This window comes from Melozone crissalis, unplaced genomic scaffold (genome assembly GCF_028551555.1).
Source record: "Melozone crissalis strain CALT ecotype California unplaced genomic scaffold, PUWL_Pcris_2 ptg000088l_1, whole genome shotgun sequence".
Lineage (NCBI taxonomy): Eukaryota > Metazoa > Chordata > Aves > Passeriformes > Passerellidae > Melozone > Melozone crissalis.
The window spans coordinates 307064-370739 of NW_026535865.1; the positions used below are offsets into that span (position 1 = coordinate 307064).

At 43.1% G+C, this 63676-nt stretch overlaps 3 protein-coding genes across 4 annotated transcripts; 2 read left to right on the forward strand and 1 right to left on the reverse strand.

Moving 5' to 3' along the window:
• Positions 1–12911: 12911 nt before the first annotated feature.
• On the reverse strand, positions 12912–41245 carry SPPL2B (signal peptide peptidase like 2B). Of its 2 annotated transcripts, XM_054291069.1 has the most exons (16): positions 41171–41245; positions 33115–33234; positions 30909–31091; positions 30122–30211; positions 29633–29772; positions 28667–28809; positions 27745–27841; positions 27472–27588; positions 25884–25965; positions 24992–25066; positions 24796–24858; positions 23351–23450; positions 22317–22394; positions 19930–20090; positions 14784–18951; positions 12912–14752 (listed from the first exon to the last, which is right to left on the reverse strand). In XM_054291069.1, exons 1-15 carry the CDS (start codon positions 41225–41227, stop codon positions 18664–18666), a joined length of 1794 nt encoding a protein of 597 aa, XP_054147044.1. In that variant the 5' UTR covers positions 41228–41245; the 3' UTR covers positions 12912–14752; positions 14784–18663. The 2 variants fall into 2 exon arrangements, with proteins under 2 accessions (XP_054147044.1, XP_054147045.1); XM_054291070.1 differs by lacking the exon at positions 12912–14752 and having other exon boundaries at positions 18863–18951; positions 19862–20090.
• A 123-nt stretch (positions 41246–41368) lies between these two features.
• On the forward strand, positions 41369–46706 carry LSM7 (LSM7 homolog, U6 small nuclear RNA and mRNA degradation associated). The gene is made up of 4 exons (XM_054291078.1): positions 41369–41433; positions 41642–41732; positions 42920–42991; positions 45655–46706. Exons 1-4 carry the CDS (start codon positions 41389–41391, stop codon positions 45795–45797), a joined length of 351 nt encoding a protein of 116 aa, XP_054147053.1. The 5' UTR covers positions 41369–41388; the 3' UTR covers positions 45798–46706.
• A 1651-nt stretch (positions 46707–48357) lies between these two features.
• LOC128947008 (kelch-like protein 24) lies at positions 48358–51178 on the forward strand. Its single transcript, XM_054291071.1, has 3 exons — positions 48358–49483; positions 50178–50589; positions 50811–51178. Exons 1-3 carry the CDS (start codon positions 48562–48564, stop codon positions 51121–51123), a joined length of 1647 nt encoding a protein of 548 aa, XP_054147046.1. The 5' UTR covers positions 48358–48561; the 3' UTR covers positions 51124–51178.
• Positions 51179–63676: the final 12498 nt, after the last annotated feature.

The following is a 63676-nucleotide window of genomic DNA, read 5'->3' on the forward strand; positions in this document are numbered from 1 at the left end:
GTCTTTGTGCTGCATTTCTGTACTCTAGCACGCTTGGTTTCTCCCACACTGTGAAGATAAAGGGCAGCCAATATGCTGCAACCATTTGAATAACCAAGTGTTAATGGAATATTTGCTTCATCCCATAATGGGGTACTGTGGCTCTTAGCACAGCAATACAGCGTCTGCTGAGCCTTCAGACACGGGGGCTGTAAAACTGTCTCACTATGACCTGTAAATCCTGTAAACCCAGACAGAGCCTTTGCGAAATGATGGCACAAGTATGAAAAACATGCCACTTGCTCAAGGCAGACCACAAGCTCAGCAGCAGATCCGCCTGCAGCCTCAGCAAGTAATGAGTCTGTGGCCAAAGGCAAATAAAGCACAATTGATTTTATCACCAAGGTAAGACTTGTGGCACTTCAGAGGGGGAATACAGCAGAAACAGGATAGTTCTCCAGAAGGAGGTACCCCAAAATCAGAAAGCAGACTCCAATATGCTATCACTTGGTAGGTTCACCATCCAAAATCACATCTGCCAAAACAATAAACCTTTGGTGACATATATATGACACCAAACCTGAGCCTGAGCAGGAGAGAAGACACTCATTTGCTGTGAGATGAGAAGCACGACCACGGGAGATAACAAATGTGGCTGTGCAAACAGATCTGCTGGCAGAGCAAGGTGGTGGGAGCAGCCAACCTGAAATATCTCTTTTAAAATGGGGTCAAGCCTAGTGATTTTATCCTTACAGCTGAGAATTTAGTTGCATTGAAACGAAGCTCAGAACTTGTGCCAGCAGGTACTGAGAATGGTAGAATACTTTTGTAGGGGAGTGGATTCCTAACCAGTGGTATCTATTGGGTGGTGGTGCAGTGTGAGGTCATGTCAACCTGGAGATGGCAAGAACTGTGTGCCAGTTCATCCTTATGGCTCACTCTCTCTCTGAGTGGGGCTCCAGAGAAGGGAGTGCAGGAATTTATCCCAACATTGTTGCTTCCTGGTGAGCCCATATATTTCCCCTTAAACTTTCTGATCTTATGTCATGAAAAAAAAGCCTATGCAGAGACAGCAGCAGCTGGTCAAACAGATAAGAGATGGGTTATGATGAACAGAGCTCTCAGCATCAAAGGCAAACCTTCCCAAGACCAGCAGACACAGGCTTGGCTACACAGCCTTTTGTTTTGTGTGACATGAGCTTCACCTACCACAACACTGGTTCCCTGGACCAGCCAACACAGCATTTCTCTAATCCTTTCACTTTAACCCATCTCCAGTTTCTGTTACGGATGTATAGAGCATATCCATGTCCCCACCTCTCTGCAGGTTAACATTTAGAAGTGGTTGTGCTGCATTTAAAAGGCTAAACCCTACTTTCAAGCAGAAAGAAGCTCATGTCACTTAAGAGAATGCAGATTGAGCTGAGGACACCTCATATTATTAAGGTGAGTGAAAAGCCCTGACACTGCAAGCTCCCAGATCATGCAAGTGAGCAAATCTAAAAGCCCCTGCCACTCAGAGTATTGAGGATCCTATTGAGCCCCTCTTCACCTGCAGCACTCATGGAGATGCACCTGGTTCAGCTGTAGTCCTGCTCCCAGCAAGCCAAATGACACTGTGCTGGCCTTGTTTATTGTCCCTCTTTGTCTACAAATGTCTCTCAATTTACAAGTAAGAAGATCCTCTCCCTGCCTGCCAGCTCAGCAGTCTCAGCTGGGGCATGACAGACAAGCTGAGCTCCCCAGTGCTCGCATTGTCACAGGTAACAAAGGCTCTAACATCACTTCCACCTTGGAGACACTCAACCCTGAGCTCTCTCTCTCTGGTAACAAAGTACTGGGCATATTTGTACCTGCAATTACTTCTTAAACTTGTAGCCGTGGATTACACAATAAAATAAAGGCAGCCTTGCCCCCCTTACCCCCCCAACTCTGCTGGCTTGAAAACTCAGTACAGATAGTAAATACTGAATACACATAGGGAGTATCCAGTAAGCCAGGAAGTCCATGTTTGTCTGTTACTTTCCACAATAGGAGCACTATATAATTTGATACTTTTCAGCTCATGAATGGCCAAGAAAAACTCACATGCTTAACTCATGGCATTTCCACCATTGACATTTAGTCACCTCCCTTGAACACTGCCCAGCCCAATGCAGAGGGTGTGGGAGAAATCTTGGTCCCAATGAAGCTGATGGACACACTGGGACCAGAGGCTCTTGGAGAAACAGGGGCTAAAGTAGAGGTCTTCAGTTTGCAAATAATCACATTTCATTCTTTCTTACCAGCTTACATACATTAGAAGCAACGTGTAAATTACATTTTTACCTAGCTTCAGCTGTTATTACAGATTGTCAGGTAGGCATTAGTGTTCATAGATATGAAATCCCCAAGCTACCCTGAAATCAGTTACCTGCAATGCATGCTCCCTCAAAGGAAGAATTGACACAGAGAAACCAGCAAGTGATGAATGGTATCAGTCAAGCAGTGCACTCTCAGCACTTGAGTCAACGAGAGTGAAACTCTCCATGTATCGATATGGGACAGTGCCACATGCTGACCTCCAGCGCCGAAGCTGTGTGACCGTGCCCAGCTCTGGGCAGCTGTGTGACCATGCCCAGCTTTGGGCAGCTGTGTGACAGTGCCCAGCTTTGGGCAGCTGTGTGACCATGCCCAGCTTTGGGCAGCTGTGTGACAGTGCCTAGCTTTGGGCAGCTGTGTGACCGTGCCCAGCTCTGGGCAGCTGTGTGACCGTGCCCAGCTTTGGGCAGCTGTGTGACAGTGCCCAGCTTTGGGCAGCTGTGTGACCGTGCCCAGCTTTGGGCAGCTGTGTGACAGTGCCCAGCTTTGGGCAGCTGTGTGACAGTGCCTAGCTTTGGGCAGCTGTGTGACCGTGCCCAGCTTTGGGCAGCTGTGTGACAGTGCCCAGCTTTGGGCAGCTGTGTGACAGTGCCTAGCTTTGGGCAGCTGTGTGACCGTGCCCAGCTTTGGGCAGCTGTGTGACCGTGCCCAGCTCTGGGCAGCTGTGTGACAGTGCCTAGCTTTGGGCAGCTGTGTGACCGTGCCCAGCTTTGGGCAGCTGTGTGACCGTGCCCAGCTCTGGGCAGCTGTGTGACAGTGCCTAGCTTTGGGCAGCTGTGTGACCGTGCCCAGCTTTGGGCAGCTGTGTGACAGTGCCTAGCTGTGGGCAGCGCTCCGGCCTGGGGAGGCCACACCGGGCAGAGGCCACAAGACGCGGGCACACAGCGGCTGCTCCAGTCCTGGACCTGCTCTGGGCTGTGCTGCCCGGCTGGACCTCGCTCACAGGGGCCTCCATTAGCACACCTCGCTCACAGGGGCCTCCCTCAGCACACCTCACTCACAGAGGCCTCCCTCAGCACACCTTGCTCACAGGGGCCTCCATTAGCACACCTCGCTCCCTCAGCACACCTTGCTCACAGGGGCCTCCATTAACACACCTCGCTCACAGAGGCCTCCCTCAGCACACCTCGCTCACAGGGGCCTCCATTTGCAGGGCAGCCTCAGGGCTGGAAGACAAGTGGATGTGAAGCAGCATGACTCTCAAGCTCTTCCCTCCAACCATGGGAACAAAGAACCCTCCAGCTACAGAAACATTTCTTTAAGCTCAAATAATGGTGCTATTATAGGTCCAGAGAGGTTGTTGATAAGAGTTTGTCCCATGCCTAGGTTGAAGCTGCTCGCTGCCATGGCTGTTTCACTCTTGTATTTCCTACATTGATAATATTGATTTTTTTTTGGCTTTTAAGTCTGCATTACTGTCAAAGTTGCACTTTTTGTTTTCCGTAAAGTACTTTGAGTTTTCTTTCTAGAATATTTCCTAATTTGTTATAGCTTTCAAATAATATAGACCATTCTCTGCATTTGGTTTCCAAAGCGTTTAAGTAACTAAGATATTTCTCTTAACCAGTACTTTCAGTGAAGGGGGTCTAGAAATCACTGACTCATGTTAGAGTTACATAGAATCGAAAAGCACTAAAAAGCAATCCAGCACTACAGAAGGAAAACTACTTAGCCACAAGTGACTAAAAGGACGCACAGAAGTTTTTTCCATCTTTCAATCTTTTTTTTCCACTTTCAATAAAAGGTGAGTTGAGCTGTTTTCCCCACAGGCATTAAATTCAGAAACAGGCTGTTTGCTCAGAGCCAGCTAAGCACGAGGGATTTCCCCAAGCACGGGGGAAGATCCAGCGTGGAGAAGCAGTTTCAAACTCCAGCTCGACTGAAAATCTGCGGGTGCAGGCAGCAAACCTGTCTGACCCTGATGGAGAAGCAATGAGGAAGAACAGAAGGAGGTGGTGAAGAAGGAGGAGGAGGTGAAAAAAAGAGCAGCAGCAGCAGGAGGAGGAGGAGGGCTGCCAGGCAGGAGGGATCGCAGTGGGACCGCGGGGCGAGGAGCACGCAGGGCTGGGTGGGTGCAGCCGCCGGGAGAGGTGCGGGTTTTTCCTCTTCCCTTCCGAGCCAAGAAAGCCCGGCACCTTGAAGGAAGTAAAAAGGGCTCCTAAGAAGGAGCAGGGACTCACCTGCTTTGCTTTTCCCGTTGCCGCCAGCTGCCTTCCCCGGCAGCTGACCCGCCCGGGCCTGCGGGGCGCCGGCGGCGGCGGTGGGAGGCACTGGGGGAGTTCGCGGCAGAGCTTAAAGGCACAGGCTGAGCGACAGGAACGGCTCAGCCTGAAGAGCTGGTTTGTTGCTTTCACTGAACTTTGGAATTAAGTAATTTCCACCCCCAGCCCCCTCCTCCCCCCGCTTGCTCCCTAACTGCCTGCGTTGGAAGCTGGACCAGTGATGCCCCAGCTCCTGCATCTCCCCAGTCACCATAAGTTCCTGCAGTTCGCTGTACGACTCCCATCCTCTCCAGCAGCAGCACCAAAAGGAAAAGAGCTGCCTGAGGTGGGGTGGTTCATACCTGCAGCACTGCACCACTGAATTTCCCCCCATCGGCAGCTCCCACACTGGGGATGATCTCTTAACCATGCAAGGAGAAACCATAAAGGGAGCGATATTCCCAAAAAAACCCTACTAATTTCCTCAGTCAGACATCCATAGCCCTTCCAGTTCATACTGTATTTACCATCCTTATAATCCTATTTGTCATCATTTATGTGTTAGAACAGCCTAACTGCTGCACAGGAACAGGCAGGGGTTATCCAGCATCACACACACGCACAGCAGAGGCCAAAACTGGACAGAGTTCCACAAGTGACCCTTCTGCCATATTGAAAAGGCAAAAAGTAGATGAAAAGCCAAGAACTTGTTTTGCTTTAGTCTGAGTTTTGGCCTGCACAAGTCATCTCTCATCCAATAGCCACTTCTGTCCCTAAGTATCTTCAACATTAACAGCAAACATGAGCAGCTCATGTGTTTGGTAGCAAAGCAAGGAAAGAACATAGGATCCTAAAATGATAAAATTATCATAGAGATTTCTCTGAAGTTGATTTTGGTTAGAGTATATCCATTCATTCCTAACATCTGCTGTCCCATGGATCTCTCCAGACTGAGCAACAACGACCGAAATCTCTTTTAGCTTTCCTGCTGGGCATCAATAATGAAGATTTGGCTGGTTACAGAATTACAGACTGTCTGTGCTGAAAGGGACCCAGAAGGATCGAGTCCAGCTCTTAAGTGAATGGCCCATATGAGGATCAAGCCCAGAACCTTGGTCTTATTAGCACCAAGCCAATAACCAGAAAAATGCTGCAATCTCTGAATCTGACCATGTTTGGGTATGAGCCCGTGAACGCCACAAGCAGTTCTTGTCCTTTCAGACAGACTGTACATCCCTGTGAAAGAGCTGAGTGAGGGAGTGACATCCTTCTAATATTCATCAGATAAAGAGGATCTGCACGTATCTTTGTGTGAATGGAGATGAAAAACTGCACAATCAAAGCCCAAAAGTAACAAGGGGAGGAGGACTGCAATAAGACTGCAATAAAAGAAGAAACCAACAAAATCTATCAGTGGTTAAATAAGTAAGAAATTAGGAGCAGCAGTTTCTGCACTCCTGCTAAAGGAGCTGGGAGCAAACACATCAAAGTTAAGTGAGAAGACAAGTCACTGTGGATGTCATCTCTGGCAACCAAACTCAACAGGGGCAGCTGGGACTACTCTTGTGTCTTATGTTTGTTGCACACACAGTCACAGTGTGCAGATAAAATGATTACTGCACTAAAGCAATATAATATTCAAAATTTAATAGAACAATCAGGAAAACATTGTGGTGCACTAGAAGGATTTAGATATCTTTAATAGTATTTAGCTGGTTTGCTACATTTCATGTTGGAATGCTGGAAAATGCTGTGCATGGGATATGGAATTATTTCTGTGGTCAAGGAAATTTCTAGATGCAAAAAAGACAGTAAGGAGAAATTTACATTAAAGGATTTCAAAGACCATTCACTTAATTCTGCTTCCCAGGAATACCTTTTTACTGGGGGCATGGAAAAAATGAATGTGAGGTTAAATGGTTGTGTTCTTTCCCTGTGGTACAACAACTAAGAAATAGAATGGGGACAGAAACCAGCCTTTGAAATGAAAACAGTTTAGAAATGAAGAGCTTTTTATCATAAGAACCCCATCCTGACACATCAAGACATATGTCACACAGCACCACCCCCAAAAGACATTTTAAGTGCAGATTTCCTTGTTTCATTTTCTTTTTCTGCATGGGTAGAGACATTTCTCATTCTTGAAGGGGAAAAAGTATTGGTTGATTTGATTCAATTTAAAATCTTGATTTCAGAGTGATAAACCAATCAAGATACAAGAGAACATAGGAATTTTTAAAACTGATACTCATACATAACTTTATGAGAGACATTTGATAATTTTTTTTTCATAAAATTAAATTCTGCACTTTTCATTTTAATAAATAGACAAAACTGATGATTAGGTGGCTTTCTTCTGCTAGAGTTTCCCTCTCTCTTTTTTTCCCCTATGGAAATATCACAGAAATATTGAGTGACTCACTAACTTATTAATGGAAGTTGTTTGAATTTTGATGGAATTTTTTTGAGACTGTTGAGTGATTCTGTAATCACCACAGAATTGTCCCTTTCTCTATCTCCATCCAGGGGGTACAAAGACACAGAATAAATATACTTTTCATTTGGCCTACTGAAGGTCATTTGGAATTAAATTTTCACTTGAAATACCTCACCTGGAGCACTACACCTACCTGTAGGGTCCTCAGCATCAGGAAAGACACAGATCTGTTGGAGCAAATGCAGAGGAGATGCTGCCAGGGCTGGAGCCCCTCTGCTCTGGAGCCAGCCTGGCACAGCTGGGCCTGCTCACCTAGACAGGAGAAGGCTCCAGGGACACCTCAGAGCCCCTTTTGGGGCCTGAAGGGGCTCCAGGAGAGCTGCAGAGGGACTGGGGACAAGGCCTGCAGGGACAGGACACAGGGAATGGCTCCCACTGCCACAGGGCAGGGCTGGGTGGGAGATTGGGAATCAGGAATTGTTCCCTGTGAGGGTGGGCAGGCCCTGGCACAGGGTGCCCAGAGCAGCTGTGGCTGCCCCTGGATCCCTGGCAGTGCCCAAGGCCAGGCTGGGGCACCCTGGGATAGCAAAATGTGTCCCCCCTATGGCAGGGGCTGGAACAAGATGGGCTTTAAGGTCCCTCCCAACCCAAACAATTATGGGATTCTGTGAATAGGACGATTGCCTTCATCACTATACTCTAGGTGTTGTGGATATTTTTTATTTTTAGAGCTTTAAAGAGCTCCTGACTGTGGCTGATGAAACCGTAATAATGTAACAGAGTACATCAGACAGGGCAAAAGAAACCTCTTCAAGTTCAACAAGACTGAAAAATTCTTCCTCTGGAATCCCCACAGCACAGAGTCCATGAAGCTCCTTAATGTTCTCTGTCTGTTTTAGTGTGACCCCATGCAGCAAGCCAACTCTCACTGCTCAGGCAGTGTTTCCTTGCAGTCCTTCACATAAAAGAGAATTTCCCTGCCCCACACAGAGGAAAACAGGAAACATTTGAACGGCTGGGCTTGCATTGCAGAGGATGCAGACATACCTGACTATAACATAACCTCCTCAGGAGCATCTGCAGGGAACAGGGTGACTCCTAGGAGCCAATGGAGACACAAAGCACACTCTTCTGAAAGCTGCATCTCTTTCCAAGAAACTCTTCTAATGGAGAGCAGTATGCAGAGGTGATCCAGAGAGTCAAATCTATCTTGGAGGTGAGACTGACAAACCGTGAATATGGAAATTGTACTTAAACAGAAAAACCAGAGACCACAATACTGTATAGGGCTCGTTAAAGTTCCCACAAGAAAAATAGGACAGATTTAGCCAAGTCCTAGGGTCCCGAGGTGGTCCAGGAACTCCCCAGTTAATCACCTGCACAAGTGAGGCAATGAGCTGATTTGAAATTTGGTAATTGACTGAATACATTCTCAAAAATGTAATTCAGCAGTTGGCACAGGAGCTCTCCAGGTGGGAATTCCAGTGTGCCCTGAAACCCAGCTTCAGGCAGCTCCAGTGCATGGGGCAATCCCTGTACTTAACTGAGCCATCATCCTGGGGGCAGAATGTGGAGAATTCAGCCCCTCCTTCCTCAGGTGCCTGAGGGGGTTTTGCTGCAAAACTCAGCCAGGTGCATAGAGATAAAATGCCTGTGAATACTCCACACAAACTGTCCCTGCAGATGCAGAAATGGTCGAGTCGGACAAATCTTTAGCAAATGCACAGTCAGGAGGGGCTCAGAATGTCAAGATCTTAGCTAGTGATGGATCTGCACTGTGGGGAGAACTGTGGGCTCCACCACAAGTGTTCAGCAGAGCAGCAGTTCAGTCAACAGCTCCTGTTGGAATGGTGCCATTCCCCACCAGAGCATTTCTTTGTGTCAAGACCTATAATATGAGTTTTTGCAAAAAAAAAAAAAAGGCAACAACCTGCTCAACAAACCAACCCAAACCCACAAAACCTGAAGTAACAAATACTCTATCCTTGTCCTTGTCTATTCAACAGATACAGGAATAACCCAAGTGCAAGAATATAAAGGTCACACAATTTTGCAGATGTATACCTAAATCTAGAACACCAGGCATTGTTTCAGATAATATCTGCTGAGGTTTACAATACTTTAGGATGAGCTTTGTGGCCAGATTGTATCTTAGTATTTACTACCCTTTATCTAAAATGAACCCAGTCTTTCTGGTTTTGAACCTGCCTTTTCTGAATGGAAGCAGCTGTCTCTTGGTTCCCAGTGACCCTCCAGACAGAAAAGCTGTCTTGCTGCAGCTGGATTTTTTAGTGGATTGGATTTTTTTTTGTGTGTGTGTGTAGTTTTCTTTCTGTTTGTTTGTTTGGTTTTGTTGTTGCTTTTTAGAGTCAGATATCACAAGAAATTTCTCAATTTCCCTCTTCTCAGGTGTATTGTGTATTTACAAGTGAAATGCAGGACATGCTAAACAGAAACAGGGTGGAATTGTACCTGCTGTCAGTTTGTACTGTTCCTGGATACACCCGGGACTTGCCTTGTAATTCAGCAGATATTCAGCATTTTTTAAGAAAAAGGGACTGTTAGTAAACACCTCCCTTCCCAAGCAATAGCACTTCAACATGCAACAGAGTAGTCAAAACAAACCAAATTTATCAGTATAAGTGATCACACGACTTTAATTGGCTGGGCAGGCCCTGGCACGGGGTGCCCGGAGCAGCTGGGGCTGCCCCTGGATCCCTGGCAGTGGGCAGGGCTGGGAGCACCTGGGACAGTGGGAGGTGTCTGGGATGGGATGGGCTTTAAGGTCCTTCCAACCCAAACTATTCTGGAATTCTGTCAGGGTTACAAAAGCCAGGGAAAGAAATTACTTGTGTGGACCGTGTGGGGATGTCAAACACTGTTTGTGGTATTGAGCAAGTTTTCAGAATTTTGCACGGAATCCAGCTCGTGGTGGGAGCTGCACACATTGAACTTTAAATTCCAACCCACATTTTATCACATCCCAGAACAAACAAAAAAAAGTGTTTCAAACTTCAGGTTGATATAAAATAGCAAAACTCAGTTCAAAAATTAGGTAACTTTATTTGAACACTTTTAGAAATTTTTTACAGTTTTAAACTAAAACAGACTAAAGGAAATTCCAGTGTTTTTTAAAGGCAAAACAGAAAGAAAAAACTAAACACCTGCAATTTGACTAGCTGACCAATTTCAAGTTTGCTTTCTTTCATTGTATTTATATATGCCAGAATTGGGCTTCCTTATTCCACAGAAAATTCACTCTGCAGAAACCCTTGGGATATTTCCCATCTGTTTGTCTTAAGACTCTGCCATCCTTGTTAATTTTGAAATAGGTTTTTTCCCATGTTACATCACAGAAGGAAAGTTAATCTACATCTGGTCACTGGAAATCCTATGTAATACAATGTATTTACATATTAAAAAAAAAATATATATAATGATGTGCTGTGCAATTGGATAGAAGGCTGTAATTCAGCCAGAGGGAGGGCTGGTATCAAAACCATAAAGATCCATATAGACATAGGGTGGGAAAAGGCCACCCAGACTGAACTGAAAATCAGATGCATGTACTATGGTAAGACCTACAGTTTTGGAAAACCAGAAATGTTTGCCAAAAATGTTTTTTTACTACTTAGGAACAAACTTGCTTTTCCCCTTGGTTTTTGCAATGGTTCTCTCCTAGTGTCAGCACAGGAAGGGATCCATGGAGTGACACAGTCTGTTCTTTGTACTACTTGCAAACAATAACAGCAGAAAAAAATATCTTGGTACCATAGGTAGAAGATACTTGTATCATAGACAAAAGTCACAGAATTACTGATTTATCTATCCTTGCAGATATCATGCAATATGCACAATTTTGCAAGTGATCAAGTAGTAGCCTGAGTTAGGGGAGAGGGACCCTCTTCCCATGGGGAATCAACAACCCCACAATCAGCTCCAGCTGGGGACTGATCCACGCAGTGTATGCCACTGACAGACTGACTGACAGGTAAAGGACAGACAAGATAGGAACCAGGGACTCAGGGAATGACATTCATTGTATCAGCATCACTGACTACATCCTTACAGAGAACTAAATTCCTCATTCTTTATGTCCCATCTGCACTTCATTTCAATAGCTTGTGGGTTTGAGATTTTTTTTGCAGGAAAAATACTCCAAGTAAGTTTTCATACCAGTCTCCCACACTGGCCAACTTCCTTAGCTGTTCTTTTTATGGAGGGAGGGGGTGTTTTTTAATGTGGATTTTTTTTCTAATTTTTTTTTTTTAATGATTAAGGGGCCAAGCTGCATAGAAGATCTTACAACAGCAAAAACATGTAACACATTGGATCAAGAGAAAATCTTTCCTTCAGAACCTGAAATGAGCTTAAAGTTTATTCTTCATGCGTACATATGTAGAGGTAAACAGATGCATTTGCAAGTGCTAAATTTAACAATCTTTTAGGTTGCACTCTTCATATACTATCCCACATACTACTATGTTAACACCATTACAAAGTCTTTCCACAAAGACACCAGACATTTAAGACTGATAATGTTATCTCCAAGAATCAACTTCCTCTCTAAAAGCAGCTACTGTCAAGCCTCCAAATGGGTCTTAGCTTCTAAATCATCTTTATACTGCTTGAAATTTTTGCTTCCAGCTTCCCACCAATTCACATCCAAAGTGTTTCTGATTCAGTTTTAGTAAAGTAACACTAGCAGGGGTCACAGGGGACTCGTGGCCTGCTGGAAGTCTATCAGACCCCAGTTCCTCCAGCCTTGAAGGAACGTGGTCAGCAATGAACAGAGCATCCATGGGCAGGGCTGTAAATTCAGATTTTTCTTAGGTTTTGCTTTCCTGTGTTGCTAGGCTGAAAGTGCCAGAGCTCACAGTTCCTATCAGTGGCTTTAGGATCGAGGTTTTGTGTGTTCAGCCCCGTGAGGAATGCAGCATGTGGCCCAGGCCCTAGGCTGAGCAGAGCGGTCAATTCCATTTCATGCCTTTCCTACAGCACCAGGAGTGCTCTGTGACACAGAGATTCCTTCTTGCTCTCCCACAACCAGTGCTGGCTGTGGGGCTCTCAATGAGAGTCAAAAGGTTGGAGGAGACAAGTGGCAAACACTGGTGACATGCTCACCCCAGCACAGGCAAGGCACAGCACGCACTGGCCATCAGAGCAGTCAGCCTGCTTCCCACACAGGCTTCCTGCCAGCTTAGGGTCTGCTGTAACATCTCTGAGAAACATTTTTTGTAGTCTCCACTACTGAATATGAAAAAAGTAGATTATGATCCAAACCAAATTAAACTGTGCCACTATGGGTTGTTTTTTACTTTGTCAAACTAAACCTGAACCACTATTTTGAAGTTTTTCTTCAAGATAAATCAGAACAACTTCAGTCAGAGAAGAACAATAAAATTCTCTTCTGGTTCCTTGCTGGGGAATGCAGGTGAAGGACTGTGCTCCTCCTCAAACAGCACGAGCTCCCCACCATGCCAGTGCTCAAGGCTTGAATCCACAGTGGAGAAGGGGCAGGTTTATGGCAATTTTTTGACTACAGACATATGTTTCAGAAGAGCTATTTCTATCCATTCCAAACCTCTGGCTCAAGGAAGAAGTTAGTGTATTGAAAACATCAGACAGGACTCTTGTGTGCAGCCCTACCCCAGGGTCAGGCTCTGGGAACCCTTGCTGCATTACAGGGTGTTGCTGCTCATGCCAAGTGCCACATTCTCAGGGCTGGAGATGTTCCAGCAGCACTTGACTATGAGGTGTTGGCTACTGCAGGGCTCCTGCCAGCCCACGCCATCAAGTTTTTTAGGAGTTAGGATAGAACCTTAGAATCACAAAATGGTTTGGGTTGGAAGGGACCTTGAAGATCATCTCATTCCAGCCCCTGTCACGGGCAGGGATGCCATCCACTAGATTCAGTTTGCTCAGGGCTAGCTTTGAACTTCCAGGGATGGGGCAGAAGCTGGTGATGAGCTGGTTTACTTTGAAATTGTGTCTCTACATATTTTCAGCTGACCAATATTTACATGAAACACTCAAAGTCAGTTCACAACATACAATGCATGTCTGTCAGCAGGAAGCAGTTCTTAAGGAAAAAAAATCTAGCTAGCAGATCATCTCAGAATTTTTCAGAGACAAACACCTGGATGAAGTTTGCCATCTGGAGCTAAACTTGCATGCTGACATGCAGAAAAATATTATGAGAAAATTGGATAAAACTGTAATGCCACCTTCACCTAAGGAAGGTAGCTCCAAATAATTGCAGCAGCCTGTGCACCTGTAACCCCTGGCTGCTGGACTCACCAACAGCTTCTGGCAAACAGAACCAAGCCTGAGCCCCTGCATCACATGAAGTTAAGTCCTCTGCTAGTTCCTGAAACTATAGATTATTGTGTACAGTACACTAGTTCCCAATTCAAGAAAATCCAATTTAAACACATTATTCATCACCTATCACTAATCTACAGATCGCAAAATGCCATCTTGATTCCACATAATCTGAATATTTAACTGCAAAATGGAAAAGGTGGAACCCTCACAGAAGAGAACATCATTGATAGAGATGATAGAGAGGACCAGTGAAAAGAAAATTCTTTTATGCCACTGGCCAAAGGAAGCTTCTGGTAGCACACAAAGCTCTCTTGTTCTGAAAATGCTCCAGGCTGCCAGAAGCAATTCAACAAATTAAACATAGACAAAAAGACTAAAATTGATGTGCTTTCCAGAAGATTTATCACTTTTAAGTAGCAGAAAATGCAGTATTTGTCTCCCAAGAGCTGAACTGTCCATCACAGTTGGTACAGAACACCCTCACAGCATTCATGAATATAAACTGAGTACTCTGGGATGAAGCTCATGCTATAACCTCATTAAAACCAGGAATCCTGACCCTCAGACTGTATCTCGACAGGGAGGACAGGGTTTGTTGGCTAGCCACGACTGCCAGCAGCACGAAATGGCTCTGGTTGGTGTGGTTCAGCTCTCTCCTGGCAGAACCAAGGGAGCTCATGCCCTGGGCACTGCCCTGTCCTGCTCAGCCCCTCCCCTGTCAGCCACTCCTGGATTTTTCCTACCGCCAGCACCAGAATTTCCTTATTAAGTCTATTAATTCTAATGTCATCCCTACTTGACAAACTGTTTTCCCAATTTGCAGCAGCCTTTCAGATTTTGGGGTATTTATCATGCCCTTAGATCTCTTTGTAGTAAAATCTTCCACTGCCTTTATTGTTCAGTGTCTCCTCATGCTTTCTGACTAATCTTCAGGTTTTTTCCCTTTCTCCACCCTACCCAGCACCACTGGCAAAAACCTGAACTGAAAAGCTGTTAGTGCAGCTCTGTTCTTCATGTCTTGCCCCAGCTAGGAAACCACATGCAAGATTAAAATACCTAAAGATTAATTGTTCCTAGTTGATGACGTTTTCTGAACCTCTGAAAATAGTGCCTGTCCTCATTTGCCTGAAGACACAGCCTTACATTCTTTTTAAAACATCAGAGATAATACTTGTCATGGAAAAAAGCACCATCTCTGCAGGCTTTGGATGCGTATTTGGATCTACTGGTATGTCTGTATTTCACATTTGTGTCAATGTGCTATGTGCCAAGTGTTGATAATCATTAGTAGTATACACTGCTGCTTGGCCAGCATACTCAGCCTTCAGTACACTACAAATAACACACCAAATGATGAAAGCACGTACAAAATACTCTGGTTTGTTCATGGACAGTCAATGAAGCTGCTGTTAAAAAGAAGTATCGTGGGCTTTACATCATATGCAGCCTGTGTAGTGCAACAAACCAGAAACACACACACAGCCACGGGGCTGAAGACAAGAACAAGAGCACTGGGTCTTGCACTAAAACAGCGCACACGAGCTTGGACTTCAAGGCAACACTGTTCTCAAACATCCAGTATTGGCTTTTTTTAAAGAGCTACAGGTAAATTCACAGCATCTCCCCGAGGCAGATAAATTCATTATTGACTGCAGCATTCATTAATGTCAGCACCATTTTCCAGCACACTCAGAAGTCAACAGGCACTACCATGGCAGTCATGATCTGCTCCCAGTTGGAACAATGCAGCAGGAAGGCAAAAATCAAAGCTGAAACACTGAAATGTGCATGGCTGAAGAATACTGTCAAGACACTCTTAACAAGAGCCATGTTGAGGGGTACTGTAAGGAAAGAGCATCATCCTCTGAAGGAAAAGCTTGACCATTATCCAAGACCATGGAAAATGTTCAAGAAATATGGAAACAAACACTTTTCTAAATGAAGTTTTCTATGAAGTATGTTAATAAATCTTTTGGAAAATAGGCTGTGCAGCAGATTTTCTGTTGTCTGGATCTGTCCAAGTTTAGAGAAAACGTTTAATATTTTCGCAAGTGTAATTCTTACATATGTGGATGCACTTTTATTTTAGTGCCACTGGTAAACATAGAATATATTTTCAAATCTATTCTTTTGTTTCTTTTTTATATATTTCATTTAAAATGCTCTTCATTTCTGAGAAGAAAAATAAAATCCACAAATTTCAAAGAGGGTTTGAGATACTTTTCTCTTGTCATCCTCAGTAATGTCTTTCATATTCCACTCTACCTTCAGCTGCATTTGGGCAATCCTTCAGCAGGGAACAGACCAAAACAAACACCTGAGGAAGGAATCTGACCCTCATTATGTGGTCCAAAGAGTCAAATTTTCTCAGATGGATTTTTGTTTTAGTGGTGTTGATTGTTACTGGGGTTTTTCTGTTTGTTTGGATTTATTTTTTTTTTCTGACTAAAAGAAGTGCTTCCCCTGAACACATGCAAGTTTTCAGGAACAGAACCCTTACTGAATTTCTAGACAGATAAGGCTTAGTATGTGAAAGACATAAACAAGAAGCCTATCAACATTATTTTTAACATTAATATTACTTTAATTACTTTAAATATTAAAACTCAAGTTTGGGGTGGAATGTGTATCGGAAATCATCAAATAAAATCAGAGTCAGTCACATTGAACTGATAGGCATATTTTCCTATGCAACATTAAGTTTTAAATTAAGCTGAACAGGGAGCTTTTTTAAAGATAAAAAAATACAGCCTTTTGTTTGATGGAAGGGATTGATCTGCCCAAGGATCAGGGTCCAAACAGTCACAGCCAAACTGGAGCACCAGGGTCACCTGATTTGTACAGTACTGAGATAGTCAAAGTCTGTAAATTGTTGCCACTTCACATGCTTTAACTGGAGGTACTACACGGAGAAGAAATTGGGATTTTTTTTTCTGCATTCTTTGTTGTTTGGGAGAGAAAAAAATTACACTTAAAAATAGATGGGAATTCCTCAAAATCTGAGGTGAAGCAGAATGTCCAGAATACAACTGTGAAATGCCTAGTTCAGTGTGACCAGTTCTTCTGTTTTAACTGAGCTATGAACAATCTGAAATAAACTGTTTCCTAAGCACACAGGAGAACAAATGTGAAAGTACACTTTCAAGTAGATGATAACACCTAATGCTCTGTCATCAGAAAGCTACTGGCTTTAAATATGTAGAAAGCTACTCCAAACAACATTCTGACTAAGAGATGATCAAGGCAAAAACCAAAAGAACTTTGAGTCAGTCTCCAACTTACCTTGCTATTTGTCAAGCTCTTATTTAAACACAAGATTGCTTTCTTAATTTAATAACCATACTTACACAAAGACTTAAGGCATAATCCAGCTAATTGAAGTAAAATGTTTCTGTTGCTTTTTATTAGTAATAACTGGTTCAGGTTACTGCTGGCCAAAGTAAGGGTCCATTAAAGAGAAGACTGAAAAGCAGATTCCTTTAGTGCTATCTTCCATTAGGGCAATTTGTAAATGAAACATTGTGTTGGCCATTGGACCCAAGGAGCCTTCCAAAAAACTTCATTAATCATCCTATCAGACAAGGTTCAAGGCTTTAAGCAGAAGCTGGTAAAACTCTGAAGCCAGAGTGTGGTTTTAGAGAAAGCTGCTCAATTCTAGAGAAACAATGTCCACAAAAGCTTTCATCCAAAAAGCCCAGGGCAAAATTTTGGAAGATCTAGCCAAGAAGACAATGGCTGATATTTAACTGACATTCTTGAAAAGAGAGCCCTTCCAGTCCAATTCAACATGCCAAGTGGAGACTCTCAATTCCACAGCAATGCCTCTGATTGCATCACTGCAACAATGCTTTTGTGAATTACATTTTGGGCTCCCAAATACTTGAGAGTATTTCTTCCACGCAATCTGGAATCATATCCAAGGATCCTGTAATACTTCAATTTTCTATTTCAGTTTTTGTGTGAAGTGTTTGAGGCTTTCTGGAATTGCAAGAGAAGTGCAGAACAGACTCCTCTGATAAAGCCAAATGTACTTAGATGGAACAAGTAATACACAAATCCCATCATCTTTCTATGTACAAAAGCTGATGCATGAAAGACTCAATCATGTTATACAGGAAAACAAACAATTTCAGGAATATGAAGTAAGACCAGCTGCACTCCAAAATTTTTAAATTCACAAATTCCTTCACAATGTAGCAAGAAAGACAAAATAATGAGTGAGCTCCCAGGTTCATTCCAGAACCTGACAGACTATGCTTTGGCTGTTCTTGGGACAAAGACAAAACATGACTCAGGCAGTTGGTAAGTTACTGAGCAGCAAGCAGCTTTTAAATCACACCGGTCTCTAGCACCATATGTGCTCCATTGGGAATGAAAAATCAGACTATTTTCTTCAGAATCAAAAATCACAATTATATTCCTTGAATGAAGAACAAATAGAAGCTCAAAGCCCCAAACATAAGAACATTTGCGCTTTAACATTTTCCCAATGAAAATGCTGCCTGTTAAGCTTAGTATAGTGCTACTACCTAATTTTTTTTTTTCACCTATTTGGCTTATATTTTATTTCTAAACATTCCTAATATGCATTTGCTTCCAGGCATTATTCTGTGACCAATGCTGTTTATTATCAGAGCCCTTAGAGTTCATATGAATGCCTAGAAAGCTTCCTGGAGCTCTACTCACCCTGCCTTTTAAACTAGACTAGTAGCTCAGGTTCCTAGAAGTAAAAACAAAGACAAAAATTTAAGAGATGCATTTAATGCATCATGGTAGCATAAAGCCTTTAGGAGTAATGGTAATTTAACCATTATCTGCATTTCCTGAATGTCAGTTTATAATAATGCATTCCCTTATATCAATGGCTTTGACAAGTCAAGAGAAGTAAAGTAAATGGTGACAATAGGGAAAGTGCCCAAAAAAAAAAAAACCAAAACAAACCAAACAACTAGACCATATTTCCCTCAAGTAAGCATTGCAGCAGACTTGTTCAATGCTTTTCCTCCATGTTGACCTACATCATGGTGAAGCAGTGAAACAGCCATATAAGCACAGAGTAAATAAAGACTCTTGATGCCACCCTGCTCTAATGCAAAGGGAACAAATGGTCAAAGGCATTCACTAACAGCGATCATTGAAACCCACACATCAGAACTCCTGGAGAGCACCATATTTCAGAAAGGTGTTTTAAGTATATAGCTGTACCAAAGCTGGAGACAGAACATTCCTTGTTGGATTTGATGATCAGACTCCTAGTGAGGTTCCTCAATGAAAGCAAACCCTACTAAACCAGTCCTAAATACATACTGGTTTTATGTATGTTTGTGAGGGAAAGTTAAGGAGTTCTTATCACATCACTTATTCCAACTGGTTTTGTTCTGCATTTAGGCATTTGCTTTCAAGGTCATCCTTATTCTGAGCAGTTGGTTCCTCACTGTGGGCCACAGAGATTTCTGGCTGCTCTGTCTTTGTGCTGCTATCAGCCAGCTCCTCTTCAGCCGAGGCGGAGCCGGGCAGCTCCTCCACGTGGAGGGTGGGGTTGGTCATTTGCTCTGTGTCTTGCTGAGAGGCTGGCACACTGCTGTCTTTGGGAAGCTGAGGGCAGTTGACAGGAGCTATCACCACAGGAGGCTGAGGTAGGTCTTTCTGTAAATGGAAGATCACAGTCAAAATGATGAAAAACAAGAACTATTGTGTCCAGTTACCCAAGGTAATGGTCATACAAGAGGAAGATTAAAGGCCCATCAATTCTGTTATCATTCTCCAGCAGTGGACAGATGCGTACAGTTATCCTTTCTTTGTGTTTTATAGGACACCAGGAGAATTTTTCCTTCCAGAAAAGTGTTTGCTTTCTGAGTGATTGCTCCTCACCAGTTTCAGATGTGCTCTGCTGATAAGGCAGCAACAGGCACTTGGTCCTTGGCCACTATCCAGTTCTGCCCACCTTTACTATCACTGTACAAGAACTGACAACTTTTACATAACATTTCAGATGATCTCCAACAATTAAATTAATTTCTCTAGTGGAAGCTTGTGAAAGTTATCACAAATAGCTGAATAATAAAATAAAACTCACTGGGGGAACCTCCAGCTTCATAGATTTGGCCTTCTAGTAAGTATTCAAAAACTAAAATAATGCATGATAGAAATTATTCCTTTTTGAATCAAGTTAATTTCACTTGCAGCACAGTGAAACAAAGGGATAATTTACAATACTGAACTACATTTCCACCTTCATAAACAATATGCTATGAAAAAATAGAAGAAAGCATTTTAAGGGTATATTTTATATAGTACTAAACCCCACATTTTATATATTATTATAATCTTTCACTACTACTGATACTTTCAAGAGAGATCAAACAAGTAACATTTTGTCAGAATCAAGGATGGACAAGTTCTACTTTACTTTTCACTACTCTGATTTAAGTGGCCATAAACACTGCAAAAACCAGAAAACCTTACTGAGGCAAAAAAAATTATTTAAAAAAGCAAACAACCAAGCAAAACCAAAATCTTTGTGTTTGTGTGATAATACTGCAATATTTTACTCAACTTTAATTCTAGTTAGGTTTTTATAATATTAGTATTTCCTGAAGACACTCATATCAAACTGGTATTCACCGCAAAGCCGCTGCCCGTCCAGAACATGGCAAGCTCCCTTCTCCAGAGGGCCACCACCAAGCTGGTGAGGAGAGTGCAGGGCACCAGGTAGAGGAGAGCAGGCTGCCCCATCTGCATCAGTGCCAAGGCAACAAAGGTCACAAGAAGGCCTATGCCATATGCTGGAAGAAAACAAACCCAGCAAAACACAGTTACTCAGATATAGCTTTGCTCAAGCACAACTCAATAATTGGCTAAAGAAGCATTCTCACTGGAATTTTTTTAAGCAATATGTACATCTCCAGAAGTTTTTCAGGCCTCTTTAGCATTATTTACACCATGTAAACATAGAATACTACAGTTTTTCTATTGATAACATGAAAGTAGTGTAATTGGCCTAGTCCATATTGTACAATTAAATAATTACCTTAAGCAAAATAAACACATGAAATATTGTGCATTATATTTATGAACTCAGCAGATACGGACAAATATTTTGACAAGAAGCATTATAATGTGCTTCTTGTTTGGGTTGGCTTAAGCTGTTTCTTCCTATCCTGCCAGACAGCTAAAAAAAAGAAGCCAGCCTGCTCTAGGTTATATATTTTTATTACTTTCTATTTAATTTCTGCATAAATGTGGCAAAACTTATTTAGTAGAACAGTAGCTTAGATCTTATAATGTAATTATTTTCAATTCTATTTTCAGACAATGAAGTTAATCTAACTTTTTCTTCAGATCCAGATTCCAGATTTTTCTTCAGAAAGTCAAGAAAGACATTGAGGGGCTGTCCAGAGAAGAGAACAGAGCTGGGGAAGGGTCTGAGAGGAGCAGCTGAGGGAGCTGGGAAAGGAGCTCAGCCTGGAGAAAAGGAGGCTCAGGGGGATCTCCTCACTCTCCACAACCCCAACAGGAGGGGGCAGCCAGGTGGGGTCCCAGGGAACAAGGGGCAGGAGGAGAGGAAATTCAAGTTCTGCCAGGGGAGGTTTAGACTGGATATTAGGCAAAGCTTCCTCCCCAGAAAGGTTTTCCAGTCCTGGCACAGCTGCCCAGGGCACTGATGGAGTACCTATCTCTGCAGGGATTTAAAAGATACATGGATTTTGCATCCAGGGATATGGTTAGAGGTGGGCTTGGCAGTCCTGGGGGCCTGGCTGGACTTGATGATCTCAGAGGGCTGTGATTGGAATAATCAATAACTTTTTACAGCTCTTGAGAATGCTTTTTGGGTAGGGGCATATTCTGTTATTATCGAGAGTTCCGTATATATAATTATTACCCATTGTTTCTTATAATGATTTAATTCCATTGCCTCACACCTGTAGGAAAAGCTTCTCTGTCCTCTCTGCAGCCTCCCATTAGGCAGCTGTGGGAAGCAACAGAATCTCCTCTTTGCCTTCTCTTCTTTTTACAACCCTGTGCTCCAGTCTTCATCCATCCTGACAGTCTCCACTGGATTTACTCCAGCATGTCAATGTCTGTCTGGCACCAGGGATCCTGCTTAACTCAGTCGTAAGTGACAAATTTTGAGGAAATAATCACTCCTCTCATAACTGCTGACTACATCTTGCTAACTCAGCCCTGTATGTGGCTCATTCTCATGGCTGCAATAGCAAACTGCTGCCTCTTTATCAATAAAACATTTTCCGATTTCTGCAAACATATTTTTAAAGTACCAGATAAGACAACAATTTTGTTTTACTATATATGAGACAATGATTTGGAACATCAATAAAAGCATCTCTCTACCCCTGCTAGAAGTGTCCATGAACCTAGATATTTTTCCAAAAGAATTTCTAAAGAAGTTGTTAATGACAATTTCTCACGATATTCACTGCAAGCATTAGAAGTCTTTGCTAGCATAAGTACATTGTGTAAGAAAGACAACAGGAATCTGTCAGATCCTATTCATCAGTAGTATTTATGTTCATGGCACATAACTCCATGGATTTTACAAACTAAAGCAAACTTATCTAGAGGTGTTATAGTATTCATAATAAAATTCCCTAAATCATAGGTTATGGATTTTAAGAATACACAAGAAATTAGGAACAAAGTCAAAGGATGATATCCCTGAACCTGAATTCTCATGCACAATAAACTCAAAGATTCATGAATCAAGAAACCATGATGAGTAGCTGAGTACATGTAAAAATAGTGTAATTACAAGGGGTAGATTGAGACCCTTGGCAGCCCTTACGTAAGGCAGGCAAAACAGCTCAGAAAAGCAACATCAGCTAGTTTGGTGATGGAAGATCTAGCCTTGAAAGCACTTTGCTAAATGTTTCTGTTTAATAATAAAAGGAGGAACAGGATAAAACCCCCAAATATGCCATGCAAGACTGATGACATGCTTTTAGAGGGAGCCACTCCTGTAGGCCTTGCTCAGGTGGCACTGTGGTACATACCTATTGTGCAGGCTACGAAATAGACTCTGGATGACTGCACCTGAATATCAAACCTATGGCAATAGGCTACCAGTAAGCCTAGGAAAAGAAAGAACAGTTACAATATGCTTTCAACCTAGTCACACACTTAATGATAAAAATAAAACCATCAAACCAGCTAGGAACTTGCAAGAACTTTTTTTCCCAAAAAACTTCCTTGGCACCCTGTGTATAAGCACCATGACAACATATCCAGGAGGCTGCACAATTTACAAACCAGTTATCTGATGGTACAAGCCCCATGTATTGGAAGCACTCCAAAAGTAAAATACACAGCTACAAACATGCAGATCATAGATAAAAATATCATCTCATCCCTACTAAACATTTGCAAAAATACAGTGTTCACAACAAGAACAAGAGTAAGTTCAGCCCTTCGAGCTGGTACTGAAGACAGTAGAATTTTGTGGTTAATGACTATGCCTGCTTCAGGTTGGGGGGAGGATGGGAGACTAATGGGCATGACAGAGTTCATATTTCCCAAAACACAAGAAAGTAAACAAATTATTTTGCAGAAGAAATCTGACAGTCAGAAGGCGCATAATTCTTTTGTCTGCAGCGATGCCAGGGATAGTTCTACATACTATCTAAAATCAAATTTGGGATAAAGTGTGGCAGAAATACTGGGTGTAGTGTGACTAACAGTTAGGAAGTTTTGAGTGGTCAGGCATCTGTACTTAACCCGTGTGCAAATGGACAAATAATTTCCTCTATCACCACACTATCAATGATGCTTTATAGTATAGAATCAGCTGCTAAATCTACTCCTGCATTTTCTCTACATTTCTTAACATCACTGCATGTGAAAGTGAACCATGAGATTAATGTGCATTTTTCTTGTTGAAAAAGTGAATAGTGCACAAAAAACCCCTATACTTGAAAATTTATCAGGTTTATAGTAGTCAAATCAAACCTACCACTTGAAGCAGGAGTACAAGAAGAATAAACTAATATCACAATGCAACATGTAAAATTCTTAACATGCTAAACAATACCTGGAACTAAAATGTCTCCAAATCCTAGGAGAGAAAAAGGCCTGTCACATAGAGCCAATGGTGAGGAATTCAGTCGTGGAACCTTCAGGACCATTGGGAGCTTGGAATGAGAGAGACACGTGTCTGATGAAAAGCACAGTGACACTACCTACCAGAACTTGCTCCTGTTGTACTCAAAGTGCAAGTTTCAAGTACATCAAATGGATCTTTTTATACATTCATTACATACAATATTACTGACAACTAACAAAATGCATTTAAGATGAGAGCAATGAAATACTTTCTAAATACTAAGTTAACTTCAAAGTTTTCACATACAATTGGGTATCAACTCTGCTTTAGCTGCAGGTATGTACAAAATTTAGGTAAGCTGCTACGTGCATAGGAAATAATAATTCATATAGTTCATTCACCTGGGTGCAATAAAAGTCTCAGAAGACCAAGACATGAATAATTTTAAAAAGTCATTTTTCAAATCACTTTAAAGACTCTTCCCTGTGTTCCTATTTATTACATAAATTGCAATGTGAGGCACAGTATGCCACGGTCCATTGCAAACCTGTATTTTCTTTATTACAATACATTAAAGAAACTTTCTTTTTTTTTTTCTTATATTAGTGCCAAAATAATTTTATATACTTAAACTTTCATGACTTTCATGACATAATGTTGAATCCAAAGGGGTACTAAAGGGGTACAGGAGAGAAGAACAAAAGAAGTCAAAGAAATTAGTATGGACTGTATGGATTGATCCACATCCTGCAAACAACTATTTTCTTTGCTATTTTCCCACATGACACTATTACATTAATTGCTGAAATAGATCAAATTAATCCTTAAATTAACATAACTAAGTCTTCCTACTGATTAGTTTTTTTTGTTTTGTTCACTATATCTCACTATCTCCTACATCTCACATACTTTCCTCCCTGAGTCAGCCACATCTTGTAAGGTGTTCATGCAATTGGCTGCTGTCCAACGGTGAAAACCCACTGAACACTGACTTCTGCTTTCTTCTGTCTCCAATTTGTGTTTCTCTCTTTTACCTACAGCCTCAGCTTTTTGTAAAGTAAATGTCAAAAAAGGGAAGGAGGGGGAAGAGACAGACTGATTATATGTTTAATCTCTTTAGGAAAAGATGCTCATGCTTTAATTAGCAACAAGTTAATATTTACAGATGTGGTCATGTTTGTGTGAAGCTGAGCTAACCAGCTTTCTTATATTGAAACCCTGTCAAAAAAAGATAAAGGAAAACCAAAGTTGGTGTGATGAACCACTATAAGTCTGCTTTGCCCCTCCAGAATTAACATTCAGGAGCACTTATTCCCATATTAAGTTCTTTTCAGACTGACATCTTCATTTCAGCTTTGTGGTCTTGAATTTTAGAGAAGTTAAAAGTGTAATAGTTGAAAGCTAGTGCCAGATTTTCAGACAACATGCAGTACCTTTTCATGAGTGGCAGAATCAGATGGGCCTGCAGCCACCTCCACCATTATACTCTCCCCAGTCTAAAGAAAAAATGGGAAAATTGTAAATCAGCACTTCACTCAGCAGCTCTGGGATCATTTAGGAACACACAGAGAAACAAGTCATTACACTTTGCTCTGTGGGCAGCAGGCAATGGAGAAGCACCTTACTTACCTTTGTTAGAAAAGGTGTGATAAATACAAAGAATACATCGTACACAAAAAGAACCAGGAGGAGTAAGGTACAACCCTGAAGGAAGAGACAAGATATTTGGTATTTACATACAATGCATTAGCAAACAGCAAAGAATTAATAATTAGAAGGCTATTAAAAGAAAAAGCTTGCAAAGACTAAAACAAGTCAGTAATGTATTTTTCTTAATTCCTAAATATTTTAGATAAAGGAATAGGGTCTTGCATGCGCCATATATAATAAAACACAAAATTACATGTTATTACCCAAAATTCTTTATCGTGTAAAATCTGAAAATGGTGCCACTTGAGTTTGCTGGGAAATATGAAGCAGCTCTGCACTGGAAGATGCCAGGCATAGCTTGAAACACTATATACCATTTACTGTCAGTCTATACAAACTTATAGAGGAAGATAATTTGAAACAAGAGTTTGAAGAGCTGCTTAAGGGGCAAATAAATGACTAATACTAATTTTTGTCTTAGGATACTGACTAAGGTCAGAAAGATTTGGAAAAAAGCCCACTAGATTGATGCATTAGTTGTATGTCAATTTGAAAAACAAAATCAAAACAATCAAAACAGAACAAACATCCCCCTCCCCCCAACAAAATACCCAAATACCAAATACATAAATAAAGAGGTGGTGTTTGATTTACTAGTCAACACTCTACAGAATCCACAGAACAATCATATGCCACTTCTGGGTCTCCATTATTCTCATTGCATCCCTTTTTCCCATACTGACATATGAATGGAATTGCATTTCTAAGACAATATACTCCACTATAAGCGACTCCTCTGCTCAAACACATACATGCAAACTTCTCTTTAACTTTCTTCTGAAAGTCTATAACTTCTGTTTAACTTTCATACCTTAAATGTAGGCAGGCGAATTGTTTTCAACATGTAAAGACAGAAAGCAATTCCTAAAGCATCTTGCAGAACCCAGGCCCACCTTAAAAAGAGAAAAGTAACATTTTTGCAGGAAACAGCAGGAAAAACAGACCAAGCCTTGTCCTCACTAAGGGACAAAGAAAAAACCCTTTTATTCAAAGTACTTGCTTGAAATCGACATTGTTGTCAGCATGAGTTTGCAAATGGGAAGTTGTTTTTCATCAACCTGATAACCTTCCACAAAGAAGTGCCTGGGAGATGAGGGAAGACCTGTTGATTGTCTCTCTAGACTTCAGTAAGGCTTTCCACTGACAGTCTTCCATAAAATCCTCACAGAGAAACTGAGGAAGTACTAGCTGAATGAGCAGTGAGGTGGACTGAAAACTGGCTGCATGAGGTCAGTGGATACCAAAATGGGAAGTGCTGGGGTCCTTTGTCCTGGATATAGGTATGCACCCTTGTGTGCTGAGGGAAATTTACAGCTGGGCCCGGTTTTCAATTGTGTTTTGCAAGTTGAGTACAGAAGGGCTCTTTGCTTTACTCTCAATGGCCGGGGTTAAAGACAAGTAGGATCTGACAAAAACAAACTAAGGTTTCCCAAAAATTGCTATGGTCTAGGTACAATGACAGATGGTGCTGTTGGATCAATACATGGGTACTTGCTGATGGAGCTCTTGCAGGAAACACTCAGGCCCACATCAGCTCTCATGCAGAAAATGGATTTCCTAGTCCTAAATATTTTGGAACATTTCTATAGTACTGCTGTACTCCTCAGTCTGACACACATCTCTCTAAAGGGTCTTTCAGAGTTGATGATTCCTGGATTTGAGTTTTGTCATTGATTGGTCCACACAGAACACAGATCCCACAAAAGCACTGGCATGCATTCAAAGCACAAGTCAGACATCTTTGATATCATCAACAGGAACACAGCCAGCATTTCAGTCCCTGATTGAATCCCCAGCATTTCAATACTGAATCCCCAACAGATGAACCAAGAAGATGAACACAACCTGTACATATGGGAAAACTGGAATATCTGGGAGTGAGGTAAGAGGTAAAAAATCCCAAACGAAAACAAAACCACAACACTCTGTAAAAGATCCACCTCTAACAAAAGTGGTAAGAACCTGCTACAATTAGGCACTACAGCAACACTGGGTGTAGAGAATTACTGACTTGTACAAGAAAGCTGAGAGAAACTAAAGATCTGACAATCTTACCAGTTCTTATTCTCATGAAGAAATAAGTTAGACAACTTGTGTCCAACTTTCCATATCACTTCTGAAAAGCTGTCTTAAGTCAAAGAGATCAGAATACTGACTGAGACTCAGACAAATTCAAGCTTAACAAGAGACAGTTTTCTGTAATTTAAATGAACAAGGAAAAGATGAAGTACATAAGGAACAACTAAGAAACAACTAAGAATTTCTGCATGTCTCTATTTTTTTTCCCTGTCATTCCTAATTTCTAAATACATGTAGACTTCTGTGGATGCCAGTTATTTATACTATAAAGTGTATTACAATTTTTTACCACAGAAAAATATTTAGCACAGATCACTTACTGATCTTCATTTCTGAAGATTCCCCAGACTACGCTGACAGAGATACAAAACACTGCCAGGAGCAACATCCGGACCTGGGGACGCTTGTGAAAATATGGCAAGTTGTTGTCTGGAATTCTGAAAAACAATCACACCAAAGCTACAGTTGTCTATGTATACAGCCTCTTCCTTTATCAACACTTTGAAGCATGAAGCCACCTTTTAAACCCCACACCTACCCAACAGTATAAAAATCTAAGTTTCCCTATTAAAAGTTTGAAATTTGCCACATACCTACACTTTCCCAAGGGGAATCTTCTTACAAAGGGAGACAGACAGCTGTAAAGACCAATCGAGGCAGCCAGGCAGAATATTCCTATTATAACATAGACTGAGGGGAAAAAAGTATTAAGTCCAAGTAGGATAAGGCAAGAAATGCTTTTTGCATATTCTCCTGACTGAATAAAGAACAGTCAGTCAGTAAGACTAAATGAGAAATAAGGCTTGCATTTCAACAGTGAAAGATAAATACAGAGACTTTAAATGATTGATTAGATTTGTGCTCTTTAAGTATCTAATTCTAGCTCCTTTTACTCAGGTGTACTTTATGCAATACCTACTTAAAGTAAAAAACCTCTATCCTAATCTTCTTAAGTAAGTCATAAGCCTCAAAGGCAACCTATGGTGAAGCATTTATCTTCTCTTTATGAGTACACAGGAGCATTATAAGGAGCTATTAAAGTCACTAAGTAGCAAAATGAATTAATACAGATGGGATGCATGTTTCACTACTTCCTCAAAAATATGAAGAAGCATTAAGCTCTCATGTTTTGTCAATCTGATAAGTGATCAGTAGAAAATTATAATCTTTATAAAGATAAAAAAATGATCCTTGTCTTGACTTCAAACTGAACAATAATAGAGAGAAAGAATAGGTCTGAGAACACCTTTAACAAAAATAAAAGGTGGAAAATACTAAGTCTGTATCTACTTAATAGTCTTTAATGTTTGAAAGAAGCTTTATGATCAACCTCACAAAAAGAAGGATTAGAATCTACTCAGTGAGTTTTCTTACAGTATTTTAAATCATATTGGGATGAAGACACATGACAAAAGAGAGATGTTTCATTATTATTTTCACAATAAAGTGTACATTGAACGACGTCAGCCTTGTGATATTGAAGATGTATCAATACAAATACAACCTTAAGAGTACCTAAGTGGTCATAGAAGAAATAAAGGAGGACAAGCATTGAGCAGCACATCACTACAAACACACAGATCATGATGGGAGTCACATCCACTGTTTCATCATCATGTTTCTCTGCCCCATCATCACGCTTGTGCTTCATGTATCTCCTGAAAGAGTAACATGGCTGCCATCAGTTCATTCCTTCTGCAACAAAATACACAAGGATGCTGAATCTTCAGCAAAAAACCACAAGGGGTTGAAACAACACCAGTGCCTGCTTTGATTCCCACTCAAGTCAGTGGGACACTGTATTTTCCATGGAGGTATGAACATCAGCTGTAACACAAGTGCATAAACCAGTAACTGCTGTGTCAACTTATCTAGAGAACTATTTCATTTGCTAAAAACTCAACTGAATCTTGAAAACTACCACAGAATAATTTGTTAACTTCAGAAGAAATCCTTGAATCAGGTTGTGTACACAAAATAAATGTTAAAATTAGGTGGCACAATGACCACCTTCTCCCAATCCCACTTGCTGCCAAAAAGTAACCATAAAACTTCATTTAAAAGTTGGTAACAAACATAGCATATATTAGCCATCCAATCAATTTGGTTTGCCCTATACCAGTAAAAGCAAATTTTATTATTTTTTTACAAAGCATTTATGTGGTGAATTTTTGCAAAAGGGAAGCCTATTACTTAATAATTTTCTTTCTGAGCTTTTCAAATTTTTGGTCTTTTAACATGGCAAAATCCTAAAAAAAATCTACAAGCAATTTAAACTCCAATGATTTCCTACAGTGACCAAACCAATGCAAGCCTCAGGGCCTTTTAAACATCACATCAGCATTTCCCCTAGAGTCTCCTAACCTCACTAGCAGAGCTGCCAGGTGATGCTTACATAAACACCACCTTTTTTTTTTTTTTTTTGTTCTGTGAAAAATACAGGAAAACTGGAAAACTGGTATACTGCATTTAGTTACTCACTTTTTCACATCTCTGCTTCCTGCCCAGTAGCCTCCAATTGCAACAGTCCCCACGGCCATGACAAAGATAATCACCATGTTGTAGTCCAGCACAGGTTCATTTGGTGCATACATTGCTCCTTTCACTGAGCTGCCAAAACTCTGTGGAGGTAAATACAAGTTAGGAAGGACATCCAAAAATCCACCTTAGCAAAGGTTCACTTACTTTTCACTAAGCAACCTCAGAATCAGGCTTTATTATAAACACATAAGAGCCATCTATTGGCTCTTCTATTGGTGATATTTATCTCCAGCACCAGGCCGTATTTTGATTTTATTCCAAAGATGAGAAATAACTTCCCAAGAGATTTTTTTTTCCAAAACACAATAATGCAATCTTCATGAATACATTCTCTACATATTCAAAGCTCTTAAGGCAGACTTAATACTGTTGAGCAGTGATTTATTTACATGAGATAATATAAATGAGAGCTTTTAGTATCGAGTTTACCTTGCCAATATCTAACATATCAGTATAGCTAAGCAGAGCCACAGGAATATCAATCTCTTCATACTGGCTCCTATTACCTCCAGGAGGAACCTGAAAGACAGTTAAGACCAGGTAAGAATAGTTTATTTCTGCAAATACTTCTACTGCTTCAAAACGGTTAAAGTTGCAAATTCTGTTCTGGCTAATTTGAAAAATACTCTAGAAGGGAACTTAGTGACAGCAAACACTCAAAAGTCAAAATATATGCCTGCTCCCAGTAAAACAGAAGTAATATAAGACTGTAACAGCAAAATGAAGCAACCAAATTTCAAGCAGTTTTTTTGCACATCAGGGTCACAGGTTTATGACTGATGTGTGCCTCTAGCATTGGCCAAGACTCAAAACTACTAATTTTATTTTCAAAGCTACTAATTTCACAAAATACATGCTGTGGCTGCTCCAGCTGAATCTAAAGCACTAGATTCAGTGTGGTATATGATGGAGTCACAAACCAACCTCATCCTTTGGCTCCAGTTTCATTTGGAGCAAGGATAATCCTGAGCCCTTAACGTGAATTTCACATGAGCTCCGTGCCAACCATTCCTGCTGAAATGAGGATTGTTTCATTCATTCTTCCATCAGATGTGTGGTTTCCATACATAACTATGCAACATATGTACATGCAGGAACACACATGCATTATTTACTTTAAAGAGGAACATCAAGTACCAGCAATGTGCACTGAAGACAAGACAATATCTAGCATCAGAGGAGTATCAGCAGCATAGGAAGATAAAAAGCAACTTACCAGTCTCTCTCTACTAACAATCAGCAGCCCACGGGCCCCATTTATCTGAGCAAGCCTCACTTTCTCATAGAAGGTGCAATTTCCTCGCATCACCATGGGGATTTGATTATTAAATCCCCCATGAGGTACATCAGAAGGAGAACACAAAACAGATGCTGTCTGATCCTGCAGTTGCAGGAGTGACTGAAAAACAGAAATTAGTTAAATACATATATATAACATAAAATAATAAAAGAAGTCAAGAGCAGAAGCCAGAGTTTCTAAAGAGTAATTTCTTCTAGTAATGGAGTGGTAGACTATTCTCAGAGCAAAATGAAAGCTGAAACAATGCAGTCTTCTCTATTATGTGGGGACCTGCCTTGTTTCACCTTATTGTACAGAATTCTGCTGGTAATAAAATTTGGGATATGACCTTCACTTGCATTTATTTTCTTCAGCATTGCTGCTGTTCTGATGCACACAGCCAGGATGTGGGAGGAGTACAGCAAGGTTTTATCTTTGCTGGGGCAGCAGAATGGCAGGCTGGGATGATAGAGAGTAGGAACAGCTAGAAACCAAAACAGGCCGGGGAAAAGTACAGAAGCATATGGAATAAACTTCCATCTTGAAACCTACTGTATCCAGTGACCTGAGATTTTGCAACCCAAGTACTTGAATACTGGATTCTAAGCTACTTCTCTCACCCCTTGTGATCCAGAGTCATTGCAAGCCTGTCCCAATTCCTTAATTTTGCCCTTCCTCAGACCCAAAGGCATCTAATCTGGTGTTTCTACAAGAACATCTCAAAGATACTTCAAGGTTTTAGAAATAACACTGGCATGAATTGTTCCTTGCAAAATCTAAACAAGCACTAGCATCTTTGCCCAGTTCTATTTGCAAGTTACCAGAAAACTGCAATTATCTACCCAACACCCAAGCTGTGCTAAGAGAAGCAGGTCTCAGCCCTTGCTGAGGTGAGCTGTCAGATTTGAGAAGAGTCAAGGTAAAGTTTTAACCTGAAAAAATTGAACACTTTGTATTAAAAATCCACAGGTACACAACATACAATAGCTGTGTAATGGACTCTACAGTTTTAGGAGGGAAAGGGAAGTGTCAGGTTGTCAGGAGCTTCTGCCTTATTCAGAAAACTGCTGTCTCCAGCCTGACCTCTGGAGACAGGGAAATGCTCCAACCCACACTCCCGGCCAGGCAAGATTCAGAGCACAGAGCACAACACAAATGCAGAGTGAGCTCAGAGTGCTGCACTGCATGGCCTCAGTGAATGAACTGTACTGCTGCAGGACTCAAGGAGGAGGAGCAAGAATGTGAAAGAAGGGAAAAGCAGGAAAGAACCAAGGAAGGAGACAGGGACAGGCAAGGGATATAGCATACACTACCCAAGCCTGTGCAAGCTTTCTGGACTGTACTGGCTCCTGCAGAGCTACTGAGATATGAATCTAGTGAAGTTTTAGGAGACTGATTTCAACAAGGTGTCCAGAGTACAGTCTCACAAGTACCACAGTCAGTCATGCATGTGCTGATTCACATTACACAGTCAGGGCAACTGCAAGAATTTATCAGCTGAGTCTATGCAAGGCAAAGACAACTACTGATGTATCTAGGGACTAATCTACAGGTGCAATAAACCCACCAGAAGTAACTGAGACTTGCCTACACACTGGTAAGGAACTCTAATAATTCTGCGGGGCTCATTCAAAGTGCATTTGCTGATTTCATCATTCAGTGCCAGTAACTTTGTCTCACAGAAAAGAGTGAAGAATTTACTCCACTTTCAGCTCATACAGCTTTGAATAATGCAGCAAAAGCTTGACACAGTTTATGACTACCTAATCTTACACTTCACACTGAAAAAGCACTAAAGGCCACAGTCACCATATAAGAAAAGCCATGCGATATCTTCTTGCACCATGCTGACTACAAAAATTCCTTTGCAAGCCCAGGTATGTGCCATTTGAATTTCATTGATCACACCATTGAAAGGAGTATTTTTGTTTTGAACAGCAACAGTCATTATCTCTGCACGATGCCTGGAAATGAACATTGCCATCCTAGCACTGCCCAGTGATCTTAGGAGATAAAACACTTTCTAGGCAGAACAAACAAAGTGGTTGCTTCAAATTCTACTAATCCAACTAAGAAATCAGAAGTTTCCTTGTAACAAAGGCATTTCTATACATTTTTTGTCATTAGTTAGCGAGGTACTTACAGCTTTACCCAGATCATGTGGCAAATGGGCCCACTGAGAGTTGAAGAGAATACAGTAGTCTTTCCCTTTGCTGCTCCCCTTCTCTGAAAGGACATGCACCATCCCATACTCACAGTACACCTGAAAATGTAACAAAAATTTAACAAGAATTTTAGGTTACATAAAATGTCAGAAGTGAAGGGAGTAACTTGCTGTTGGCTGGCCTGCTTTGTATTTTTAAAGAAAAACAAGAGTCTCAAAAGTTTCCATATCTGTGCAGGGAGTACAGTGGAATTTGTTATTATTTCCATCATGCTTCAAAGAAAGACTTCAGCTACATTAGGCAGATTCTCTCCTACACAGCAATTGGCCAAAGAATCAAATGAAACAATACTGGACGTGTTTAAAGAAAAAAGACCGAACCCAACAAACAAAAAAGCCAACCTGAAACAACACTGGTGCACATATATATATAACCACAGCATTTCATGATTTTGTGAATAAGATACCAACTCCTGAAAGTACAGCCTGAAATAATGATCAATTCTAAATTTGTATCACTCCAAAACTCAACCTTGGACACCTTTGCTGAAGATGTGGCAAGACCCCAAAGCAGCAGCAGCTCTTTTTCTGTCCTGGGTAGAACATGTAGACTCTCAAGTCTACCTACTGCATTTATTTATCACTGCTTCAATGACCATTGTCACTGTTGTCAAAACTCCAATGACATCTGCAACAACGTAGGTAGTGAGATTACATATCTAATATTTATTATTAAAGGCCTGTCCTGGGTCTGGCTGGGATGGAGTTAGTTTTCTTTATAGCAGCTGATGGTGCAGTGTTTTAGTTTTGTGCCCAAAACAATACTGATAACAAACTAATGTTTTAGCATTGCTGCATAGTGAGCAGAGTGTCAAGGCCTTCTCTGTTTCTCACCCTGTTCACCAGGTGAAGAGATGCCCAAGAGGTTTGGAAGGGGCCACAACCAGGCAGATGATTCAACAAAGAGATATTCCATACCCATAGCATTTCATGTTCATTTTTATAAGGAGGTGAGCTATCTTTTGCATCATGTACATGTTAGAATTCTCCTGAAGAACTCATGGAAACTGAGATAACAGAACCCAGATCCTGTAGTAACATGGAGTAAGAGAACAAGAACTACAGCAAAAAATAAAAATAGTAACATGCAGCAAATCTACCAGTTTTAGACATCTCAGTTGTGATACACAGTAGATAACTTGCTTGTTCAGTGAATTGCTAATACTACACCTAACTGCAAGATGTGCTGATTTTAGCACAAATATTTTGAGCTTCCCATCCCTGAAAAAAAAAAACCACCCAAAAAACCAAAACCAACCAAACAAACAAACAAAAAAAAAAACCCCACAGCAAACACAGTAATTTCCTCATTATTTTGGTTAGGTCAGATTGTACCAGGCCATTTCCCAGCAAAACTGGAAGATCTGGGGGCTCACAAATAGGTACTATCAAACACTTCCTTAACACAGATGTTTTCACAAATCTCATTCTTCATGATGAGGTCTGTTCTTTTCAACATCTACTCCTACCCTTCCCTTCCCTGTGTATAGTGGCACAATTTTGTGAGTACTAGGTATATTCCTCATCTTCCATCCAAAAAACTGAACCTAAATCACCTATAAAAGTATATATATATATACACACACACATACATATGTATGTATATACATAACCTGCAAAATAAAGTACTTTTGTGGAGTTGATGCAGTTGTCTGTTTGTACCCCAAGTCCTAGGAGATTTACCCAGGGAATCAGGAAGACAAAATAACAGTGGAAATATGTACAACTCCCCTATCACTAGTGGTGGTTTCCTTTAATTAGTGTTGATTTCATTCCTGTATTAACTGAGTCAAAATAATTTTAAATCCTCCCTGATCTTGGAAATGGTTAAGAAACACGAAGCGTATGATGAGGTCTGCTTGTAGTGTTCTAAGGATGCTGAAATAATCCTCCTGGCCATTTCTGAGTGGCAAACAGGTCCCTTGCAATGCTTCTCTCTCTGACAAGAGGCTCTTGTCCTTGCTTGAACAAGAAGGCATCAGAGCATCATCACTTTATCAATCAGCCATCAAGTCTACAGGACACTTGCTCCTCAGAGCAGCAACACAGGGATTGCAGGCTCTGTCTTGGGAGGACTGTCAGGTACCATTTCCACTCATTGGAAAAGAGTAAATCAAGATGTCTTTCCTTTATACAAAATACTGAACATCAGCTCCTCAGTGTGAAGTTTGCTTATATGCATTCTGTGGCCATCTGGTCAGGTTTGAACATCAACACATTAAGAATTCAATTTCAGATTAAGATCTGACCAGCTGCTGCAAAAAGATTTTAATGCTTCACATACAAATGTAGTGCTCAGAAAGCAGGACAAAACCTAACTTTGAAAATGTTAATTCAATTATACAAACCCAGAGCAATGCTTCTTTTTGAAGGAGAGTCTTGCTGATCTTCAGTTGCTGCTTTAGAGCCTCACAGTGCTCTTACAGAGCAATTTCAATGTTCAAAAAGTGCTGTCTGGCAATAGATTACAAAAGGATGATGCTGAGAGCAAATGCAAATCATATCTGTATTTTAGCTTCATACAAGGTATTAGATAGTCAGGAAAAAGTTGACCGCATATTAAATGCAGCAGCCTCAAAACACTATTTCAGCTCACTGATTTGGAAATCCAGTCCTTAGGAATACCAAACACTGTTAATGTGATTGGATTCTTCCTCTTATCATTTTTGTGTTCCCAGAGCATTTGTTTCCTATTGTAATGGGAAGTTTCTCCATTTTATTGAGGACATTCACTAATCCTTGCTAGCACTTAGCACTTGGAAATTGCAAAAAACCCAAAATCCACCAACCAACCAACCAAAATCTCCTCAAACCAAACAAACAAGCCCCCTCCCCTCACAACCATCTTATCTTTCTACCATCCCCCTTTGTGTCATACTCCTCTCATACCCACACATCCAATTCCTTCCTTTCCATTCTTCCTTCTCTCTGTCTCTTGTCCAGCACTCAAGCAAAACTGAAGTCATTGACTGAAGATACGTTTAACTGGTCTATTGCTCTGCTTTAGCTTTCCCCAAGGAAATCACTTTGTGCCTACCAGAACTGATGAAACTTTGTTCAGGAGATAAATATAACATCATATCCCTAACCATCGCTGCTACTAATTAGAACATTGTGACAGACTAATTTGTCAACATCTAGTTTAACATTCCTATCCTAAACACACCAATGATATGATAATTATGCAGTTACACTCTTACAAATACACCTAACACATCTGTTTCTTCATGTAGCAGATGAGCAGAGATGCTAAAGATGACTGGAGTCAGCAAAAATGTCGTATCTTAACATGCTTGTTCAAAAATCCATTAAAAGAATCCATCAGATTTATTTCTCCCACTTTATTTCAAACCCTACTACACAGAAATCTACTCAGGGTAAAGAGACGTTTTTTGGAAAACTTTTGAGAATTACAGAATGGTTTAGGTTGGAAGGGACGTTTAAAAGTCACCTTGTCCAAATCCCTGGCAAAGGGCTGGGAAATTGTCAAGTAGACCAAACCTTGTTCAACCTGGCCTTGAACACTTTCAGGGATGGGACACCCACCACTTCTCTGGACACAGTGAGGAGTTGTGTTTTACTAGTATTTTACGCTGTGCCAGTTTTCACCACCTGCATTGTAAAATCACTCTTTAACACACACAGTGTGCCCAGAGGCAATGATGGCATTCTGCTGCAAGATGTCAGCAAAGCAGTAAAGAAACATCACGGTAAAAATATACAGGAGGTAGAGATTTTCATATTTAGCTCTTCTGCATATAAATGGTCTTTGTTAACATATGCAGCAACTTTTCCTCTTTTTTATAACATGAGTGCTAACTCAGTCCTTTAGAAGCAATGACATTTGTCCTGAAGCATGCAGATAGGGGAGGTCACACCGATTAGCTCAGTGCAGATTAAAGCCACTTGAGCACAGTGCAAGTTTCCAAGAGATCTGTGGAGAAAGACACTGCAGTGCATATGCTGTGAGGAAACAAGAACTCCAACTCCCTGCTATAGTGGACTTGTTAACTCATATCTCAGGTATCCAACCATAGCACCTAAACAACAGAAACAAATCATTTAGAAAAATAACCTGTACTTTTTATCTTGAATTTGATTTTGAAGAGTAACAAACAACAGAGATGCAAATACAGTCACACACAAAAGACAAGAACAAAAGAATGTTCCCTGCTTATTGTACGTGGTCTAACTGGGCTTAGATAAACAAACAAAACATGGAGGATCTTAGCTTTGAATATTACATGTACAATTCTCTCCAAAATCTTCAGGCAGTTTTGCAGGAGCTCTCCTGTAATTGAACAGCTTTATGCATATGGGAAACAATCAAGCTGTACAGTTAAAAGTTTCACATCTATGAAATATATGGCACACATCTTTAAAATGAGAGTAAGTATAGGGTGTGTTGCTACATTTCTGTGGAGATATGCATTACTGGAACTCAGGAACAATTCCTAAAAGGCACCCGGGAGGCAGTTATACACAATTTTGCTTTCTAAGCCATTTAATGGATGTTCTTCAAAGAAATATTAAGGGAGTAAAAGGTTCCTAATGTGAAATGCTCAAAACATTTTAGAAGCTATGTGGATTTGTGTTCCAAAGGCCAAATGAAAGTCAAGCGTGAGAGGAATTAAAGGCAATAAGAGCAGGGCTAAAAGTGGAAGAGAGAACACAGAGTTTTAGAAACTCTGTAGAGAACATAATCTGTGGATAATGTGGATTAACAGACATTTTTACACAGCTATTATCACTTAGAAGCAAAGCATAGTTCTGAAGTTTGCTCTTATCCACTTTCATGCATCCAGGTTTGTTTTTATTAATGTCAGTAGGTATGAGACAACAAAAGTTCAAGCAGTGCTGCTGATGCACTGGCATAGGTATTTATGATGATTCCTTACTCCTAGAGACCACTTCATATCCTAAATTAACCCAGGAGAAAATATCATCCCCTGTGCAATCCTATACAATGTGCCTACAACACCAAAGGCTCTTTTCCAAGTGTTTGGATATCAAGTCCAGCCTTTTTCAAACACAGAAAACAACAGCTGCTGTGACAATAAGATATATTATAATACTTGCATCTTATTGATCCTGTGGCTTAAAAAGCACGCAATAGTGTATAATTAACACAAAAGGAAGTGTTTTCTATAAAGCTGCAAAACTGGAAACGGTTTTCACACAACAGAAATGTAAAATCTGAGAGCAGAATTAAACAGACAGATGAGCTAACCTAATGTTTGTGGTAATAGAAGGGCATACTTGTTAGCTCTAAATCTCATCAGGGCCTTCCACAGATCAGTGCATAAAAGAGAAGAATGCTCCCCAGTTCATTTGCTGTGCAAGTTTTTTTAGGTGAATTAATGTAGTTCAGAGGCAAGCACTGGACTTGCAAGTTAAATTATAGAAGAAGGCAGAGAGGAAGAATTCAGTTCACCAGTATTTCAAGAAACTTCAGTGTGTGTGACTGAGCCAACCCAATGTCTGTCTCGTTTGTTCCTCCCTGCCTCTGGCCCCACACACTCATGTCCCATACACCTTTTCTGCTTTCAGCAGCTCCATTAACTGACCTAGCCACTCATATCTCAAGAGAGATTTCACAGACACTGGGAGCTGTGTCCCCTGAAGAACGAATGAATGAGCTATCCTGCTCTTAGAGTAGGTACCATGTCTGAGTTCCCAGGAGCTGGAGTCATTCTTTCCCATGAACTGCACTGATCCATCTGGGGACCAGCAACAACAGGCAGCAAAGCTGCACACAAATAAAACACTCCTTCAACAAATACAGTGCAGAGAACTATGTATTCATAATGCAATAATTCCAGGAGACTTAAATTGTCAGCCACCACCATAATGCAGAATTTCAGACAGACTTTCCAATTCTTTGGACCCATATCAGAGTGCCCTAATTTAAAATACAAACCCATCACCTCAATTCAACATATTCTGCTGAAAGCTGCTATAGTGAAGGCCAGCTAGATCCAACACACTTGCTGCAGATCATGTTGCTATGTTTGTCACTAGTCAAAGGCTCACATATCTGCTGTTGTTACAGGAAACTGAGGGGTAACAATACCTGGGAAGAACAGGAATTTAAATGAAATGTGAGAACTCAAATACCAAAGCAAGATCTAAGTGCAGATTGTACTTGGATCTATAAGATCACACCACTCTTAAAGTGTTCCCAGATAAGGACCCAGATTTGGAAGAGCCATACTTCAGTAGCCAGGCTGATCCTTCTCCCTAAATCAGAAGATAGAAGCAAATGTGGACACTACCTCCTCTTGCCCCAGGGAAAACAAAAAAACAAAACATTTCTATTATCCTGTTTCAAGGAGGGAGACAAAGGTATATGCTCACTAAGGCAAGAGTAAAGCACTGAATGAGCACAGCTGGCACACAGCAAACTCACACAGCAGCTCCTGACAACAGCTGTCAGTTCTGACCCCTGGAATGACTGCAGCCATCAGTCACAGGGGTACCAAACCAGGACAAGTGCAGCAGAGCACTCTTCTCTGCCTCACACTAAGGAGGATGTGCTACTCAAGCCACCCCAACAAGACCAAGCACAAGAGATGCAGAAGTTATGCACAATACAAGGTATTCAAGCAAATTTTTAAAACACCAGCTTGGCTAACAGAAAAATATTGGCAGCACACAGTTCATCCACTTTTCACTGCAGCAGCAGGACTGCTTCAGCACCCTGGCCAGTCTGCCCAAGCTTATTCAAATACATTAACACTTCCACTGCACAAATATACCAAATGTTTACAGACAGGAATGTGCTGCAATGCATGGAGCTGAACGTAAGACCTCCAAGTACCCACTGGTGGACTATCCACCCACTGTCCTTCTGCACTGCCATATGCTCACCTTCCCCAAACTGATGGATCAAACTGACTCCATGCCAGTATTTGACTCATTCTTGTGAATTCGTTACTTAAATCTTATTAATTTGTTGGGCCTACACTGGCACTACCAGTCCCTGCAAAGCATCAGTGGAGATGACAAAATGCATGGGGCACGCAAGAGCATAATGAACACATAATGAAGATAAGGATAATGGATGCAAAAAGGGAATGATACAGAAATAAAGAAGATAGCTGACAACCTGACTGCTCTGTAACTAAAGATTATTGGCAAGAAAACAGTAAGGAGACAGAGGGAGAAGAAGGAAAAATTAGAGTTCCATGTTACGATGTTACACCAATAATATCAAGAAACCATAATACACTCCAAATTACCTAACAAACAGTCAAGAAGTTTAAATGACACTTCAAAATTTTCAGAACACAAAACACTGAACTTAAAAGGCAAAAGCTATATACCATGCAATGCAATTGCTAGAAATCCACTCTCTCCTTTATCAGGATTACATGCCTAGTTTGTCACACCCTTAGAACGTATCCCACAAAATAATTAATATTTTAGTAATGACAATACAATACTCAAGACAAGACTACAGAGTCAGGGTCAGCAGAAATCCCTTCTTTTCTGCTGAACGCTTCCTCTCAGGGAGTTTGTCAGTCAGGATAAAGCCAGAGCCGTCACTGCGGGGATCTGGCCCGGGGCTCGGCTGCGCTCCCCTCCCTGGGGCTGCCTGGCGAGGATGCTGGGCTGGGCCCACGGGGCCCCCGAAGTTTTCGGAACTACGAGGAAAACGCTAGTTACTACGGAAAGCACAAAAAAGCCTCAAACAACCCCAGACCCACAGATATATCAATACTGCCAAATCGCGGAAGGGTAGGGCCGGCAGCCCCATGCGCTCCGCTGCCTTCCTGCGGCCACGGCTCGGCCCCGGCCCGCTGCGGGGCGGCTGCAGCACCTCCGAGCGCCCACGGGAGGCGGCTCCGGAGTCGGACGCGCCGCACAGCCCGCCCGGGCCCGGCTGCGCCCGGGGCCGCTCCCCGCCCTCAGCCGGGCTAAGCGCGCAGCTCGGGGAGCGCACGGCCCGGCACAGCCCGGCACGGCCACTGACCTGCGGCAGCAGATGCAGGAACAGCCAGAGGCGGAGCGGGGCCGGCCGCGCCGCCATGCCGGGCCTGCCGCGCCGCCGCCGCTTTGTTCCGACCTGGGCCGGGCCGGACCCTTCCGCACCGGGCACCCAGAGCCCGCCCCGGACGTCCCGCCCCAGCGCCCCGAGCCGCCAACCGGCTCCGCCGGGGCACGACGTCACTTCTGGCGGTGCCGAATGAAATGGCGAGTGGCGGTGGTGGCGGCGGCGGTGCGGGGAAGATGGCGGTGAGGAACGGGGTAGTGTGGTGCCGGTGGCGCCGGTGGTGCCGGTGGCGCCGGTGGCGCCGGTGGTGCCGGTGGCGCCGGTGGCGCCGGTGGCGCCGGTGGTGCACCTGCGCCCCCGTCCCGCCACCGCGGCATCCCGCAGCGGCGTTCCGGGTCTGTGTCCCCGCGGATGGCGCGCTTTAACTGAGCCGCCTGTGCTCTGCCGTAGGATAAGGAGAAGAAGAAGAAGGAGAGCATCTTGGACCTCTCCAAGTACATCGACAAGACCATCCGGGTGAAGTTCCAGGGCGGGCGGGAAGGTGAGCCCGGCGCGTGGCTGCAGCACGGAGCTCTTTGGCCTCTCGGCGTTTTCCCTCAGCCGATGCCTGTCGGCTCTGCCCTCCTGCTCACGCTGCTTTCCCATCAAGGGGAGCGGGGGAGTAGCGGGTGCTTTGACTTATTGGTGGTTGCACTTAATGGTGCGAAGGTTCTCTCGTTTAAGTGTTCCATTGATCTCCTGGGTGCACTTTTATAGTTCATCTGTGCATCTCTTCTTTTATTAGCTGTTTTGAACAGCCTTATTTTGGCTGGGGTTGGTTTTTTTTTCTTTTCTTTCTTTTTGCATTGCAAGGATGCACTTAAAGGGACAAAGAAACATTTATGGATGTAACAATTAATGCAACTGTCGTGCCTTTCATCTCCTGACATGGTAAGCTTGCCCGGAGTGGTTCAATACATGCCACGGTGCCTTTGCATGCCCGTCCCTTCCCAGCTGGGCAGGTCCATCCCAGTGCGCTTGGTGCCACCCGCAGGCACTTGTTTGTCTGAGTTTATTTACCGTGTGCTGCAGTTTCAAACTCCACTGCAGCCTTGTGCTTATAAGGGTTTAAGTTACTTGAACTCCTCACTAAGAAGTGTATTTGTCAAACTGGGAAGTCCCTCTGTGTAATTCTGTGATATATTAAGTGCCTAGTCTTGTGGAATCACGTTCTCCATTAGGGCAAAGTGCTGGTCTATCTGCAGTGCCTTCCCGTGAGGCAGTGCTTATGCTAAAGGCGTGATGTGCCAGGAGGGCGCCTGGAAGATGGGGTTTCTGAGGAAAGAACTTAAAATATGGTCGTGCTTCATTTTTAACCATAACCTTTCATTAAGGATATTTTGTGTTGGAGTTGTCTTTTTTTTTCTTTGTGTGACTTGTACTGATTTGTTATACAGTATTCTTAAAGTGCCCTTGAAGTTGTCTGAAAGCAAAAACGTTAGTGTCTTGAAGAACATTTGGAAGAATTGATTGAAAAGTCTGTAAGTTTTAATTGGTGCAATGCAGACCAGTTTTTGTGTACTTGCCATTGATAAAGAAGACACTGTTTAATATCTCTGGCCTTATTTGTTTGGACTTGCCTGAAGGAGGGAACAGGCCTGGAGAACTGAATGTACCTTTCATGAAGTCTTATGTTGCTGTATGCCTTGTTTTGGTCCTAATCATTGTTTTCTGTGTGGTCTTCAATAGCAAGTGGTGTCTTGAAAGGATTTGACCCTCTTCTGAACCTTGTGCTGGATGGTACCATTGAGTATATGCGAGGTAAGTAATGTGCAATCTTTGGAAAGCTTCCCTTCCCTGGGTGATTTTCTTGACAGAAATCTTAGAGCTCTGTAAGTGAAAAAGCAGAAACTGCAGATTAACATCACCCAAACTGCAGCATGCTTGGGATAACTGTCTTGTAAAGAAAGGCATAAGGTGACGGGTCTATGGGACCTGATAGCATGTTCCTGAGGGAATTGGCTGTTACAGTTCCCAGGCTACTCTAAAACATTTAAAAAGTGATGGCAATCAGACAATGGGAAAAAGGGAAACATTGAAACCATTTTTCAAAAGGGAAGAAAGGAGCCTGGGAACTACTGTGCTGTCAGCCTGACCTCTTGTGCCTGGGAAGATCATGGAAAAGATCCTCCTTGGAGCTCTGCTAAGACATTTGGAGGACAGGGAGGTGATTTTAGACATCCACCATGGCTTTACCAAGGGAAAATCCTGTCTGAACAACCCAGTGGCCTTTGACACAGTCCCCCACTGTCGCAGCAGTGGGCCCCCGGCTGGGTAATAATTAGCATTGCCTCCATGGTTCACAGAAGGCTGGTTAATATTTTTATTTTATACATATATATTTATATATATCATTATTAAGAAACCCATTGCTTTTATAGACCATTACGATACACCTGGACTGAATTGGTCCTCCAATCCAAACACTATCACCATTGGCTAATTAAGAAATCACCCTTTGGTAAGCAAACCTCCATAACACATTCCACATGTTCACAATAACAGGTGCAGCAGGCCAAGATAAGAACTATTTCTCATTTTTCTCTCTGAGCTTCTCACAGCCTTTTCCCAGAAAGGCCTGGGAAAGTTGTCTGTTGCTCTCTGTGGCCTGAGAGCAGCTGCCACACCCCACAACATCCTTCTCCCTAAATTGAAGAGGAATGGATTTGATGGGTGGACTGTTTGGTGAATGTGGAATTGGTTGGGTGGTCATATGCAGAGGGTAGTAGTCAATGGCTTCGTGTCCTCGTGAACATCAGGGACAGGGGGTGTCCCTCAGAGATCTCTGGGGACCAGTACTGTTTAGTGTCCATCAGAGATGTAGGCAGTGGGATCAAGTTCACCCTCAGTCTGCAGGTGACACACCGGAAGGATGGGGCCATCCATAGGGACCTGGACAAGTTTTTGAAGAGGGCCCAAAGGAACCTCATGAGGTTCAGCAAGACCCAGGCTGGGGGATGAATAGATTGAGAGCAGCCCTGCTGAGAGGAATTTGGACTTGCTGGTGGATGAGAGGCTGGACAATATGTGCTTGCAGCTTACAAAGCCAGCTGTATCCTGTGCTGCATCCCTACCAGGGAGGGGGTTCATCCCCAGGGGGGGATTCTGCCCCTCTGCCCCTGGGCTCAGGTCAGACCCCACCTGCAGAGCTGCCCCAGCCCTGGGCAACAGCAGCAGGAGGACGTGGGGCTGCTGCAGCCAGGCCAGAGGAGCCACGGAGATGCTGCCAGGGCTGGAGCCCCTCTGCTCTGGAGCCAGCCTGGCACAGCTGGGCCTGCTCACCTGGACAGGAGAGATCTTTGAGGAGATGGTATTGTGGCCTTTCAGTTTTAAAGGGACATAAAAGGAAATGCTCACCTGGACAAGAGAGATCTTTGAGCAGATGGTATTGTGCCCTTTCAGTTTTAAAGGGACATAAAAGGAAATGCCAGGGGGTGAATGCTTCAGCAGGCCCCATTGTGGCAGAGCAAGAGGTAATGGGTTTAAACTAAAGGAGGGCCAATGTAGATATAACAGAAGATATAGACCTAAGGAAAACAGTTTTTTTTTTTGTAATGAGTATGGTAAAAATACTGGGACAAGCTGCTCGGAGAGGTGGTAGGTGCCATCCTTGGGAGCATTCAAAGATGGGACTCTGAGCAACTGGGTCTAGTTAAAGATGCCCCTGCTTGTTGCAGGGGGCTGTACTAGATGACCTTTAAAGGTGATTCTGCAGCAGAAGTTAGATTGAGCACATTCCCTGTGATAGAACATCCCTGGTAGTCCTTGCTTGAGCTCCTCTGTAGTTATCTCACTGGCTGCCCTTGTCCTCTGAAGCTTGAATAAAGCATTGTCTCTTTATCTCTGATACAAAAGCTATCATTTGATAGGACAGTGTTTTTGAAGAGTACTCTCCAACCTGTTTAAAAGGGAGCGCAGAAGCTTTGAATTTCATCTTTGAAAGAGAGTTTTGAAATGTGTTGTTCATTTCTGTTGAATATAGAGATATCTCTGTATGGAAGATAGAAGTGGTTGGTTTGTGTTTGTCCTAATCCAGCCCTCTTTGGCCTGGTCTAGAATGGACTGGTGCTCTCTTCCCTAGTGCATTGAGAAGTCAGGGTCTTTTTCTGATCTGCATTAATCCCCAAGTGTTTGTCTATAATGACATTTGAAATGGGATCAAGAGCTTTTTTTAATCACTTAGTTAGAGGCCTATGAATTCTTTAATAACTGTGTTCTGCTTTTTGTTGCATACAGAGCAAGTTTTGTTATTGCTTACTGTAGGTAAGGTCTTGAAAACATCAAATGTCACTGCTGCATCACCTGTATGGTGCATGTGTTCAGTAAAACAAAGCAGCTGTGCCAGGAAAGAACATGCATGTCTGTGCGTTTTGAAGTTGATAGAATTTGTTTGCCTGTTCTAACCATGGATCTCTGCTTTTTAGATCCGGATGATCAATTTAAATTAACAGAAGACACACGTCAGCTGGGACTTGTGGTTTGCAGAGGGACTTCTGTGGTTCTGATTTGTCCACAGGATGGAATGGAAGCGATTCCAAACCCTTTCATTCAGCAGCAGGATGGCTAATGCTTTCTTTGGATTGTCTCTGAAAACTTCGGGGTGCAAGTCATTGGAGAAAACTATCAGTGTGTGAGAAGCTTCCTGTTTTGGGGGGGAAGTTTGAATGTGTATTTGTTAGTGTGAAAGAAGTCAACTTTTATTTTTGTGGCTTTCATAAATGATGAGAGGATGGGAAATGTAAGAAGCATGTTCTTGTTTTCCTCCTGCCCCCAAATAACCGTGTACCTATGTTGTTTAGAGCTGACAGAAGAGAACATATTGTCATGAATTGTCTGAGACCTTCTTGATCTTGTGAGTTTTGAAACAACCCCATAAAATTAGTTATGAATGCCCTGAATATTGGTTATATTCTTTCAATTTTTAAACACATTAAATGCCTTTATTCCAAATGAAAAGCCTAAATACAGTAGAACATGTTTTTCTTCCTCTTAGATATCAGTACTCAACTGGGGAAGCATTATGTTGTAGTCTTCTGCTCTTGAGTTCAGTCTCTTGTGCAGGAAAATGACTTCCTTGTGTAGTGTCATCACCTTTACAAGGGATGTAGCCAAGAAGGTCTTTTTCAGCACTTGTTCCAGAACTGGTGGGCTGTCATCTGTGTATCAGCAGGCCCACATATTTCTACAGAGGACTGGTCTAACTTGTGGGATAATGCTTGGTTGAGTGACCTAAACCTTATGGAGGTAGCTATTTGTTACTTGGAATTTTAGGGGGAGAATATTTAATATCCTAACATTTGTTCAATTATAGGCAGTGTCTGGAAGTACTGCATATTTTTATATTGTAGCTATCCACTTGTGGTTTTGCCTGTTATAACTTGATTTGTAAGTAAACATTTTTATTTCTTTTATACTGCAGAAAATGCAAGATATGAGGAGTTCTGAGTGAATAAAGACAAATTGATCTGTTTCTAAATGTCTGGTTTTTAGTCTGTAAAAGTGCACTACAGCTGACGTAAATCTAAAATTAGTTCAGGAGGTGCATAAACACTGCAGGATCAGGAGGGACTAGAGCAGAAGCCGTACTTCAAACAGGGAATTGATGGAAAAGGCCTGAGAGTATCTTGTCCCTCTTCTGAAGCATTTTAAAGACTACCTGGTTGAGGCATGTGCCTGGAGCCTGTACCCTGCTTCTGCCACCTGCTCTTGCCTTTATAGAGGGCCCTTTATGAGGAGGCTGTGGCAGAGTGAATTGTTTTGCTGGCAGCAGCAGTTTTGTTCCTGAAGGGTGTCAAGAACACATGGCAAGTACAGGTTGTATTGGTTATTTTGGCCTCAGCACTTTTCTCCCATGCATAACCTTTCCTGGGTCAGCTCCAAAATGGGTGAGAACTTAGAGTAAATTTCATTTTAGTGAATCTGACTTCCAGGAGGCTCTGAAATAAGGGACCATGTGTTGTGTGTGATGTGTTGCCTGTGTGAACTTGGGTGCGTCTGGATTTTAATCTGGGGACTCACAGAGCTGTCCACAAAGTTGTGCTCCTCACAACCTAGTTTTCTAATGCTACAAAACTTGCTTGTGAAACTGCGCAATTCAAAAGATAATCCTTATTTAGAGTGTGAGGAGTAGAATTTGCTTGCCATCAGCCTGAGCAGAGTCTTGAACTGTCCTTTTAGGTGGGAGAAAGATTACTGGTGTTGATGCCAATAATGTGCTGCACTATTTTTGCACTCTAAGTATAGCATCAGAAACAGACCTGCTGGGGCTCTCTGGGCTGGATTCTGGGCTCTCAGTGCTGGGAGATCTGCCTGAAGCTGTGGGTCAAGTGTGTAAACTCTGGAGAGGGGCGTATTCCCAACATTGCCTGCTCAGGTGATTGGTTGCTTGGTCTTTGTTGTGATCTGCATGGCTCTCCTGCTCTGCAGCACAGACTCTGAGGTTATAACTTTGGAGTCAAGTACCTGAAAAGAAGAATTTGAAAATAATAGGAGGCAGACATTTTAGCAGGGCCTGTTGTGATAGGACAAGGGGTAATGGTTTAAGCTAGAAGAAGGTTGATCCAGACTAGAAATAAGGAAGAAAGTTTTTGTGATGGCATGGTGAGACACTGACAAGGCTTCTGTTTGCTGAGCTCTGCCAAGAACTGGGAGTGAGTCTTGCTGGTATGGGCTGTTTGGATAAGGGACTCTACTTCAAGGTCCCTATCCAAGTCTCTTCATGCAATAGCTTTGGAAAAATTCACTGTGGCATTAGCTGTTGCTTGTCCTACATCTGTGTTTATTTAGTGCTTTCAGATGGAGGATGACTGAATGTGTGAAGCCATCTGGGTTTGAATGAGGGCTCACTCCTCCTTCTCTTACTAAAATATAGTTAGATATCTAATAAAAACTGTAATCACTTTGGTATTTGGTTAAACTTGAACTAATGAAAGATGAGGTAATGGTTGTTTTTTTCCAAATGGATTCCATGTTTTTTACAATTTCTTTGTATTTACTCACTGCTTAGGAATCTTTTGGTTGTTTCTCCAGTTTTTTCTTTTTAGCCCAGGCTCTTTGCTTGGCTAACAGCTCCCCTTATTTGCTGTGGCCTTACCTGGTAAAAGTAGATGCCAGTCAAATCCGTAATTTTTAGATTATACAGCTGTTCTGCTAATGCTGTTCAGAAAGCAGCCGAAAAGACAGAAGAACAAAGCAGGAGAGTAGAAAACATGCTATTTTTAGGACAAGATTGGTTTATCTCATACTTATCCTAGCTAGGGGGATAGTGTTTCCAGAGATGGAAAGGGCTGCATAAGACAGAGTTAAAATTAACTGCTTGGCAGTATACAAGCATGGAGCCTGCACAAGAGCCACAGGAGCTGGGACCTCAGACAGAAATGATTGCAGACACAATTCTTGAGGTTGGAGAGAGACTCTTCCAGGTCAGCCGTAGGGTGCTTTCAATACACAGTCGATATTTTGAAGCCATGTTTTTTGGAGGAGCAAGAGAGAGCTCTGAACAGCACATAGTGATCAAAGGGATCGATGCAGTGCCATTTCAGGCACTACTTGAGTTCACTCGCACAGCCCAAGTGCTGATAGGTCAAGAAAATATGACCAGCTTACTGGAAACAGCTGATTTTTTTCAGTTTGACAGGGTGAAACTGTTGTGTGAGAAATTTCTGGAGAGAGAACTGCATGTTTCAAACTGCCTGGGCTTGATGACCTACTCACAGCAATTTGCCTTTACAGAGTTATATGTGTCTGCTATGAATGTGGCTCTCACTCACTGGGGGGATGTGATATGCCAGGAAGAATTTAAGGCATTACCCAAGGAAATGCTGGTGCAGCTCCTGAAGAGTGATGACCTCTTCATTTCAAGAGAGGATGTGGTTTTTGACAGTATTATGATTTGGATAATGGAGGACCCAGCAACAAGAGAGGAAGAATTTCTGGATTTGGTGGGCGAAGTCAGGGTCACTTTTCTGAGTTTGTCCTTCCTCGATATCTTGGTGAAACGCAGCAAGCGTGCTGGAGAGACAGATATCTTTTCCAGACTAATAAAGAAGTTAGACAGCTGTCCCCCACCCAGCTGGCAAAATCCGAAACTGTGTCCTTATGCTGGCCGGAGCTATGACACTTTATATGTCCTGGGAGGAAAGCATGACAAGGAACAGCAAGAATTATTTCTCTTTCAACCTAAAACAGGGACCTGGCAGGCTTGTTCTCCCCTGCAGCGCAAGAACCTCACCCAGTATGCAGTGGCAGCAGTAGGTAACTTACAGAGGAGGGAGACTGAGCAGATGCAAACAGAAGTTGAGCCTGAGTCCCAAATGCAGGGAGTCCAACTGTTGCTGTAAAACTGTTGTGCTCAGCATTGCTAAAACCTCATTCATATTGGTGTTCATATTTGTTCGAAGAATGCTTTTTTCTTCCTTGGTCCTGGGAGAATGCTAGACAACGCTATTGTCCTATAGCAGAAACTATGCAGTCTCCCAAGCTCCTTACCTTGACTTTATCTGGAATTAGTCTAAGGACTTGGCTTTAAAGCCAAGTGTAATTTTTGGCCTTCTCTTTTGTAGTGATTTAGACATATGACAGGTGACTTCTGATTTATAGTTGCCATTACATTAAACTTATCTACAGATGTTGGGAAATCTTCATGCTTGCAGACTTTCAAGCCAGCTCAATACTATGGCTTCCTGTACTAGTGTTGGTAATAGTCCCATTCTGAGGTTCTTTCCAACCAGTGTTTCCATGATTCTGTTCAAAAATGGGAGCAGGCTTGGAAAGACAGGCTGCATTCCGTAGGCCCAATGAATTAAATACTGCAAACTCATAGAGCAGTGATTTTTCTCTCCTCATCTTGCACCTTATCAGTATGGCCCAGAGTGAAATGAGAACCCCAGGTATCAGGAGCAATTTTTATCCTTTACATGACTAGTATTTTCTTTGCTGTGCTTTCCAGGGAGCTTCCTTTTTGTGACAGGAGGATATTTCCGGGATGAATTTGTGTGGTACAGTGTGGATTGGGTGCTCATCTACAACTGCTTGGACAATTGCTGGCTGGAAGGGCCAGCCATGAAGAAGTCCCGCAACAGCCACTGTGCAGTAGGAGTAGGGCTCCACTTGTATGTGCTCGGAGGGAGCACGGATGAAGGGATAATCCCAGCAGTGGAGCGCATGGCTCTGATGGAGTCAGAGTGGGAAAGCATGAGTCCTATGGCTCAGCCTGTGGAGAGAGGCGGCGCTGCCAGTGTGGGAACCAGGATCTATGTGGTCTGTGGCCTGGATGAGAATGGACACGTGTATGGTGGAGTGCAAAGGCTGAACACAGAGACAGACAGCTGGGATGTCATCTCGTTCTCCCCTCTTCCAAGGTAAGCAATAATATTCTGGGACCTGGCAGAAGATGAAGGATTCTAGTGTTGATCCAGCTCTAGGAGGAGGTTATAGTGTAGAAATCCATAGTTCTGTCCCTGCAACACTTCTGTGATTCTCTGTTTAAATAGGACTTCTGATCTGAGGATCAAGGTTACCCTGAATATTTCAGGGGCCAAATCTTTCTGTTGATTCTGATCAAGGGTTTCTTCTCTCTCAGGTATGACCTCTGCATCACATCCCTGAATGGGGCTCTGTACACTGTAGGAGGGGAAGCTTTTCGATTTGATGTGGAGACAGATGAATGGACCCAGGTGAATGAGGAATGCTTGACCCAGAAGTTCTTCATGGGATGCAGCACCGTGAATGGACAAATTTATCTTCTTGGACAGAGGAAGGGAAACAGCACCCTCCCCATTGCAGTCCTCTTTGATCCCTACACTGATGTGTGCCAGGTCATAGATAACAAACTCCCTTGCCCCGTTCCTATTCATGGCTGTGTCTCTGTGCGAAGATTTGATACATGGGCATAAGAGTGGAAGATATGTACTTTACAGCTGAAGGGAATTAGATTGCATCAACTTTGGCCTGTGACATTTAAAAAAATTTATTCCTTTGTAATTTTACCTTTTCTTTTCTACTTGACAAATGAACTTGACGCAAAAGCCAGTGCAAACTTTGTCTACACAAAGGGTGCAGGTCATTATTGAAAATGGTGATTGGTATTGTTATGGCATATAAACTCCTTAGGGTTGATGCTTAGTAAAAGGGCTGTTCTGATCTTTAACCTCTGTGTCTCTCTGTTCATTGAACAGCTGGAAAATCACTGCCTCATTGTTAGAAAATATCATAGGATTTAAATAATCAAATGGGTGTCAAGGGAATCTTCAGCAGGATTATAAACCCATAGTGCTGTAGACAGAGCCAAAAACCCAAACAGCAATTGCTGTCAAGCCATGCTTAATATCCAGTACCATTTTAGCCTGAAATAAGCAAGTTTCACAGGTTAATTATGGCTAAAATGATCTTTAGTCAAGGCTGAAGAGCACCACAGAGGGTGGGAGACTGTTCTGGATTTATGGATTCAGGTATGTGATGACAAACTTTTGCACATTGAGTCTTAAGAATCTGGCTTCAGTTTCCTTAGTTGTCTTTGGGTTCACAGCTGCAGAGACTCAGAATAAAAATGCCCATCCCAAAGCCCTAAAATGAAGTTGCAAGGCAGGGTCCTGCACATGGCTGTAATTAAGGACTGTGTATGAGGAAGAGCATTTCCTGGGCAGAACTGTGGCCTATGGGTGGTAGGGATTGATCTCCAAGGGCACTCGGGCCCCCAAGTGTGGAGAGGGAGAGAGTGACTGCCCCATGGGTGCAACAGATGGAGCTGGGAGGCTGCACTGCAAGCACTGCTGTCATCTGTGCTGTCAGTCTGTCCTCTGATGTGACACAGCGAGAGAGCTCCTGAGCTGAGTTATCATCATCTCCAGAGAAGGGGAGAGGCCTTAAAAACTGAGAGGTGTTGGTGAAAAGCAATCCTGCTGCTGTGACAGCTCTGTCGGGGCAGCAGGCCTGCAGACACGGAGCCCTCTGGGTCTGGCTTGGCTTCCTCTCCTCGCCTGCTCCCTCCAGAGCTGGGGGTCCCATGATGGGGCTGCAGCAGCCAAGGCTGGGCCTGTTCTCTGGGCCCAGAGGCCAGTTGTGCCCTGGAGGCTGTATAAGTCTTTTGAATTATGAAATTCTCATGTTTCATTTGGGGTTTTAAAAGAAAGCATCGTACTTGAAGGGAGAAGGTACATTAATTCATGGGCAAACCCTTACCCAGGGATCCCCATGAAGGGTCTTTCACCTCACCAAAGGGTGACATCCTGCTCAAGGCTGATGCTCCACAGAGAGAGGGTGGCTGCCTGCCTTCCAGCATTGCAGCCTGCAGACCCAAATTCCAGAGTCCTTCAAGTGAAAGCTGGTTCAATGTTTGAGTTACATGATGTCATGCTGCCAGCAAGCTTCAAAGATTTTCCTACTGACATATGGTCTGCTAGTGTAAAAAGATTTCATGCAAAATGTACATAAAACAGACTTTTTTTGGTGTAATTAATTTTTTACATTTACTTAAAATTTATTGTTATGCTACAAATTCTGAAAGTTAGAACTTATGCAAGAAATTACAAGATGAAGCATCATCCAACTCCTAAGCTATCCAGGTAAAATGATAGTGTTGTAATGCTCCTATTTTCCAATTTTAAAAATGACATCTCAACAAAATTATTACATCCATATAGAAAGCTTTCATTGATAATGTATAATTTCTGATGGAAAAAAGTGCCTTTGGAAGAATTTAGTTCCTTTCCATTTTAGGAGACTTTTCCCTGAGTAGACATGCAGTAAGCAAAATCTTTTAGACATTAGAGCTATTTTGAATAATTCATACAGAAAATACAGCTTGTATAATTTAACCTGGCCTTAGCTGCAGAAATGGTTTATCCCAGAGCCTGACCGTTTTATACTTCCCAAGTGAAAACTTATTTGCCATTCAAACCAGTACCTTTCACATACAAGTCCTTTCATGGGGTGACTGGCAATGAATGCCACTGTCTTTTGAAACTGCAAATTGGTTAAATCTTCCCCAGTTTTAGTTTACTATCTCATGAACCTTTTGGGAAGGCTTTGAGATAATCACAGATAGGAGTCATAACTTCAGCAGCTTGTTCAACCCCCCCTCTTCTCTTTATACAGTGGGTCTTTGGCTGGTATACCCTTCTATTCCTGGATTAATGACTATGGAGTAGTAGTAAAAGAATAATCCTAATAGAAGGATTATAGGAAACAACTCCTGAAGTGACTTAATCGCCTATAGATGTGATGAAATTCACCACCTAGGCCTCAGGCACACTGCAGTGAAGCCCTGTCCAGCCTCTCTCCCAACTCCTGTTCAGCCTTCCTGCATTCCAAACACTGCCTGGATCCTGGCGTTTTGCAGCAAGCCCCGTGCTATTCTTTGTTCTTTGCCAGATCCTCTCCTTGCTCTTGTCACTCTCTTTGGTGTCACTTCTGGCATCTTGTCTTTTCTGAAGAAAAGAAAGTTCATATTGTATTTAAGAAGACTAGTCCTGCATTCATTCACTGCCCTCGGGGCCTAACGTGGCAGCTAAAATAGAAGTAAGAGGTGTGATCATGTCATTAAAGCCAGTGCCTCATTGTCCCTGCATTGGGAGGCTCAGAAACCTCATCTTTATCCCTGCTTTGAGGTGTCAGATGTCCTGACCACCTTTTGTGGCACAGACAGCCACTTCCAAACAGACTTGTGTGACAGAGAAAGTGAGAAGAGGTGCCTGCTCTGAGCAGAGCTCTCCATGGGCTGTCATGTGGGGGAGCACAGTGAGGAGCTCAGCAAGAAGGTGTCAAACTGTTTGCATAATGCATAATGTGAGGATGAGAGACCAGAGGGGTGTTGAAATAAGACAGGTGGATATAATGAGGTATGAGTATAAAGCTTTTTGTCATAAGGTGGTGCTGTCTCCATACTTGAAGGTTTTGAAAACTAAACTGGAAAAACTAAACTGGGAAAAGCCTTAGGTAACCCGATCTGATCTCACAGCTAAGTTCTGCAAGCAGGAGGTTGGACAAGAATATTTCTTATCTCTCTTCCAATATGAATTATCTTGTGATTTCTGTATTTGCTGCTCACCTGTTGTGGAAATTTCAACCAGCACTTGGTGTGGTTCCAAAACCAAGGCTTCTGTGCAGAGAGAAGGCAGCAGTGAGAGCCCAGTGCCTTTTAATGACATGTGAAGACCATGGGAAGAGGTATTGCAAGGACTCAGTGTACCCATGCTAGATCCAATCTGGCTCTGAGCGTTGGAGAAACTGGTTGGCAAAATGCATTTATCATTAGTGAATGTACAAGACTCACTAATAGGGATTAGGAGAGTGATAGGGAGAGTCTTTGGAGCAGTGGGCAGCAGCCACAGCCAGGACAGGCTCTGCTCTTGTCTGAGGTGCAGGAGCTGTGTGTGGGTGTCTGTAGGGAGCACTTACACCAGGATCTAGGGCAAGAACAGCAGAGTGACATCTCTGACACCTAGCCAGCTCCACCCAGGGAAAAGGGAACTTCTGAATCAGGACTGGGGATGATTGTGCCCCATACCCCTGAATTTGTCCTTCTTTGGCTTTGCACCCACAGTCATGACCACACATCATCTTTGGATGGGCTCTTTGAAGTGGCCTGGGACCATCAGCCTCATTTGCAATGAACAAAAAGCCCTTGAAAGATGTCACTTCACAGCATGACCCTGTTCACATGCTTACATCATAAAGAAGAGCCAGTCCAGAGAAGAATGAGGTGAAATAAAATGTAAATCTCCAACTAACACAGAAAACAAGGAATTAAGACCTCCTCCAGAGTTGAAATAGCTCCCCAGGCTGTGCCCAGGATGCCCACAGGGGAACCTGTGCTTGTGTGGACAGAGATTTGCAGAATCTCAGCTCTGCTGGCACATGGGAGCATGTGCTGTAAGGCTTGAGGGTATCCACTGCCCAGTCAGGCTCTGCTGAGATCCACCCTTTGCCCAGATTCCTTGGGCATCCCATCAGTGCTAGAGAGGATGCAGTAGGACTACCAAGATGCCTCTCCCTGTCTCCTTTTGTTGTGTGGATGTTTGTAGATCACCTATCAGATGCTTATACACCCCAGAGAGTGGAAGGCAACCAGTTTTTCTCAGCGATGGCACAGGAATACTGGGGGATTTATAAGTTTCTTCAGAAATGCTGCAGTAGGAAGCACTGCACAAGCTTTCAGGTGGAGAATATATTTTTTAAACATAATAACATTATTCAAGTACAGAATAATTTCTTTTCAGAGGGGGAAGAGGAGTAGATCTCTTACCTGATGGGGGTCTTTATGTACATATAGCATTAAACCTCAAGGTGAGAACCAGAGATAACTTGATTCTCTAAATCAAGACACTTGGTGACTCCTCTCTCCACCATGACTCCATGTATTACTAAGATATGCAGGAAGATTTAATATAAGAGAGCAAACAACTTCGAGAAAAGGAAAGCTGTCAAGATTTTGGTGCTTTCTTGGGTTGTTCAGTTTTAACCTCCCTCTTTCATGGCTTGCACTGCCTCTTAACTGCACTTCATGGATTCATTTTCTGCCCAACCATCCATGCTGACAAGATATTAACATTTTAATTTTGTATCAAAATCACTTTTGAAAAGAAGTTTAACACATTTTACAGGTGGCTTTTGTGTTCAAAATCCCTCTGAGGGATTTTGAGATTTAAACCTGTTCTCCATCAAGGCCAATTATAGGTGTGACGGGGGTCACGCACGGTAGGGACGGATGGAGATGAGATCTCTTTGAAGCCAAGTCACATAACTTGTAGTTTATTGCAAAGGGCGTGGGTGCAGGGCCCTGTTGCGAGCTGCCAGCCGCAGCTCGGAGCAGGGCCGAGAGAAGAGAGGCTTAAAGTGTAAGAGAGTCAACGGGTCAACGGCAAAGGTTTGAGAGCGGAGAGCATGTAGAAAGGAGGGGGTGAAGAAGTGCAGAGGGAAGACCAAGAGACAAAGAAAGAAACGGGCGTGAAGAGGAGCGCAAGAGCATGCAAAGAGATAAGGGAGAAGAGAGATAAGAAAGCCCCCGTTACAACACAATAAATCATCTTCAGTGTTGAATATGCAGATTCTCATTAACCAATCTACTACAGCATGCATATCTTATAACGTTTCCACACAACCTATAAGAATCACTACATTACCATACTATGTTTACGTGTTAAACCCTAAATCTTATTCTTTGGGCCCCATCTGCCAAGCTGCAAGGCCTGCTCTGACTCTTAGGCCTGCCTGCTTGCAGAGGGAATTGTTTCCTCCAGGGGGGATTACATTCAACTGGTCACAGCTAAGGTATCTCAAAGGTTGCTTTCATTTCAATCTCGCTTATAGTTTCTATATTCTCAAAATCTTTTGCCAGGCAGTCATATTTAAAAGGCTTTCTTTTTTCATCCTCCCCAACAGCCAATAGACTCTGTTGAGGCAAATTCAACTTTTCAAAGGTAAAAATGGGAAGCTGGCAGTGCTGCAGATGGCTCTATGTGCACTAAAGGGACCTGCCCTCATGGGACAGAGGCTCTGCTCGCAGACACAGCAGCTCCCTGGCAGTGGGTTTGGGGTAAGGATAGGACAGAGGGAATTGATGATGTGAAGGCTTCCATCACCAAAATCTAACCCAACTACCTGGCCTCACAGAACTTCTTCATCAACCTGGGGTGGTCCTGGGCCCACTGGTCCTGAACCAGTCTCCACTTTCTGGCAGGCAGGTCACTTTTCTTGGCCAGTGCAAACAGCTCCTCCTGGAAAACAGAGCAGGGAGGGAGGACTGAGCCTTTTGGAGGCTGTCATTCCCCTTCTTTGAAAAAATTGTATCAACTCTGCTTGCATTTGTGAACTCCCAGATTGTTTTGGCCATTTTAAAATTCCAATTCAGACATATCTAAATGCAGGTTCAGGAGTAAGCACAGCCTCTCCCTGGTTAAATTTTGTCACCTGTATACAATGGGATGTAATGTCTGGCTATAAAAGTCTAAATACATTGTTTTTCATCTCTGATACAATTTTGGCTTATAATTATCAGCTATTGATAAAAGCTGAAGGTAAAAGAAGTTTCAACTTGGAAAGATAAAGAAATAGACACATGGTTCACTCCATAATGTCAGTAAACCATTCAGCTGTTGAAGTGGCAGCCACAGGCTCAAAGGCATCAATTCTATCATTCTCATTTTCTTCATGAATTCCAAATAACATGATGTGGTAAATAGGTATGATTTGTCCTGACAAAATTGAAACAGTAATCAATATTCATACAGTAATTAATATTTGGAAATAATAAAACAGTAAAAAGTTGTAATGCCAAGAAAGAAAGGGAGAGGATGGGTTCCACACCCCCCCACCCCCTCCTGCAGATGTTCAAGGACAGGAGAAAATAACAAGAGAAAGCAGTTGCTAAAAATTAACAGAAAGAAGGGAAAATCTGGTTAGGTCCCAGGAAAATGCCAGCTATAAGAGATTTATTGCTTTGATGCTTAAATGCAGTAATATGTTCGTTTTGGCTTACATTGTACTGGCTTGGTGCACATGTGTAACCCAAAGGTGAATTAAAGGACAAAGAGGAAGAGGAGAGGCCTTCATCAGTGACGACCTCCAAAGACTTGTGCAACCACCAAAACAAGTGGTGGAGCATGCGCGGTAAAGGTGGTGATGAGAGTGGAGGTAGAAGTGTGATGAATCGAAAGTGGGAGGAGATGACATTGACACATGGCACATAGGGAGAATCTTCACTTTGCAGGCTCGTATGTGAGGTGGCAAGGGTCCAGAGCCCTGCACTCCGTACCCCGCGGTTATCTTCTGCTTATGGGTTATTATTTTGTCGCAGACATCTTTTCATTAAAATCCTTTTGTTAGGATTTTTCCTCCTGAAGCTGAGAAGTTTCAGCCACAAGTGTAAACAATGGTTATCTGCTGCTGTGGAATGCAACAGGTGGATCCGTGATTGGTCTCCTGTGGATGTTTGGATTTACTGACCACTCACAGCAGAGCTGGCTCTCGCTTTCTGCTGAGACACAGAACTTTGTTATTCTTTTCTATTCTATTCTTAGCTTAGGAACTTCTGAGGAAACCTTTCCTTTCCTTTTCTTTTTAGCATAGTCATAATGTAATATATATATATCATAAAATAATAAATCAAGCCTTCTGATCATGAGGTCAACATTCTCGCCTCTCTCTTCACCTGCAAACCCTTGTGACCATGGTCACATTATTTGAACCAAATTATCCCTTATTTTTAATCAAATTATATTGTCAATATATATTTTCTAAACTATTCAATTAAAATTGCTGCTACCTAAAATATTGTTTGGGTTTTTTTATGATGGGATAATTGGGCAAACATAACAATGACAAGAGTTAAGGTTCATAAACTGTGATTAAAATTAATGTAAAGATGAGCTCATAAGCATTTTATAATTAATCTGACAAAGCTTCGTCATGATTACAGTAAATTATTTTTTCAAATCAATGCATCAGTGTGAGTCATGATCCAGGCCCAGAGACTGGTGGTGGATGAAGCTAAATCCAGATGGAAACTGGTGACCAATGGTTTTCCCCAGGGCTGAGTTTTGGGGCCAGTCACATTTAATATTTTCATCAATGATCTGGACAGGGGGATCAAGGACACTCTCAGTCATTTCACAGATGACACCAAGCTGGGTGGGATGTTGATTTGCTGGAGGGCAGGAATGCTCTGCAGAGGCAATTTGACAGGCTGGATCAATGGGCCAAGGCCAACAAGGCAAAGGGCCGGGCCCTGCCCTTGGGTCACAAGAACCCCATGGGACAATCCAGGTTTGGGGTAGAGCGGCTGGAAAGCTGCCTGGTGGAGAAGGGCCTGGGGGTGCTGGTCAACAGTGGCTGAACGTGAGCCCAGGTGTGCCCAGGTGGCCAAGAAGGCCAATGGCACCTGGCCTGTACCAGCCAGTGTGGCTGCAGGACCAGGGCAGTGACTGTCCCTCTGTGTCAGGCACTGGTGAGGCCCCACATCAAGTCCTGGGTTCAGTTTTTGCCCCTTCACCCCAAGAAGCGACTGAAGGGCTGGAGCATGTCCAGAGAAGGGAACAGAGCTGGGGAAGGGTCTGGAGCACAAGGCTGATAAGGAGCAGCTGAGGGAGCTGGGGGGGTTCAGCCTGGAGAAAAGGAGGCTCAGAGGAGACCTTCTCGCTCTCTACAACTCCCTGGAAGAAGAACAAGATGAAATGGCCTCTAGTAGTTCCAGGAGAGGTTAAGATTGGAAAAACTTCAAGCCCTGGCACAGGCTGCCCAGGACTGTGATGGAGTCCCCATTCTTGAAGAGATTTAAAACACGGGTAGATGTGGTACATGGGGACATGCTGGTGGCCTTGGCAGCGCTGGGAGAATGGCTGGACTTCATGATCTCGGAGAGCTTTTCCAACTTAAATGATTCAGTGATTCTGAAGGACTTGGAGTTCTGCCAAAAATAAGCAGCCTTAATAGACTCTACCCAAAGGGGTGGTGGCTGCCTTCCTGCCAGAGCCAGCAGCTGTCACAGCAGCTGCAGTGTTTGACACACAGCAGGTCAGGAGTGCTGGGATTGCAGCTGCTGAACGTGTTGGAAGCTGCTGCAATATCTGCTGGTACATCTGTTCCCTGAAGGGTGGCAAACAGCAACTGCCTGGCTTGTGAGGCTGGCGGGCCTGGCCTGGGGACAGAGGGAAGGTGTTGCTTGCCTGGGCTTTTGGGACAGTGGGACACAGGAGACACTCACCTTCTTTGGGGTTCTGCCCAGCAGAATGTAGGAGCCTTCCAGTGTGGCATTGGTCTGAACTTTGGGCCTTCGCTTGTCGCTCACCCCAGTGCCCTGCCTGAGGGCAGAGTCAGGGCTCTGTGAGAGGAAGGAGCTCTGGCAGGACAGGACCTGTGGGCCCACACTGGCAGCCAGGGTCAGCCAACAGCAGGGTGCTGCCAGTGCCATGCTCTGTGCTGGAGGTAGAGCCTCAGCAGCAGCAGAGTGCTCCCACACCTGGCTCAGGGCACAGCCCAAGGCTCCCAGTGCTGCTCCAGCACCACTCAGGGCTTGGTACCTCTGCCAGGTCAAAGCCCTTTCTTCACAAGCACAATGGCACCAAAGCAAAGGTAGAGTGGAGACAACCGTAATGATGGCTAAATAAGCAATAGTTAAGTTTGCTGAGACAACAGGACACAGAGCATGCCTCTGTGTTGGAGTATATGCTGGCCCTCCTTACTGCGCTCCTGAGCAGTCCAGAGGATGCCACAAAAACAGTCTGCAAGTGTCTGAGTGTCCCATGGGCTCTGTGTCTAGGGTACCTGACCACTGTCTGCAGCAGGAGCCAAGGACAGAACACATGGGAATATGCTGGTTCCTGCAGGAAACCCCAGCAAAGCTCTAGGGGGAGGCATTGTGTCCTAAATCATGTTGTTTCTAGGAAGCCAGGCAGGTGCAACATGCCTTCCCTTCTTTGAGGGAAGACCTGATGACCCTGGAATTAACTCTGACTCTTCCTACAGCTCTCATCTGCCTCATCTTCTTACATGGCTGTGCACTGCAGGCAGGAGCCAGCACCTGGGGCAGATGGGTCAGTGAGAGACCCTCTGTACCAGCTTAGGGCAGGTTTGCTGACCACAGCTTTGATACTTCATGTCCTCCCCTTTTCCCCCTGGAGTCCTGCTGTGCCTGGTGGGAAGCATGCTGGCAGTTCTGCCCACAGGGGCACACAGCCCTGCTTTAACTGACCAGCTTCCAATTTTCTGAGCGTGAGGGCTGATCTGCACCTCCCCACATGTCAGTCCTTGTTCCTGAAAAAGGGGCTCAAAGCCCTCTCTGAATCCATCTCATGGGGTGAGCAATGTGGATCTGCCTCATTTCCACAGCCAAGTTCTGGGGAGATGCTAACCTGTCCTCAGGCTCCCTGGGGTGACAAGCCTGCAGCTGGGACCCTGGAGTGGATCATCACCCCAGGCAGAACTGGGGTCCTCTGGTGCCAGGAGGAGAAAGTGAGGCAGAGCTGGGCAAAGAGTGGTGTGAGCAAAGAGGTCACTGCAGCTGCAGGGGCTCTGGGGTAGGGAGCTCACATGGCACCTTCAGGAGCATCCTCCAGGATCAGGCTGAACCCTGGCTCAGCTAGGGGCTTCCAGCACTGACATACCCACTAAATCCCTTATCTGTGCTGCAAGCTGCCTTATCTGCCTTGGACTGTCTCCAGAGGGACCCACCCACAGCTAAGGTGTGATTGAGAGATTGACTTGTCTTTTCACACCTACAGGTACAGGAGAAAGGGAGGGCAGGGGAGAGAGCTGCCCTACCATACAAATACCATATGGTATGAAAAGCAGAGAGATTCATTATTCTTGGGGACAATCCCATGTACACTTTGTAGTGGTCAGGAGGCAGGCAAGGATTATTCTGGAGCAGCCCTGCAAAACACTGGTGACAATCAGCACAGGAGAAACCAGAGGTGCTGCACTCACCTTTCAAAGGTGCATCAGACAAAGATCAATAATGGGGCACCAGGGATGCAGAGCAGGAGGTGCTGAGGCTGTGGGTACTGTATGTCTGCAGACTCCTTCAAGTCCTCCCAGATAGCTCCAGGTGGCAGGCAGTATTCATGGTGCCAGAACCCCTCTGACACTCCCATTCTGGTCAAGACAGTGGGCACAGAAACCAGAGGCTGCCTGCAGCACGCAGGTATTAGTAAGGCACAAAGCTCACTGCTAAATCAGGATTCCCAGCTCAACAGCTCATCACTCACGGTCCCAGCCTCTTGCCCAATCCCATGAGAATGTCAGACCAGTTGAAATATCATCACTTGTTTTGATGTGTCTGTGAGCTTGGAGGTGGGGTAGGATGTCCTAGTACATGAGAGTGTCAAGGAGGTGGCTGATTTCAATTTCACTCTGTTTCACAGGTGACACTCCCTGGTGACACTATCAGCAGAGTCATCTCTCTTGCCCCCTCTTTCTTTCCTTCTCATTCTGCAAAGCCCTCATCTCTTAATCAGCTCTGACACCCAGCAGAGTGTGGGGATGGAGGTCCCAGGGGAGACGGTACATCCATTAAAATCTTCTGGCATCTTCAAGGCCCCAGCAGTCCCAGTTTTGGTTCCTTCATCCTGTCCAGTGACATCCCATATCCTGTTTGCGTTTTGAATCCTCATGTACTGAGCACAAAGCTGAGGCGCTGCTCCCCAGTGCGGTTCTGGAGTGCTCACACACAGACCAGCCCCTCAGGACACCCTTTCTCCTGCACCAATTCCTCTGCTCCACTCAGCCTCACCTGTGTTCTGTCAGTCTCTGTGATGTGAACTGCAGCAGACAACATGCAACACCATCATGAAGAACCTTCATTATCAGCTGATTTTGCTCTTTGCCTTTCCCTCCCCCTTTTTGGGGGCACCTGCAGCAATACACAGTTGCAAACAACCAGTGTTGGTCTCTCACAATCAGCTCAGGTGGGTTTCCTCACCAGGATGGTGAGGGACCTTTCTGAATGCCTTTGCAAAGCTGAGCAGGGCGCAGGTTCTCTCCACTAGATGTGCTCACCAATTTTTTGGGGTAACTCCAGCAGAGTGAGAAAACTTCCCCACAGACATCCTGCCCCTTGGGGACTCTTTCCTATTATGTTCATATCTGTTTCCAAATATTCTATCACATATAATACTTTCTCCTGCTCTGACCAATCTTCATGTCAGACTATAGAAGGCTGAAGTTTCTTACATTCCCACTGGAACCTTCTTAAATTTTTCTGATAACAAGTTGATTTGAAACAAAGAACAGCACTCCACAGTTGGTAGTTGAACTCCTCTAAGAACAAATTTTCCTCCTGCCAGTGGGTTTGAGGGTTTGCTGTTACTCAGGTAATCTGTGTGCTAGGTGACATTTTCTCCCCTGTTGGCTTGAAGTGGATGCTCTTGCAGTATGTTCTCAGTGAGATGTCAGGTATTGAACCGGTTATTGAACCCTCTCTCTCAGCTGGGGAGCCACACAGGGCAGCTCACTGCATTTCTTGGCTCTAGCCTGACCTATCTCTGTGTTGCTGCTGTCTAGCACCATCATTTCTGAATCCAGCCATCTTGCCAATGTTTCATACTGCCTTTCAAGTTGTTTCTCAGGATATTTCTTGGCCTGCTTTATCACATGCTTACATTCATCTGACAAAGTTATAGGTCCCTTCCCTTGTTTAGACACAACTTCAGCTTTTTGAACAAGGCCTTGTCTTTATTTGCAGGCACTGTGTCAGCTGTACCTGTGAGAATGAGAAAAGCAATGCTGTTCCAAGTGCAGCCATCCAAGAAAAGGTTCCCTTGGGCATACATTTACGAATGAAATAATGTGAAATAACATGATAATGGAGATCTTGGAAATTTACTGTGTGCAGGAAGAAGGAAACAACCGTGCCAAATTATTCTTAAAACAAGATCCAAAATGGCAGCAGATGTCCACGATTCCTGGAGTCAGCAGATTCACGTCAGCCATAATTTTGGGCTAGGGCAGCCTGGC

Bases quoted from the DNA above. Each gene is read 5' to 3' on its own strand.
- SPPL2B (XM_054291069.1), bottom strand. From the start codon at position 41,227: ATGGCGGCGCGGCCGGCCCCGCTCCGCCTCTGGCTGTTCCTGCATCTG. The intron at 33,235-41,170 runs GTCAGTGGCCGT...TTACATTTTCAG, and splicing joins TCCTGCATCTGCTGCCGCAG to GTGTACTGTGAGTATGGGAT. The intron at 25,966-27,471 runs GTAAGTGATCTG...TCTCTTTTTAAG, and splicing joins ATCTTCAGAAATGAAGATCA to GTGGGCCTGGGTTCTGCAAG.
- LSM7 (XM_054291078.1), top strand. From the start codon at position 41,389: ATGGCGAGTGGCGGTGGTGGCGGCGGCGGTGCGGGGAAGATGGCG. The intron at 41,434-41,641 runs GTGAGGAACGGG...GCTCTGCCGTAG, and splicing joins GCGGTGCGGGGAAGATGGCG to GATAAGGAGAAGAAGAAGAA. The intron at 41,733-42,919 runs GTGAGCCCGGCG...GGTCTTCAATAG, and splicing joins GTTCCAGGGCGGGCGGGAAG to CAAGTGGTGTCTTGAAAGGA.
- LOC128947008 (XM_054291071.1), top strand. From the start codon at position 48,562: ATGGAGCCTGCACAAGAGCCACAGGAGCTGGGACCTCAGACAGAAATG. The intron at 49,484-50,177 runs GTAACTTACAGA...TGTGCTTTCCAG, and splicing joins GTATGCAGTGGCAGCAGTAG to GGAGCTTCCTTTTTGTGACA. The intron at 50,590-50,810 runs GTAAGCAATAAT...CTTCTCTCTCAG, and splicing joins TCGTTCTCCCCTCTTCCAAG to GTATGACCTCTGCATCACAT.